At 34.8% G+C, this 72,089-nt stretch overlaps 1 protein-coding gene across 2 annotated transcripts; it reads left to right on the top strand.

The window, feature by feature from the left end:
• The first annotated feature begins 20,443 nt into the window (after window positions 1-20,443).
• On the top strand, window positions 20,444-42,107 carry LOC149576683 (membrane protein insertion efficiency factor). Of its 2 annotated transcripts, none has more exons than XM_089819129.1 (5): window positions 20,444-20,766; window positions 20,854-20,935; window positions 21,124-21,204; window positions 21,782-21,922; window positions 41,787-42,107. In XM_089819129.1, exons 1-5 carry the CDS (start codon window positions 20,620-20,622, stop codon window positions 41,843-41,845), a joined length of 510 nt encoding a protein of 169 aa, XP_089675255.1. In that variant the 5' UTR covers window positions 20,444-20,619; the 3' UTR covers window positions 41,846-42,107. The 2 variants fall into 2 exon arrangements, with proteins under 2 accessions (XP_089675255.1, XP_089675251.1); XM_089819125.1 differs by having other exon boundaries at window positions 20,483-20,769.
• The last annotated feature ends 29,982 nt before the right edge of the window (window positions 42,108-72,089 follow it).

Raw genomic sequence — 72,089 nt, 5'->3', positions numbered from 1 at the left:
ATTTTTGGCTTTCCTGTGGATGGAAGACTTCAAGGGCATGCTGTCAAAAAGTGAGAGTTTTGCTTTCCTATGCGCTGGATTGGTGGAGATTGTGTCAACTTAAGGATAGACTAATGATCCTATGGGCATGACACGAGATTGACCACTTGTGGATCCCAACATTTAGCTCAAGGTGATGAGGGATAACAAGTGACAAAGCTAGATTACCCTAGACAAAGCTCTGTCAAAGGGATAACCTTGGTGAGGCTGGTGGATTGGTTGGATTGATTAGATAGCAAATTCTAGCAGAGTGACAACATCTCACTAAAGGCTTGGGTGTGATTTTGGATTGGGTTGTTAGCTGGCTGGGGGGGGATGATTTGGAGAGACTTTGGATTTGGGATTATTCTAAAGCAAGGAACTAGATAGGTTTGGTTGCAGCGGGGGAGCTTGGATGATTTTCTGATGAGGTAGTGACTACGCTAAGTATGCCTTGAGCTGGGAGATTTTTGCTTTTTTGGGATTTTGACCAAAGTTGGCAAACATTCATTCAAAAGCTATGAACAAACAAGTAGACAAAGTTTTGGAGCAAGCACGTCAAACACACCAACATCCTAGGAAGCTTTCTACAAGGATGAAATTTGTTATAGCTAGGGAGTCCTCGATATACGCAAGGTATGTGAGGCCCAAATCCGTAGATAAAACCAAAAAGATGTCACACAGCCGAGAGGAGCGATAACCCACTTCTCCTCTTTCACTTCTCAAGGGTATAAAGTTCCTTGAGGCTTAGCCCGAGTGACAAAATCTTGATTCCAAGAGAGGTGTCTTTGGATTCACCTCCCGATTTTTATACTCTGTCGGAACGCTGGAGTTGAGGTCGTCCCAAGGGGTGATGAAATCCCCAAGCAGGCCTCCTAAAACTAAAAACAAGGTTTTGGATCCTAGTCTTATGCACCCAAGATGGCCTGCAAAGGCGACAAGGGGAGAGAAGATTCAGATGACCTTGGGCTAAAAAGCAGAGTTCTTTTCCAATTAATGATTTAGATTTTGTAAGCTATGATTGAATACACTTGTGATTATGGCATACAATGTTCATTCCAATTTGACAGCGTCGTCAACATAATGGAAGTCGAGAGATCATCAACATAAGAAATGCGAGCGTCATTGAAAATGTGTCCAAACCATGCAATGTTCATTGATTGTTAGGCATTCAAGATTGAGTGTGAGTTTTTTTTTAAAGCCCAAAACAAAGATGTGTGAAACTCGATTGCCAAGCGCGCACTCAAAGGCCCTCCACGTCAAGAGTTGTTCAATTTTTATGCCCAAATGAAGTGTTAACGAGACTAATGCGCATTCAAGAAATTTTCTAACTTAGAAAAACTACTAAAAACCCAAGTGAGTGGAGTTTGATTTGTGTGGAGCACTTAACAACCTCTTAGGTGGACCCATCCCCATAGATGGCACTGAGATTGCAACCAATGGTTAAATTGATGGGTGATTAAAGAGGGTGAGTCCAACTACAAACTTACTCAAAGCATCTTTATTAGTTTTTATAACTTAGAAGATTTCAAAAATGTGGATTCATTTTATGCCCCAAAAGATGATTATTTGATCTATGGCATTCAAGATTGGATTTGTTGTTTTAATCATGCATTCATAAAAAAAAAAAAATTTGATTTTAATCCATGGCACTCAAGAGTGATTTTAGCAACATGCATTTAAAGACAAGTGATTAAACATTCAAGTTTTTTCCTTTGAGCATTCAAGATTGAGATTTTGTGTGTTGTTTTAAGAACTTTGAAGTGCTTTGTTTTAACCTTAGATCATTCAAGATTGTTTTGGACTCAAAAGTGAAAATGACTCTTTGGACTTTGGTTTTCATTCAAGATTTTGTGTTCTAGTTTGCATATTTTAAGCCCAAAAATGATATTCCTAGATTGTTTTGATGCATGAAAAACCAAAGAAACATTCAAGATTTTGCAACAAGACATTTGTTTGAAACAAATAACAAAGCTTTTAGGACAATTTTTGGTAACCATTTAGAACTCTTAGTTTTCATGAAATTTTTAAAAGAACTTTAAAATATTTGCAAATGAGGTTCATTTTATCCTTGATTGATGCTTTGAGTTTGATTTAGATTTTAGTGTGCACTTAGTGTTGATTTTGAACCTTTTGAAATGGAAACTTGAAGTTCTTTTTAAATTCCCAAAAATGAAGTGTTCCTAACTTTGCATGAATGCATCTAAAACCTTGATGTTGCAAAGATGCAAATGATTGAATTGGTTTAGTTTCACTTGTTAAAAGATTTTTTCTTTTTTGCAAATTTTTAATTTTTTAATGGATTTAAGCATGATTTGGGGGTTCATTTTAAGCACTAAAAAGAAGTGTGTATGATTTTGCTTCCTTAAAAAGAAATGGCCAAGATCTCCCACAAGAAGAAGAAGAAGAAGTAGATGGAATAAGAAGAATATAGACAAGAAGAGGAAGAAGAATTCCAAGTGCTTTGTCCACCTATAAGCTTGAAAAATCTGCAAATACTATGAAATAGACTATGAGTTCCTTTGCCTTCTTCATGCTCATGTGGACCTACAAAACCAATTTATACAATCCTACCAATCACAAAAACAAGCAAAATTAGCCAAAATTAGCAAATGACATACAAAACTTGACTAAAAAAGCTAATGAAGATGACCCATGCGGGGTCCGACCGGGGTGCCAAAATGTATATGAGCAATGTTAGTATGCTAATAGAAACCAAATTTAAATAAAGCTTCTACAAACTAAACAAAATTCATAAACTTCAAGATAGACTAAGATGAACTCTCAATTGAGAATATGAGCCATTAATGGGCTCTCTCAATGAGAAGCTCTCTTGTTGAGTAGCTTTGTCTAAATAGATAGGATGTATGCTCAAGCTTATTCTTCAAAAAGGGCTTCAAATGGAGTTGGAATTTGGGTGTGAGTGTATGGTTTTGATGTAAATTGGCTTCTCAAAATGGCATTATGACTTTACTTCATGGATTTGTGTTATTTTGCAAAGGGGAAGGATCCAATTTATAGGCAAGAGGCTTGAGGGATTGAGGGCTAAGATGCAAGGATGGGAAAAAGATCATGGAGGGCTTAGATTGCATGAGAGGAGAGCACATGGATTGTGCTTCCTTACAACCAATCAAGGAGTGACACATGTCACATGGTGAGAGGATGGAGGAAAGGGGAAGGATGAGTCAACAAAGGAGGCTCAAGGGATAAAATCTTCATAAAGATCCTTCATAAGTGGTTTGTAAGAACATTTATGACTTTGTGGGCTTTATAAAGTTTTGTGGTTGGAGATATTTGTGAGAGATACCATGAAATTCGAATTTGAGGGTTTAGGGAGGTTTTAAGCTTGCTTAGGGTTGTAAAAATGATTAGAGGAAGGGTTAGAGATGGCTTAGGACTAGGCAAGTGGATGGCAAGTGGATTGCAATTAATGAGGGTGGGTGAAGGAGGAGATATTTGTTAACTTTGGCTTGAGTTAGCAAGTCTTAACCCATGTTTAGGGAATGTGACAAGGTTAGGAGGGGATTAGGATTAGGGTTAAAGACATCTTCTAGAAGAGTCTAGGCTTTGGATGAGGATGAAGACTTTCTAGAAGAGTCTAGAACTTCCTAGGATAAGATTTTATGAAATAAATAAAGTTTTATTTATTTCAAGGGTTTGGGTTGAGGAGATATTTATTAAAATATTTTTAATAAACATGAGGATTAATATTTAATCTTGATTAAATATTTTGAGTTGGGATTAGGGGTAGGAAATGATGAGATTAGCCTTTAATCGAAATTAAAGAAGGATTAGAAGATTTTGAAAGAGGTTATTGGTCTAAAGGAAATTGGCCAACTTTTGGGAAAAAAATAAATTATTTATTTATTTTGGGATTTTTGGTCAATTTATTAATTAAATAATTAATAAATAAGGAAATAATGTTTAAATAAGATTTAAACATTTTAGGGAGGGATTCCTTAATTAAATATTTTAAATTAAGATAAAGGGATTTAATGGCATAAAAATAAATTAATTAATTAATAAATGATGATGTCATCAGGACTTTTTCAGAAAATAAAAATACTTTATTTTCTAAAGGTTTTTAGGTGTCTACAGTCACCACCTTTGTAGTTCTTCTTCTCTAGACATCTAGCAGCAATATGACCAACCTCATTGCAATTGAAGAAAATGATAGGTAATTTACCTTTGAACTCACCTTTACCTTCATAGAATCTTCTTTCCAATATTGCTTCAAGTTGTTCTACATCCTCCTCATCTGTCACTGGACACATACTTTATCTTTTTCTTCTTCTTCCTCTCATCAGGTTCCTTCAGTGACACCTTATCTTTGAAAGCAGATTCAATATTCTAAGGTTTGTAATTATCAAAGTTAGATAGCTCAAAAGTAGTGAGTCTACCTACCTGACCTTCAATAGATAGATTATTTCTTAGTATGCATCTTAGTTCTTGAATTGCAAAAACTATAATAGCATATATAGGTAGCAGTGTTCTCAAGACTTTGCTTAGCATAGTATCATCACCTATTTTACCATTAGCTCCTCTTATTGCATTAACAACTTCTTTTATCCTTGCAACATATTGAGCAATATTTTCACCTTCTTCCATTCTCATATCATCAAACTTACCTCTAAGATTTTTAGCTTTGGCTCTAAGAACATTAGTGTCTCCTTCCTAGATGGTGACTAATGCATCCCACAATTTTCTTTACACTATCAAGACCTTTGACATCATCAAATTCAGCATAACTTAGGGCAGAGACAATCTCCAACATTTTCTGGTTATGTTCTTTCTTCTTTTTTCATATCCTCGGCTATTGCGGCTCCAGCAGGGTCAACATGCTCAGTAGTAATGGTAGATTGTGCATGATCTCCAACTCCTCCAAGGTGTAGCTTCATCAAACTTTACCATGTAGGAAAGTTATCTCCATTGAGCTTTGGTACTTCTCTTTTTGACATCTTGATCTTTGTACTTCTAGTACCTTTAAACTATTCCTCTTAAGAAGATGGCTTTGATACCAATTGTTGGAAAACTTTTAGAATAACTGAGAGAGGGAGATGGTGAATCAATTATCCAAGGTCTAGATGTATAAATAAAACTTTTCACAACTTAGTAAACCCATAAAACATTCTTTGTGCATGCATCCATAAGATTATGCAATCACTTAAATCTTGTAGGTTACTGTCAAGTCAACTTGCAGAAATGTAAACATAAAACATAACAGATTTATGAACACACTTAACACAATGATTTATGTGAAAACCCAATTTGGAAAAAACCACGAGTAACATGCTACTCTTTTTCACTCTTCTAAAGTGATGCCTTGTAAAAGGCCAACCCTTTTAAAGGTTACAATACACACAGTTAAATGTGACCATATTAAAGGATTTCAATCACCCTATTAGGAGTGAGCCTTGTTAGAGGACTTTAGACCATTCACTTGGAATGTCACCCAATTAAAGGATTTATAAATGACTATTAGGTCAACCTTAATCCAAAGGATTTACCTTAGACTGATAGAGAGTAACAGTAAGGCTTGATCTGATAACAACTTACAACTTCATTTGTAGATTATAGATCATTGTTTTAGTCCTCCATTTTTCTTGGCCTTCATACATTTTAGCTCTGATAGCTTGTTCACCCTTCAAGCATTCATAACCTTAAGCCTTCTTTCTTAACATGCTAATGCAAACTCTTTTGTTAGGTCACTTGATGAAGCAAAACCCTTGACTCCTTGTCTTCCTTAGGTTCTTGCACATGAGACACTTTTCTTATGACCAACCATTCCTATAAATAGAAAATTAATATCTTTTGCTGCTCATTTTCCATCATCCAATTTAGGATTAGGACGTATTAGGTAGGATATAATGAATCTACCCCACATTCAATATCTCTTCTAGAGACTTATCCTTGAATCCTCTTTGAATTTTGCCTTTAAATGGTTTACCTTGAATTTTGTGCCACCAACTAATCACCCTTATCTTCCACCTGGTTCACACATTCCAAGAAAACAAACTTGTCAACTCAGATCTATCAAATTCTCAATCTTTTAAATAATGCAACCACTCGACATTATCTGGCTTTTGATGCTCAACACATACCGCATTTTTTGGTATCCTTTATGAAATTACTCAGTACAAACTAAAGTTTACTGGTGCTCAACATCAATTAAACTTTACTTGACATCCACTATTCTTCTCGATATACACTAGAATAAATTTTTACTCAGCTCCAATTGATTTTTTTGCTCAGCTTGCACTAACTTTGCTTGGCACTTACTATCCACCCGGTCAAGCTTTGCAAGAAAAATTTGTGTAACTTGTTCTCCTAAACTTTCTTAGTGTAACCAACCTTTGTAACCTTAAGTAGATTATCAATGTATCATGTTATCACTATCTTAACTAATTCTTGTACTTCTTTTACATAATAATAACGCAACCTTCCCTCTAGGTGCTATTGTTACATCTTTTGATCAAATCCTCTTCATTAATCAAATAAGTGATAGTACTTAAATCATATAAGCAGTTGTCTTACTAGCAAATAGTAGGTTTGATATTTGTGATAAAATAATGATTGAAGCATATTGATCATACTTATATCAATCTGTTCTCAACAATCTCCATCTTTAATAGTCTTCTTCAATCTATTTTCAACACATCTTGAGGGAAAGAATTCAAAGATTAGTCATCTTAATCATCCCAAAATTGCATGACAACCTCCACTATTCTACCAACCTTTGTACATTTAGACATTAATAATATAACTTGATTTCTCTTAATCAAAATTGTAACACTATTTCCTGCACATAATAAAATTACAAACATATATTGAGTAAGTAGTCAAACCAATCATACAGAAATTAGCACAAATGAAAAAAAGTTTGAAAATAAGTCACAAATGAAAAAGTGTTCTAAATAGGTCCAAATTTTTGATAAGAAAAATAGGTTTTGCAAGGATCCTGAAACCCAAGAGTTAAAACATATCATAGGCTGATAATAAGTAGTTAAAGCCCAGCCAGAAAAATAAGGCCAACCAAAGGGCTAGTTCAAAAGATAGACAAAAAGACAAAGGTTGATAATAAGTAGTTTAAGCCCACCTAGAAAATGAAGGCCAACCAAAAGGCTAATACAAGAGACTGACAAACCAACTAGCCAAAAAACTATAGCAAACTAATAGTCCAAAAGATAGGAAAAGAAAAACCAAAGTTATTCCTTTGTCTTTCTCTCAAGATCTTGCATTGTTTCCACTACTTCATAGGATTTGTTAATCTCCTCAGCCATCTATTCCTACTTCTTCTAGCCATCCCACTCCATGTTTCTAAAGGCAATGTCAGTTGTCACATCCTCTTCCATTCTGGCTCTTTCTCTGTCCTTTTCCTCGTTCTCATCCAGAAGACCTATGGCTTTCAACATACTAGTAAGGGATGAGATATTATCATTGATAGAAATTAGAATGGATATCATCTAGTTAGACATATTATGATTGTAGCTATCCAAATTTTGGATTCTCTTCTTAGCCAACCTAAGTTGATCCCTCTGTTCAGTCAAATTACCATAATCTCGCATCTTCCTTTTGTTTTCCAGTTGGCCTATTTTTTCTCTGAACTCCTCCAACTCATGGTAAAGCCATTTGATTGACCTGGAATTGTCAATCATGTTATTTCTAGCATTATTAAAAAAATTCATGCCAGTCTCCCTTACATTATTTGTTATGGCCACCATTGTTGGATCAATGAGATCCTCCAACTGGAGCTAACCCTATTTTTTCTTCTAAAATTTGAGGGTTCATAGCCTCTCTTACTATACCCATTTTGGAAGTTCTAACATTAAAGTTTCTCCAAGCCATATGCCTATCCTTAATTACCACCTCTCCACCCTCACCATCTTTCTTCTCCTTGTCTTGTTCCTAAGGATGAATAGGGGAAAGAGGAATGGCAAAGATCTTGGCCCAAAATCCAAAGTCCCCTATGCTTCCTTCTCTTTAGATCTCCTCTAATTTTTAGCCACTAGCTCCACTATCTTAGTTTCTACCTCCTCTTCAACCTCTTCATCAGTTTTCATATCTTCCCCTTCCTCATTGTACTCTTCATCTCCACAACCTGATGATTTGGACTCGTGTCCTATAGGGCTATTCTTGCCCGAACTTTTGATTGACGAAGGCAATTTCTTTTCTAAATCTTTGGTCTTCTTTCTAGGCGTAATGTTCTCTTCACCCTCTGAGCTAATACTTTGGACATTCTCTGAATCAGACGAGAAGCTAGAGCTTCTTGTTTCCATAGAAGTGATCGCACCCTGTTGGGGGGTTTTTCTTATGGTCTAAGCCTTAAAATGCTCATAAATTAGAAGCAATAACCCCTCATGTAGGGCTGGATTTGCATAAAGTTTCTTCTTATGCCCAAAAATACTCTTATATATTGAAGTATATAAATAAAAAGGGAAAAAAATCTTGACACCATAGCGAAAGTGATTGAGTAAAACAAAATGGTGTGTTCTTACTCTATCAAATATAGTGTCTAAAGAAATATACTCTATAATGGCCCACAAAACATACCTCCATAAATTCTTGATAGAATCCATTTTATAGTACGTTTCACACTTTAACAATTCATTTCTCTCCTTTGTATTCTTTGCAAATTCCTTCATAGCATTCATTGACACCTTCTTATCTCTATAAAATTTCAACCCCTCTGCCAAAATTTTAGTTACAAGAGCAATGACTTCCTTGGTGACCAAAAAAAAACCCCATCCACTTTTGCCCTCCCATCCTTCCATGAATCAACCATACTATTAGTGATTGTAGGGTTGAAGCCATGAAGCTTAGTAATATAGCTAGCTATACCACCCTTCTCTAGCTTATCCTAGACTTTAGTCCTTTGCTTCCATTTTTCTGCTTCACCAATAGGTTCCTTCCTACTTCTTTCCCCCACTATTTTTGAATCTTCCATGCTAACTATTCTCATAAAATCTGACCTCTGATATCCCTTCTCCAACCTTTGAAAACCTTGATGACCACCTCTTTGATAATCGCCAAAATGACTTTCTTTTCCCCAAAAATGGTAAAGAAAGAGAAAAGAATCAACCCAAGAAACATGTCAATTTGACACTGATAAACCCAAATATGTGTGATTTGTACATACAAAATTCATAGTTTGTGTTTTGGGTGTATTTACATCAAGCAAATTTGATAGATTTATTTTTCCTTTAACATCTTTCTAATCTTCATTATTTGTGGCTATATTAAGAGCCACTACAAGATATTGCCATAAAGGTGTATCCTTCTTTGGCTCACACACTTCGTCCACGTTGTTCTTTCTGATAGGAAGACCATGTCTAATTTTTCCAACATCAATAAAATAATAAGTGCTCCAAAAAATCCAGATAATAAAAATTTCCACATTTAAATTAAAAGAATGTTCATCACTTTAACCATCAATTTCTAATATGTTGGATAGCAACCAAGAAACAATTTGGTCCATTAAAAAAATTATGAAAAATAGTAGGTACATGTCGCTTAAGGGAAATCTAGTAGTAGGTGAGCTAGCATAAAATTCATTCTAGCCACACTGATACTACTTTCGTTGTAACAAAGTTTTATTTTTATTTATTAATGGAATTTGACTCCATGATATGGATTAAGAACCTAGATTCTAATAACATTACACTAGACAAAGAAGAAATAAATGGATCTCATACTTAAAAGACCAGTTACAATACTTAATTATTTCGAAAAGATCTATGTAGCTCTATGACTTTTGTAACATAAGCCACATTTTGTTTCCCATACTTTACTCCTACTACTAACATGCTATCAAAAAAATAATTTTAAATTGAGCTTTCTCTGAGGGAAGCAAAACATAAATAATGATTAGGAATATAAAAACTAAGCAGCGGTAATGCCATAGAGAAAACACAACATCATTTCTTATATTTCCTAAAAAAATGGATGTAATAAAAAACTACCTATGAATCACTAATGTTAATGTTGATATAGTCTCAAGTTGCTTTCTTTGATCCTAAATGAAATTAGATTGATCTGAATTGGTCAATGAAGTGGAAAAAGGTGTTGTGTCAATTGATGTACTATTTAACATAATATGGTGTCATTAAATTTGTAACACTTCCTAGTGATGGAACTCCACTGCAAGAGGGTTGCTCAAAAAGAGAGTTAGACTTGTGTTAGCTAAATGTCACAGATTGTTGTGCCTGTTGAATTTGTGAATTGACTAAAGTAGCCACATTCAATACAATTGATAGTCTTATATATTTCTCCTTCTCTTGTCCTATAGATGCTTCCATATTGTTACATGATGGTCCAAGAGAGATACTATTAACAACTATAAATATCATAGGTTGTGAAAACTCCCCAGATTTTTCCAATCGCACCATCGTAGTACACTTCTCCCAACTCCTTTGATTTTCCTAGGACTTTGTACCAATTTATTTTTAAGTAAGAACTCATCCCCTTTTATGATCATTTTCACTTAATTGACCAAGAGGCTTCCATTGGAAAATGGCTTAATGTGTTGTTGTTGTGAAAAGCATTGAGAGGAAATTTGTGACGAACTTGACTAGTCATTATTTATTTCCATTAAGTGTCATGTCTCTTTACTTCTAGAAAAACCATATATTTGTTTGTTGATACCAATCTCTCCCCACTCAAATTATATGCATTCTTCATTCACCTTATATACAGATGTGCTCCTTGGATCTATATAAGATCAAAGTTTGAATCTTGTGCAGATATTTCACCCCATGTAACTAGTCGATCATCTATTATAAATTATAAACTATTAAAACATGCTATGAATAGAAATGTCAAATATAAACATGCATTAATTTTTTATTTTATTTTTCATGGGAATATCCTTTCTTTATTGCTCACTGGTAGGTTTTGTATCAAAACTTGGCCTAATCTTCTACTGTTAAAATTTGTCCATATAAGTCTTCTCTAGCTTTGGCTTTTTTTAATCTAACTTTATTTTTCAAAGCTTAGTATCATTCCCTCTTACCTAGCATGGGTACATACATAGAATTTGATGCAAGGCTCGTAGAAATGAGTGACGGAGGAAAGTTTCCTAGACTAGGAAAAAATCTAGGGCAATTAAGCACACCTTGCATTAGTAATGAATTTGATGGTATGTGTCCTCCAAGTTTGGACAATTTTTTCCCTGATTCTATAGGACATTTAAATCTTGATCGAGTTTTCATACTTCTAGAAATATCGATTGTAGCAGGAGCATAATTCTCTTTACTACAAGAAATACTAGAATCTTCAAATATAGATGTTGTTCCTTGCCTTCTCAATGTTTTCTTCAATAGAAAATATTTAACCATGGGAAATATTGTTAGACATTACATTTACCAAAGGAAAACATCTTTTTTTACTCTCATGCCATGACAAAGGAAATCTAAAGTTGAGCTTCAAAATATGAACAAAAATCCAAAAAAGATATTAACTATGTAATTGTGAGTCTTCAAGAAACCAAGAGCCATATTATGACTGATAGATTATGGAAACCACTACTAATGGAATGTTTATAGTTATGTATGACTGTAGAATACATCGTGGCATTAGAAGATGTGAAAATGAAGAACATAATTATGAAATTCACAAAATGGGTTTGTGTTTTGACAAAACCCTTTCTCATCTAAAGGAAAAGGTAGTTTCACAACCCTTACCTTCTATCATCTCAAGTAGCATCATTGGTGCAAGTTTAACTCAAAATGTTTTAGTGGTGGCAATGGAAGCTAAATGCTAAGTTTTGTATGGCAGATGGAATGAGTATTTTTTTTTAAAATAAAGACAAGTTTTTCCGCACGTGGTATCTTATCTACAACCAATGGACCTACAACTTCAAATTATCACAGGGAAGACAAATATCAATTCACATGACAAGTTAGATAAAAGTAAAACAATTACTTTATGTTTTTCATATATGAAATGCCTTGAGATCTTTGTAGGTTGTTGTAACTTATTATTACCTTAAAATATCTTTGTAGAACATTAGAAGAATCTCATATGGGTAGTAAATTTGAATCCTCTTAGGGTTATCATTCATTTGATTAGGTTAAAGCAATCTATTTTAGCAGCTCAAATCTAATTTTCCATGTCATTGATTATAATGCCAAGGATGCCCATGACCTTATTATTGGTATGAACTCTAGAGATGGTAGTAATTGGACCCTGACAATCTTACAACCGAATATTTTCTATGATTTTAGTTTTTTTAATAATTTTTATTTTTCCCTATGTGTGAGTCAAAATTTTGTCATTTATTTTCATTTTTAAATGCAATTTGGCAACACAGTGTACTCAATGTCACTATGACAATAGTTGCAAGATCCTTGAAAGAATCTTGTAGGGACTCAACATTGAAATAAAGATGGATTCTTGAATAACACACGAACAATAAAGTCACTATCTACTCTTTACACACGATTAAATATTTTGTGATGAAAATAGGGATGTGCAACTTGGAATGTGCACAATTTTAGAGATGATAAAGTACAAGAAATGGAAAAGTGTTGGAAACTGGCCCCTCCTCTATACTTACAATTTAGCGCATCAGTTGTTATGTTTCATTGTGTCTAAATTGATTATTGTCTTTAAAAATGACTTGAGAGATTGATATGTATTTGTTTCTATTTTTGCAATTTTAACTTTTTATGTTTTCTTGTAATTTGTAACTTTGGTTTTATGTTCTGTAAGTTGTAAAGATTATGTTTTAAATTAGAAAGGATTTAACTTAGAAAGGAGATATTTGAAGAGAGAGAAAATTTCATTCAACTTTGAAGCTTTGATTGAAGCAACTGATAATTTTAATTATAAAAGAAGCTTGGAGAGGGAGACTTTGACCCATTATATAAGGTATGAGTGCAATTATCCTTAGACTAATATTTTGTGGGATCCATCAAAATAAAAAGAACATTCATTAAACCGATGTAGGTTTGTTTAAATTCTTAGGGAGCTACCAAAGATGGAAAGATGATAGTAGACAAAAAGTTATTTGCAAGGTATGTACATGGGAAAATGGAATTTATAAATGAAGTAGAACTTGTGGCCAATGTTCAACACAAAAATCTAGTGAGTTTGCTTGCATTTTGCATTGTAAAAACTAAAAGGCTTCTTTTCTATGAATATTTTCCAAATAAATGCCTCAACACTTTTCTCTTTGGTGAGTCCTATTAATATTTTCTTCTTAGAGAATAAATTTTATTAAAATTAATTATAGCAACTAGAGATGGTTGATACTTTATTTTAAAATGGAAAGAAACACACATTAAAGTGTTGAATAAATGACTATCAAAAGTGGTTTAATATCATTATTGGAATTGGTTAAGTTCTTCTTTAACTGCATTAGGGTCATTATAAGCCTTTAAGAACAAATTATGACCTTCTCTTGCAAACATGGGAAAGATTTTTTCATTGACATATGTGTTGTGTACTTTGAAGCTATGTATTATCTCATTGGAGTCATAGTTATGAGGATTATTATTCTTGCTCTAATTTTGAAAATCTATAAGGAACATTTCATTGTATTGAATCTCATGGATAGGTCAAATAGATTGCACTTCTATGATTTTCCTCTTTGCCAAGACACAACCACAGGTTTGTCAATATTTTTATCTATGTTGACAAACATTAAGGGCTCTCTTTCTTAAGAAAACTAGGGGTTTCAAGCCTTAATATTTGTATTCCATGGGCTTGGTACTTGGGACTTCAAGTGTTTTTTTGTATGCTTATTGAAGTTTTACAAAGTGGTTCCTCTACTCCTTTTCTTGGTTGCCACTGGTTTGTCTTCAATGCCTATAGATGCATCACACTCTAAACTTGGAGATATTTGCCCCTCTCTCTAGACTAAACCACCATCACATAAACCACATTTCCCTATACAAGTTAAAATCAATATTCTTTGATGAAGAAAATATCCAACCTCTTCTTTCTAAAGAGAAATTACATCCTAGAAACCCACATTATTTATCTGATTATCAATCTTTGGACAAGGAACCTTCATTGAAATAGAAACATATCATGCTTTAAGAGTACTTACAACCACATGCATAACAGTTTGACCTTGATGACTTGCATCACCTCCAATATCCCCCTTCTCAATCGAGGATGACAAAAAGTCATTCTCAATGGAAAGACATTGTTTGTTCTCATTTATTTTTAATGTAGTAAATACATCTCCAACTTAACTTATAGTTTCTCCATATATTCCATGGTGAAGTCCATTTTTGGACACTATTTTTTCTTCACTCTTCATGATAATAGATGAAAAAAAATCATTATCGCTAGTGTTCTAATTGGGAAAGTTCCTTGTTAATGATGTCCATTGCATTACTAAATATACTATTAGAAAATGCATTGGAACAACACAATGTTCATCTAATGACTCTATCATTTTTTGGCATGTACTCTAATAGTGATATTGTTATAAGGATTTAACTGTGTAGTTTTTGAGTCAAACTCATTGACTCATATATCATGAGTAGTGATTCACACATGAATCTATCCCTCATGAGAATAGATGGAACACTTAGCACTCATTGGATCTAGGTGATGCTCATAGAAGTGAAGCATCGAGACTTCCTAGGAGGTCACCCATCCCAGTACTACTCTAGCTTGAGTGCACTTAACTATGGAGTTCCCTCCATGGTTAAATCCACTATTCTTGCAACCCCATTTGCAAAACCTTCATCAAGTGTTATTCCCTATGAACCATTCATTATAAATTCCCTTAATCCCATCAATTGATAAGTAGGAGATAATTTTCATAGCAAGTCAAATTGTGATATTTCTATAAGGATTTAACTGTGTAAGTTTTGAGTCAAACCCATTGATTCATATATCATGAGTAGTGATTCACACATGAATCCATCTCTCATGAGAATAAATAGAACACTTAGCACTCATTAGATCTAGGTGATGCTCATAGAGGTGAAGCATCGGGTCTTCCCAGGAGTTCACCCATCCCAATACTACTCTAGCTTGAGTGCACTTCACTATGGAGTTCCCTCCATGGTTAAACCTACTCTCCTTGAAACCCCATTTACAAAACCTTCACCAAGTGTTGTGCCTTATGAACCATTCATTAGAAAAACGTTTAAGCTCATCAATTGATAAGTAGGAGATAATTTCCATAGCAAGTCAAATTGTCATATTGATATCCAGATTTAACTATGTAGTTTTTGAGTCAAACTCATTGACTCAAATAATTCTCCCTTTTCTTTTAACTCATTCATCAACTTCTTAATTATTCCTTGTGTTTCTATTAGTTTTTCCTCTATTTCTTATGCCCACTTTCGCTCAGCCTAACAAGCTCCTTTTGCTTCAACAATCTTACCATCCATGTTTTTCTTAAAAGTGTTTTATATGAAAATTGACCTCTTGCTCCATTGATGGAGGAAATCCTTCAGTTTACAAGTTTCTTGTAAAAAACAAGTGTCAATAATATGGCCTATGAAAAATTAGATTTAGTTAAAGAAGAAAGAGCCTCTGAACCACAAAAGCATGTGTAGGAAGCATATAGATGTTGTTGTTGCTCTTGTGTTGTATTTCCTATTTTATTTTGAATGCTCTACATTTCCCCATCCCTAGAACTCTTCCAAATTTATCAATGTTATTATTCATTTTATGTTGGCTTCTTGTGAATAAGACATGGAATATTATGGAAATGCAAGTTTTGTGATGTAGAGCCTAATCAAACTCAAATGTTAATTTCTCTCACTTTATTCAGTGTGATTTCACCCCAAATTTTACTACAAGGGTTTGGGGGTAGTGCCCCTAAGACGAGGTCAAGGGACAATGCCCCTTGTGGGGTCTAGCGGAAGATCCCCATATACACTCCATGTCATAGTATAGGGTGGGATCAAGGTGCAACACCCTGACGGGGGCTTTCGAGGGTAGCGCCCCTAAAAGCTCAACTGACTTTATTATTGCAAAAGGCATCAACTGTTATTTTTTCTAGTGGACGAGTTATTCTAGCCCTAATTTTATAAGTGACAAATTTTTTGTATAAAATAGCTTAGGGTTAGGGATTTTATAATGTGTGATTAGATTATAACTTCTTGCAATGGGATTGAGTTGTAAGGGATTACATATTGTAATCAAGTTGTAATCATTGGATAATAAGAATATTGGACTCATTTTTTGGTGGATGTGCCTAGGGATTGGGTGAACCACATTAAATCTTTGTATCTTGTGTCCTCTTCTGTGCAATTTATTATTTTTTGATATTGGTGTTATTTGTATGTAATTATTATTTCTATCTCATTAATCCTAACAACAATGAAAGTGATGTTGAAGTTTTTATTACTATCTTTGTGCTCTACTTAGGAATGCAAAGGCAATATGTCATTTGTAGAAGTTTTTCATTGTTATTGGTTATGATTTGGTTTATTTTAGTTAAAACTAAGAAGTAGATATGAGTTAGGTTGATGTAAGAGTTTATTAATAGCGTAGAAGTTATAGTGATGCTAGTGTAGGTGAAAGGGTGCTAATTGACTTGACATATTATGACTCTTGATAATATTTGCTACCACTTAATAGTGCTCTAAATAAACTCTCATTGGGTTTAAGAATTTAAAATGATTGAACATAAGAATTTAAAATTGTTGAATTGTTATTGATAATGATTTGGATTGTTGTTTTTCATAATATCTAAAATTTGTGATCCTAGCATTATTTTTAAAAGTGTACCAGCTCAATGGAAGAGCACTTTCTTTACAAGTAAGAGGATGGTGGTTCGATTCCATCGTGCCCTGATATGGATAAATTAATGATTAAATAAATGACCAAATCAACTACCAAATCAACTATCAAATAAATAATTAAATAAACTACCAAATACACAACCAATTAACAACAATGAATGAACAAATAAACTATCATTTAACAACAATAAATGACCAAATCAATGGCTAAATTGATGATTAAAATAGTTTAGAAATAAATCTGGTTGTGAGATAAATGTCCAGCAATAAACTACTAATGGTCACATAATCAAAACTAGTCATATATCTACAATTGTTAGTAGTTTAATTATTCATATATTACTATTTTTGTACTTGGTCATTAAATTATGTACATGAATAGTTTTGGTGTTTAAGTTACAAAAAAACATGTATGAGCATCCATTTATATGATATCTCCTTGGTTTGAGATTTATTTCCAATTATCTTTAGGATGAACCTGTGCTTAGTATTATTCTCATTTGATGTCAATGTGAAATATTTCACTTTATAGAACCAATGAAAGAGGTTATCAATACATGATAGGGTATGACTATCTTTTACCATGATTGAGGGTGTGATAGTCAATGCAAATGAACCACATGCCATCTTTCTTTGGTACAAATGCTATTGTTTCACCTCAAGAATAAATGCTATATTTGGACTTTTATTACCAATGATGACTAATAAATTCCTATAATATTAAAGTACATTCTCAAATTGTTAGTATTGTGATAGTATTGTTAATGTGTTACTTAATTCTTGTGTTGTGCCTCTAGATAGACCATAAGAATTTGCATGTGTAAAATTATCTTGCACCACAATATTGTTTGTAAGAAACCTTAAGGTCACTTTGATATTTGCTAAAGATTTGTGAGCTTAAAATAATAGTAGCTAGCATAATCTATTTGTTGTTATAATTTGATATACAACATCTATTATCCAAATATGTCTTTTGAATTAAAATTTCACTTAATTATTATAACAAGATGCCATAAATGACCATATGGTATAAGGGTTTAAATACACCCTTGAAATTTTGTTTATATTTATCTATATTTACTAACCTTACTATAGTTATCTCAAAGTGCATAATCAAGGTGAACTTCAATATAATTACTTATATGCTTAAACGTATTATGCATTATGATGTCATTTTAGTTGTTGTTATAGATAATGAAATATATTGGTTGTCTATAATCCGGCACATTGGACTACGAAAGAGATAATACCATTCCTCCATAGTGTCAATAGTCATGACATTAACATTAAGGCATCATACAAGATTAATTTCCTTAGTATGGATAACATCTAATGTGGCTTCTACAAGTAAGGATTGTTGTGTGTGGCAATTGACATTACTATGAAAATGTAAATTATGCCATTCATTACTTCATTTTTTTTTTCCATTAATTGTGATTGATGCAAGTGAGGTGGATGGTTCATCATTAGGTATAGATGGTTCATCATTAGGTGTAGACAATTTTTGAATTTCATATTTGTTCTAGAGATAAAATATTTTTCTTAATTGCACGAGGAAATCATTTTTTGAACTAGGCATTGTCTTCAATTTTAGAAGTGTTGCAAAATAATTTCTTAATGTATTTGAATTTAGGAACTCTTTTCTAGTGTGTAAGTTGGTAATAACTTTCTGGTGTATATTTTCACTTATTGTTTCTTGGGTTTTTCCCTATGTATACACAAAATATAGTAATGGAAATAATTGATGCACTCCTCTACAATTTATTTCTTATGTTGGAAAAATTGAGTTAGAACATCAAGTACTCATCCCCATAATGTTTGAAGAGACAACATTTCACTTACAAAGCATTGACTAATGAGTTCCAAATTTGAATTAGATCATAGTTCCTTTTTGCATTATGCATTTACTATTTTCCACCAATGGGACATCAAAATGGATATCTTGAATGTAAGGAAGTTAAGCGTGTATAACAACTTCCTACACTAACTATGAAAGGAGGGATATGCAAAACTTTTAGATCTTTAGAAAAGTTACAAAAACTCAACAAAAATAAACATTAATAGAAATTAATATTAGGATTTAATCCTTTTAGAATAAAAACCCCAACTCGATATATTATTTGGAAGTGAACAACAAAATCCAATAAACTTACAAAGTAATTTTCTTATGAGAGCATCACCAACTAGAAAATATGAAGGTAACTAAATAGTTGTAAGACTTTTATACACAACCTCCATCTCATACATCTAACAATTTATTGGAATATGAAGTCATCATGGATTGACACCAGCTATGGTTGATTCATGTAATTGTGTGAGACATGCTTGCTGAATTTAGTAAGTTTTTTGCAATTAGGAATCAACAACTTGATTCTCATATGCAACTTGAAGTCATAATTTGAGTAACATTTTAAAGATTGTTGTAACCATGAAAATTCCTAAGAAATAATATTCAAAGATACGTTCCTATGGTTTTATTATTGGCATTTTTTATGATAAAGGGCACTCCCCTTATTAACACAACTACACACCGCATAATAGAAAAATAAGAACAAATTGAAAGAATGGGAAATCACTTCTTATCATCTCCGATAAAATGAAATTACAATATTCAAAAATATGACATGCAAAGCCACATGGGCATTTTCCATATAATATTCTACAAGCTACAACCACCATATACATCCCCCAAAACTCTCCTAGACAACCCAACATGCCTTCATTACATAAGCAATTTTTAATCACCCAAGAAGGTTCTAAAAAATTTAACTCAAGACTTTGAGGTCGACCAATCCCCAAGATATTAATATTTATATTTAATTGCATTAGAATAGGCCACAAACAACTTTAGAATTCAAAAGAAATTTCATTTTCTTCAATTTTAGGTAGCACAACTTTCGAAGACCACAATAGATTTCCAGTTACTCTAATTGGCTATTATATTGACCCCATTTCAAAAATGCCACGAACTATTTTACAACACTTGTCTTGCACAAGCTCCATTCAACTGAGGTTTGACCCTTTTTCAGAGCCTCTAGCACCTTCAAAACTAAGTTCACAATTTGTGTACGTTGTTGTCAATACTTAATTATTTTTAATATCTTCAAAACTAGACTTGATCTTGCGATAAAACTTGCTAGCAGGTTGATATATCCAAAGTGAACCTCCAGAGAAGAGATTCTAACATTCTAGAGCTCCAACAAGTAACTTACTAAAAATAGTCAACTGCTAGGAAATAACAGCCCTATATTGAGATAACCCTTATTGAAAATACAAATCATAAATATTTTTGGGTGATGCAAGATTGCTCTTATACACAGAATGCTCTAGCACTATTTTACCAACAAAAAAATCCACGTAAATTTATGTGTTATATTTTTATCTTCTTCTCTATAATTTTCTACACTTATAATTGTTGTAATATAATAGGAAATGAAATACATGAAACCATCAAATAATTATGGTGTCATAAATTGCAACCAATACAAATCTTTTCTCGACAAAGTCCTATTTTAGTGTTCTTGAACTTTTGTGTCTAATATACTTGATCCAACCCAATTTCACATGTAATTCCAACTTATCTTTCCACATTGGACATTGGGTTTAAATTTGAGTTCATTGAGTTAGCTATTTTTTTTAAAATTATATTTACCCCAAACTCTTAGAAATTGATAAATGACATCCCAAAGCTTTACCCATATTAATTCCTCACAAAAGAAAGCTAATCGAGGTAATCACTAGATTGCGCTAGGTTAACAATAATTTGGAAGCAGAAGCGATATATTCATTTACATGGGTCACGAAGATGCACCATTTTTTAATAGATAATGCTCCCTTCAATTGAATTTATTTGAAAGGCCAAATGACTGAGTAGTTGGGAAAACAGATGATGGGCATGGTCACAGTACCCACTTCTGGGGTTCTTCCTCAAAATTCAATTGTAAAATTGACACCCCAAATCCATTCTAAAAAATTCCACAAACACAATCTCACCAAGATTGCAAATAGGCTCAAGTATTCCCACAATATTCAGGTTGTTTTTATTTAGCTGATTAAACCAATGCACGCACTTTTGTCAATAATTTTCCTCTCTCTAATTTGGTGTGTCATTTTTTATCAGCTGATTGACAGGTTAAAATGCCCAAAACGGATCGTCTATGCATGGTGTTCAAATGAAGACAAGATTGAGGAAGACAATGCAGGTATGAGACAGACACAAATTCTATGAAACCCCCTTTCTCTTTGATGTTTCCTGACTAAAATTCATGTAAATTCGGGTATATAATTGCATGGATTATGGGACGCAGAGAAGTCGGGAGGTAGGAAAATGAGTGTTTTCCTGACTAATATTTATGTAATTTGGGGTTTTTATTTGCATAAATAATGGGAGGCAGACAAGCCAAGAGGGAGGAAAAAGATGTCCAAGGCCCTGGTGTAGAAGCAGCATTAGCCTTGTTAACATTCTACAGAAGTAAGTAAAGCCTCTTGAAATTACTGCCTTGAACTCTTGTTTTCTTAGCTATAATATTAACTGCAGTCGTTAATAAATAAGTCTCTTTTTTAGAACCCATACCTTGTGAATAGCCATTCCTTCTAGTGTCAAATTTGTTGGGAACTGAACGATTTCTATATTTGGCTCTCATGTGTGAAGCGGCCAGACTGAATCTAGTAAAATGAACCATGGTCTAGCATTACAGTCACCGCCGAGGCTGAAAAGCTTAACTGGTTACTGGACTTTTCTGGAGATGATGCAATCCATTGTTATTCAAATATGCTTAACCATGGAGTTTTCTTACAGACAAGTCTGTATAGCTTGAAACTTGTTTGCTTTTTATTTAATATGCTGTCGTTGATTGGGCCTTCTCTCCCTTCGAATGGTGTTTTTCTGTGTTTTTATATTAGTGAGATCCTAATACCATTTTTACCAGCCACAATATAACACCATAAAACTACTTCATAAGTGGTCCTAAACTTTGCCTTTACATATGAATTAAAAACTTAAAAATTTAATGCTGCTACCATCCTTTTGTCTTATGAATCTGAAACAGGGGAAATTTCACCTTTGTTACCCTCAAGTTGCCGTTATGTACCATCTTGTAGTGAGTACTCAATGCAAGCATATAAGCGGTATGGAGTTCTGAAAGGAACTGTTTTGACTGCATGGCGTCTATGCAGATGCAATCCTTTAGGTAAGATCACTTGTATTCAATCTCTGATACATATGGATTTTAATATTTAATATGATAGATTGATTTAATGCTGTATGCTATAGTTGCTTTTTTCGGGACCTCCCACAGAAATACTAGTTATTTAATCTGATTTAAAAGAAAAATGTATTTGAAGTATGTTTGTGTGGGGAGCATCCTCTGCTGCTGTATGTTTCCCTTTTTACTTGAATTTAGAACATTGATGGAAGTCATAATGTCTCCAGAGCTGTTATTTTATACTTATTACTCAACTCTTTTACTCATTACTTATAATTTTAAATAAATAAATAAATTTATGCATAGTCAGTCCTATATCCATACCCAAGGAAAAAAAAAACATCTGTCATACTGCCATACCAGAACCCATATCTTGTACCTGTACACCTTAGGTTGATTCACATTCTCCCTAAAAACTGGCTTAGAATTGCCAATGTGTCCAGTTTTTAATGCTATTACATAGTGGGAATGTCTTGATTGATCTTCCCCAAAATTTGGCACAGAGTTGGTGCTGTTGTAGGGCCTACTGTGTGACATTGACTGACCTTGAAACATACATATGACAAAATTGAGTAGCTTTTTATGGAATTTCATTGGATTCACTTCTGCTATTTGGGAGATAAAGGATGATCATGCTGATTCTTCATTCTACACGGTTCATGTGACAAAATGTTTCATTGCCCCTGCCTTACTTGATTTGCAACTAAGGTAACATTTGTTGAGAGGAAATGGCGAGTACACACTTGTTCTGAGAGGGAAGGGGTGAATCTTTTACGTATTTAAAACTTACTGCCACAATAACAACAAAAACATAATCATCCACACAAGATTTACATGGAAATGCTTTCGGGGAAAACCAATCAAAACAAAAATAGAATGATTGTACATTATTTGCAGGCACCGACACACTGGAGATTTCAATCCCCACTCACAAAATTTGTAGAGCCCAACCTATTGGAGACACCAATCCCACAATTAAGCATCAGCCCAGCAAGAGACATCAATTTCTTTTGTTAGGAGGCACCAACCTCTGTCGTCGGGAAAATTTCTTCAAAGGATGACGAAGAGAGTTTTTGCACTTTTTGTCTTTTCCAATAACTCTGCTTTGCTCTGTATTGGAATGATATGGAATTACACACACTTCACTAGCACACTTCACAAGGTTTGCTCTGTGTTTGATCTGCTCTGAGACGAACTTCATTGAATGTGTTCTGCTCTTAAAAGAAAACCTTTTTCATACTTCTCTCTCGTTACACAATCACACAACCTACACTTCAATAATTTAAATTTTACATTGATTCGTGCAATTTACAATGACACAAGACGGACATAATGCTTAATTAAATCATACTATTTTAAAACAGGTCGGCCATCCAATTTAATTTCTCACATCTAAAAGAACTAGCTTAACCAACACAAGGACGGCCTGTTAGAGGTCAGGGTGTTGCCCTTACTGCTTTCCAAAATCACTGATTAACATGTAAACATACTCACTGAATGTCGAAGATTGAAGAACAGTCAAAGACACTGTATTTTGCCAAGTTGACCAATTGGAAATTTGGGTATATACTGCCTTCCAAAAGTACTCAAACAAGTTAAGAAAGAATCCTAATTACCTTAGCAAGAATTGTAAAACTAAAGCACCTTCGTCGGGGGTCAGGTTTACCATTTAACAAATTCAATCTGGATTTCAAACATGTTAATCAGGCTACAACACAAGCCTGAATAGTGATGTACGAGTGTCAGTCATCCTTCATTATGCATTCCAAACACATTTCGAAATAACAGTTAATCAGACAGACTGAAAACCACTGATGAACATAGAGAGCACTTTAAGTCCAAGACCGGTACTATTGAACACATGATGTCAGCACTCGTGATCTAGCAATTCTTCCTACTCCATACAAACAAAGGAACTTCACAATCGTTAAGCAAGCAGAGTCATTGCTGATGAGGAGCTAGTATATGTGAGGTGTTGGGGGTCGGCCCTATCTCATACCTGTTGCTAGCAAACAAAAACGTATTGCCAAGCCAAAGGCTGATCTCCTAAGCCCAGTGAGCTTCTTCCATTTAACTCTTTCTCAACCTTTGACAACAATGACAATATATCCACAATCTCATTCTTGCAATAATCTCCCCCTTAAATAATCAAAACATACTATAAATAACAACCTTTGACATCAGTGACAACAATTCTAACAGGAAATCCTTTGGTTCCCCAATTAAGGGATCTCTTTTAGCCAATAATTCATGACTCTTCAAAATTCAATTTGCTTATTTTGTTAATCTGTTTCCTTTGGTGATAGTTCAGAAAAAACACTAAATGACCGGTTGGATATTTCATATATAACTTAATTAGGTTGATCACACTTTATGGTTATTTGTTTTTGGTTGGCAACGGGCTGATTCTAGGACAATTACTTGATACCTTGTAATTCCTTTGCATTTACAGCCATATTTGTGTAAAACAGGGGATTGTGGTTATGGTGAAAATGACAGTGAGTTGAACAAATCTTTGACCATCTGTTTCTTTCTGAAAGGTTTTGTAAATGTCAAAAAAATGTCCTAATATAATTTTTACAATCCAGATTGTTGATTTTTGTTTATGTTTTGCGAAAAATATAAATGAAAGGGGCAACTCCATTGACTTCAATAAGTGTTCTCTGTGCCGGGATTGCTCATCTTATGGCAGCATCAACGAGTGCATTTATCAGTCTTGGATTGCTTGTTTGGCTGATTGCCACAGACCCATTGGTATCTGTAATGTCCTCGCTAGTAAGGACAATAATACTTGCAAAATCAATGTTAGAATTTATACAATAATAAAATATAATTCACTATTCTACCCTCTATCCTAACCCAACCTTAAAGACGTCTCCACATCAGGATTAATAACCCTCTTGAGGATCCTTAGAATCCCAATTACTTCTCCGTCTTCTATGAATCGCTCCCTTTAAGGTCCCTCCTAGAAGAGATATTCTCTATCCAGGACCCTTGACACATATGCATATGTTAACATCTACAGAATATTCTTGCCTTATAACCATGTTAAGATCACTCTCTTCCTAGTGGGACTCTATTGACCTTAAATTAATAAGATCACTCTCTTCTCACCGAACTCTCTTGATCTTAATAAATAACCATTGTTTTCTTATATATGTATAAATGAGATTTAAAAAAAATGAATATTTATGTTTTCATAATAACTCATCACATATAACATATAGTATCTTTTGCCTTGGTGAGATATTCCATATTAACATTTTAAATTACTCATACCTTTTTATGTATGGACAGATTTGATTGGTGGGCCAGTACCCTGTATAGCCATGTATTTCTCGAATTCCTCAACTCCTTGGTCGGACGACTTTGTACTTGTCTTGATTGGCGGACTGGGGCCTGGTTGGTGATTATTGTGAAGTCTTCCACGATATGCGATTGACTTGACTTAGATGCGCACGGCCTGGTCCTTGATTGGTTGTTCAGATTGTACCCTTCTTCCCTATTTGATTTCTCTGTCTTTCTGTCCCCCCTTCCTTCCACTGTATTTGCTAATTATATGCTTGGACCATAAGTGATGCGACTCATGGTACTTGCTAGTACAACCATATGGTGTTAATCTTTTATTTTACTTGCTTGGACCATAAGTGATGCGACTCATGGTACTTGCTAGTACAACCATATGGTATTAATTTTGATTTAATAATTAGATTGCTTTTGATTATATGAATTCATGTATTAGATTTTATGTCATGATTTATTATTAAATTCATAATCTTTTATAATAATGGGTGAGCTCATGATTATAAAGCGAGGTTATAAGACATTTTAACGTTATATAAGATATATTATAATTTCATCTTACAAGTAAAAAGCTCATCTACATAGGAATATTTTAATATGAATTGATTTGATGGATAATTTTACAAAAATTTGGTAATAGTTTACTTAATACGTAGCTTAATCAAGGCTCATTCCAGTCCTTTCGTCTTGAATTTGCTTGTCCTCAAGCAACTTAATCATTTCTTTATTTTCTCATGTAGAATCTGCCTCAGGTAGGTTCTTCCACTTTATTAGGAATTCGGTAATAGTTCTATTCCTCATTCTTTTCTCACAGGTGTCTAGAATAACTTCGGGTATTAGAATGAGCCGACCTTCATCATCCAAGGGGGTAACTCTTCACATGAAGTTACTCTTTGTCCTAAAGCTTTTTTGAGACAAGAAACATGGAATGTGTTATGTATCTTGCTATCTTGTGGAAGTTTGAGCTCATAGGCTACTTCACCAATCTTCCTTAGTACTTTATAGGATCCGTAGAATCATGGCTTCAGCTGCTCAGTACCATTTTTCTTGATTGATGTTTGTTTGTATGGTTACAATCATAAGAATACTAAAACTCCAGCTGTAAAGGTTCTTTCAGTTCATTTCTTATCTACATATAGTTTTTGTTGATTTTGTGCTTGATACAAGTTTTTTTTAGGGTTTTGATGATGTCCATACTTTGTTTTACAAAATCTTGTGCACCTAGTAGTAGACTTTTTTGTGTTATTAGGTTCCCAAAAGATGTAGCTTCATATCCATAGAGTGTCTTAAATGGGCTCATTTGTATTGACATATGGTGACTAGTATTATAGCAATATTCTTCTAAATGCAACCACTTATTCCAAGCACTTTGGTGTCTGGTAATGTAGTTCCTGAGGTATCCTTCTAACCCCTTATTGACAATTTCAATCTGTCCATCGGTTTGAAGATGATAACTTGTGCTAGGAATTAGGGTTGTGCCTGCTAAATGGAAGAGTTCTTGCGAGAACTTACTGAAACACTTGTTGTTAATATTTTGAGGGAGCCCATGGAGTCAAAAAATCTCTTCAAAGAATAATTCTACTACCTGGTGTGCTTTGTATTCCATTGAGATGGCAAAAAAATGTGCATATTTTGTAAGTCTATCTACGACCACAAATATGTTGTCTTTTCCTTGGATCTTTGGAAGTCCTTTTATGAAATCCATTGATATACTCTCCCATTTTTGGTTTGGAATGGGTAATGGTTGTAGTCATCCTGCAAGGTGTTGCAATTCCACTTTATTCCATTGACACATCATACATTCTTGTACATATTTTAGTAAATCTTTTTTTAACCCTTTCCAAGAATATTTCTCTCTAATATGCTTGTATGTTTTGTAGTATCCTTGATGACCCGCTAATGGCTTGTCATGAAATTCTTTTAGTATTTTGCTTTTAATCTTTGATTGTGGGGCTAAATATACCCTTTCTTTGTAGAGGATTAAACTATCCTAGGCTTTGAAATCTTCATTAAGTAATTTCCCTTATAATATTTCTAGTGTTTGGGGATCCTTCATGTATTCTGCTATAATGTCTCCCTTCCAGTTCTTGGATATGTTAGTAATATTATTAATATAGGATCTTCATGAGAGGGCATCCACAACCTCATTATTAACTCCTTTAACATATTCTATATCAAAATAGTAAGCTCGGATTCTGCTAACCCACTTTTGTTGTTGATCATTAAGATCCTTTTGATTTAAGAAGAATCTTAAGCTATTATGATCTATTTTTTACAATGAATCTTCCACAAACTAGATACTGTCGGTACTTTGCTAGAGCATGCATGATGACTAACATCTCTTTATCATATATTGAGTAATGTTTTCCTGCTTCAGTGAGCTTATGACTTTCAAAGGTTATTGGGTGTCTTTCTTGCAGGAGTACTGCTCCGTTTCCTTCTCTTGATGCATCACACTGTAGTTCAAAAGGTTTTCTGAAATCTGGAATAGCTAAAATAGGGCAAGTACACATAATTTCTTTGAGTTTTTCAAAAGCTTGTTGGGATATGTCATTCCATAAGAATGCTCCTTTTCTGTTAAATCGGTGAGGAGGGATGCAATTTTTGAAAACCCTTTTACAAAGCGTTTGCAATAGCTACATAACCCAACAAACCCCCTGAGTTGGGTTAGGGTTTTGCGTCTTGGCCACTCCTTGATAGCTTTGATTTTTTCTTCGTCTACACTTACTCCTTTTGCACTAATTTTATGTCCCAAGTATATAATCTCTTTTGATCCGAGTTCACATTTTGACATTTTGGCATATAACGACTTTGTCTCCAAGATGTTCAAAACCTCCTCAATATGTTTCAAATGTTCTTCCCATGTTTTACTATAAATAAGTATATCATAAAAAAAATATGAGTAGAAATTTCCTCAGTTGTTACCGAAAGATGTGGTTCATACAAGATTGCAAGGTTGTTGGTGCATTGGTGAGACCAAATGAAAGGACTAGAAATTCAAAATGCCCATAGTGGCACCTAAAGGCAATCTTTGGAATGTCTTCCTTCATCATGCTTATCTGGTGATATCTTGACCTTAGATCAATTTTTGAGAAGTAGCATGCTTTGTGCAATTCATCCATTAATTCATCAATCCTAGGTATGGGATACCTATTCTTTATGGTTTTCTTATTTAGGGCCCTGTAGTCTATGCACATCCTCTTGGTACCATCTTTCTTTTTGACTAATACTACGGAAGAAGCAAAGGGGCTACTGCTAGGTTGAATAGGGCCCATTTCCAGTAATTCTTGAATTGTCTTTTGTATTTCTTCTTTGAACTTCGTAGGGTGTCGACATGGAGTTGTTATCATTGGTTTTGCCCCTTCTTCTAGTTCTATAGAGTGCTCAAATCCTCTTTTCGGGGGAAGCCCTGGGGGAATTTCATCAAAAACCCTTTTGTACCTTCTTAGTATCGGTTTGATATCTATATGAACATTCTGTCCTTGTGGATTGGATTTCTCCATTGCTAAACATTGTGCAATCCATTCACCTTGGTTATGACTAAGTATTTTGGCCATTTTCTTACAAGAGACTACCTTTGGAGAAGAATCTGGTAATTCCGTAAGTGTAATTTTCTTCCCTTCATGTTTGAAGCATATTTCTGAATTAGGACTATCCATTATGAATCGCCCTAAGGAGTTTATCCATGGCATTCCTAGGATAATATCATTTTGGATATTCATTATATAAAAATTCCTTTCTAAAGTGTGTCCTCCTAGGTTGATTTCCAATTGGGGTACAATAGTGGTACAATGGTCTGGTGAACCATTTCCAAACGCTACTTTGAATCCCTTGAATTCTTTAGCTTTTAGCTTTCTTCTTGTGACTAAATGTCTTCCAATGAAGTCGTGCGAGCTCCGGAGTCGTCTAAGGCAATTAATTTTTGTCCCCTTAGCATCCCCTTTATTCGGAAGGTTCTATTCTCATTCTCTTGTGTAATAATAGCTATGATCCCATGCTCATGTTCCTTAGTCTTTTCTTTTTTTCTAGGTATATTCTCTTTAATTGATTCTTCTACATTATTTATTTGCCCTCTTTTGCATTGATGGGTTCGACTCCATGGTGACTTACATTTGAAGCATAGATTGTTTTGGTACAACTCTTCTCTTTTTGAACATCGGTGTTCTCTGCTCCATGGTTCTTTACATATATAATAAGGTCTACCTTGGTCCTCTTTGGGTCTTTCATTTTGGTAAGATGTTTTAAAGGCTCCTTAAGTCCTTCCATAAACATGTGGATGAGCCTTTTTTGAGGAAGATTAGGAATGAAGACAAATAATTCAAGGAATTTACGTGAAAATTCTCCCACGGTTCCTAGTTATTTTAGATGAATTAATTCTTGTAAGTATCATTCAAAATCTTTATCATCAAATCGATTAATGAGCCTTTGTATGAATTTATTATACGTTGTGATTTTTGTGGCCTTGTGTTATGTGGCCATAATGCCACCAGTCATAAGCTAAACCTCCTAAATGGAGTATGGCAAATTTGATGGCATCTTTTTCTTTCATAGGGCTAAAGAATAAATATGTATCCAATTTCTGAACCCATGAGTGAGCAGTTTCTTCCCTTGATCCGTTAAAGCATGTTAGTAATATCCTTTTAGTCTCCGTTTTGAGGTCTTTGTCCATAGTGACTTCCCTTTTTCTTCCTAATAATTTGCTTTCATAGTACTCTTTGAAAGGGATACTATTCTTAACTTGTGGATCTAGTCCGGCGTATATTTGTGCAATTTCTTCTACACTAGTTGGGTTGGGTTCCAAGTCTTCTATAATTGGTTCCCTTGTTGGAAGGAATGATGTAAGTGTGTCTCGAAAAGATGAGTCTTCTATTGAGGGTACATTTTCTAAATATTTAGAATAGATCTCCCTTACCGAATTAGGATTTGTTTGATTATTATTGCCCAATTTTCGTATAGCTTCAAGAATCATTTTATGTGTACTTTCGAATCTTTGATTGGTTTGCTCCATGAAGCTTCTCAATTCTTGTGCTAGTTGTTTTGCCATTTTCTTGATTTATTTATTGTTTGTATGTACAAAAATCACAGGTTGGCAAGATTATGCTCTGATACCATTGTAATGTCCCCACTGGTAAGGACAATAATACCTGCAAAATCAATTTTAAAATTTATACAAGAGTAAAATATAATTCACTATTCTACCCTCTATCCTAACCCAACCTTAAAGACGTCTCCACATCAAAATTAATATCCCTCTCGAGGATCCTTAGATCCCCGGTTACTTCTCTGTCTTCTATGAAGCGCTCCCTTTAAGGTCCCTCCTAGAAGATGGTAAGTAAAGGGCCCATTTTTTACGTCTTAAGTAAATGGTAAGTTAAGGGTTATCGGGGTAAGCCTACTAGTGATAGATCCTGACATCCAAGTGATACTTTATATTTCCATAGACTCAAAAAGATAAAATTGTGTCTTTTCATTTAGAGTATGACTGACAAACTAATCTTTTATCCAGTGAACCTAAGAAGCTTGTTTCAGATGGGTTCTAAGGCCAAAGGTTCCTAGAGGATTCTTCTCATACGTCTTCTTAGTTTTATGGGGAGTAAAAAACAATAGTATTTTTCTCTATGATTGTGAAAGTACTTCTTATCATTGAGGGGTGATTGTTTATGCTTTTCATGGCATTATTGTTGTGAAGACATGTATAGGGATATATAGATATGTTAATGTTTAGCCTAGAGATAATGATAAACAACAATTAGGAAAAAGTAAAATAGGCACAAAGGACACAAGAAATTATCTTGGGAAAACCCCTTCAACCTGAAGGGGAAACCCAACCACATTAGAAAAATATCTCTTTTATTGATAATACGATGTTCAAGTACAATGTGTTCCACCTAATACTGTGTGTCTATACACAAAAGTAATCATATATATGAATTGAAATGATAGACTCTTTATATTACACCTGAAGATCTCTTAAATTTCCAAATACAAGACTCTTCATGTTTCCAAACACATGACTTCTTGCACGACACATGTCTCTCTGAATAATATTGTCTCAAGTATTATCATAAATATGTATTCCCCATCTATTGACAATATTAACTCTTTTTCAACATATGGAAAAATGAGAGATAAAGATCTCCATCATAGCTACAATAGTCAACAATCCCTCTTTGAAAGAGAGATCTTTAGTATGGTAGGCATACATAGCTGCAAACCAAGATGTCAATGATAAATTCTCATAAAGCATGTTATCTCGGCATAACATAAGTCACCATAGTTACTTCATATGCACATAAAATTAAAGTCATGGATTCACACATATGACTTCCACCATGCCTACTCGTAAGGGATGGAACAAGGGCTTTCACCTTAGACTTATCCTTGAGAAGAATGCATTTTCACCATGCCTCATTGCAAAGGGTAGAACGAGGGCTTTCACCTCGGACTTCTACTTGAGAAGAATGCATTTCCACCATGCCTTGTCGCAGAGGGTGGATCCACAATACCTACTCACAGAGGGTGGAACTAGGGATTTCACCTTGAACTTCTCTCACAGAGAACTCATTAACAAGGCATTTCACCTCGAACTTCTCTCGTAGAGAAGAACTCATTATCAAGGGATTTCACCTCAAACTTCTCCCTCTCAGAGAATAACACATTATAGAAACATGTATAAGAATGACTCTCTCTTAGTAGGGACAACTTGGATCACCACAATAATACAACTGATTCCAATTGGGCTAGGCAAGGAGCTTTAGCAATTACCCTTCCACGTAAGTATGCAAAGAATTAGACATCTCCCTCGGTCACATAACCTCCCTCTGAAGTTGAATATACTTCCTCTGAATATCATTTTCTGTATCATCAATTGAGTCCCATGATTGCAAGCAATTGCTCCCATGTTCATATAATTTTTTATCATCTCATTACTTCATGTCCTACAACGAAGAGATATCAAACCTATCATAGATATCAATGCTAAAAGCATACTATTTCCAGTTATATAAAAATAATATTAATACTTATCTCTACGTTGATGCCAATCCATAGTCCATAAAACACCTCCTATGATTTCATATAATTATGTTCCCAATGTTAGTGTAAATAATTTATTATTATTTACACTTAAGTTTACTTAGGTTAATGCATTATTATATTAGTTGTCATGTAGACACCTAGGAGTATGCGTTGTCATACGAGTTGTCTTGTTGACAACACAGGAGTTAGCAACTAATTTAAGCACATGGTGTCTACATCTCTATACGAGATACACCTTGTCATACTTATCCTCTCATTGTAACATTCATGCACAATGAAGGATAATCCACTTCTGGTGGACATGTGCTTAGTTGTTGAGCTTATCTCTTCACTAACTCCTAGTCATTTTAGAGGCCTTTATATATAGGCACCTCTAGTGTGTATGTGCATTAATTCATTCTCATATTGTTATTATGATCATACATTATTTGGTCCATATTGTGCTAAGTCTTGTGCTTCTTGATCTTGGTGTCATTTTTCCCTAAGGCAAATTCTTACATGGTATCAGAGGGTGAGAGAGCGTCATTTCATAGCCATTGGAGACCATTTTTGCTTCACCTCTCAGAGGATCTCGATTTAGATCCGAAGTATCTGCAGTTATTGAGAGCGTCTAGAGCCAAAGTGGACCTCACCATTGCGTCCGGAGCATTGATTTGGGGAATTTTGTCTATAAATTTGCCTACCCTAAGCCATAGTCAAAATTGAGGCAAATTTTTTTTTGCAAACCAGTACCGAAGGCCTAATTTGCGAATTCGGTATGATCTTTTAGATCTGTGAATTTATTTTTTCGGATCTGCAATTTTAATTTCCATCTCTGCAATTTCAATTTCTCTACAATTATTTTTTGGATTTGTAGTATTTTTCCAAAATTTTGTAGAATTTTTTTGGCCTGTAGAGAAGAATTTTTTTTGTAGGCTAACCAAGTGGTCAAATCCTGGCACCCATGGAATATTCTTTGGAATATTTCTCATATCGGCAACATTTTCAAATTCCATGGCAGCACTCACAAATCGGCATCACATCACCTGACAGCCATTCTCATCAAATATACTTGCGGCTTCTTTGTTGAATCAAACTCTCGACGACAGAGTTTTTTAAACACAACAATTTTTTAACAATGGTGCATGTAGGACTAAAGTCCCACACACACCACCCGCCAGCGTCCTTGTCGGCATTAGCTTCCCCCTTGGCGACAAACTCCCGCCGAAGCTTCTCGGCACCGGCCACTGCTCCTACCATGCGATGTTTGTCACACATCCAGTTGTCTGCCTCGTCATCTGCCCAGTCACCCCAGACACGTCACACCCTGCTATGATAGAAGAACATGTTAGAAAGCCAACTCAACCCGCAGTGACACATTAGTTGTACAGACACGTAAGCATCGTACACTTGCCACATCATCAGTATGGACTTGCTGACATCATTAGTCCGTATTGCCACATAAGCCAAGGAGGCTTTTTTCGCTAATGTCATCCATACCTGAGCTTAAATTTGACAGTCATTTGACCGTCACCAGCAGGCTAGGTTACACTACCACGATGGTTGTTTGGACTCAAATTTAACATACTATTTTGGTGAGCAAACCCCTCACCATATGCAATTTTGATTTGATAGTCCGACTTGGGGAGGCCCTATCTCAGTCATCCAAACTCCAAATCAAGTGCAATTTTTTTAATTTTGGCTAGAATTTCCTGAATTTTTCAGTGGTGCTATTATTTTCTAGTTTTGGTGTACGGATTTGTCAGAAAATTCAGTTTTTAGTAACTGTACCTATCCAATCCTACATTTTGCAACTTCAAATACTTCGTACGAGCTCATCTGGACACATTTTCAAGTTCCTTTGTTTTGAAAGTGCATAATTTTTCGTCTACTTTCCAGATCTGTAATCAGATTATAAGCTTGTGTGGACAGAAATACCACTTTCAGAAATAGGTCCTTTCTTTGCATTGTACTGCTTCAAAATTGTTGTATATCTGAGCTACATTGGTTAGTTCCAGACTTGAACTCCAAGAGGAAGTTGTAAAGAGCAAAATTATAAGTCCACTAAGGCCTAAATTGGCAAATGGCTATTGTAAATGCACTAAGTATAAAGTGCCAAAATCATTCATTTTTGGGGGTTTTTTGATTGGGGGGGGGGGGGGGGGGGGGCAGGTGTCTCTTGGTGTTGTCTACCTATTTTCTTGCTGTTATCTTTCTTTCCTTGCATTATGGGAAATCTTAATATTCCAAAGTTAACACCACATAACTATGCCACATGGTCAATTAAAGAATGGTGTGAATTGATGAATGAAGAAGTTTCTCAATATGCAGATGGTTTTTTTCCTAAACCAACAGGTGCTCAAATATCTCAAAGTGATATCAATGCTTGGGAAACAATAGATAGGAAAGCCCTAATTATTCTTAGGTTGGGGGTTGAAGACAAGATCCTCTATTAGATCATGAAGTATAATACATCCAAGGAAACTTGGGATGCTCTTAAAAACCTATATGAGAAAGTGACTGAGGAGGATGTCTACAAGATTGAAGATGAGCTTATCTTTTTAGATCCTAAGAGCTTTGATTCTATCCAGGATTTTATCATTAAGGTGAATGAATTGAGAACAAAACTTACTGATTGTAATAATCCCATTAAAGATGACAGGTTGATTTATCTCATTCACAATAAGCTGCCATCTGAATACTCCACATTTATCTCTTCTTTCAACACCACAAAGACTACCTTAGGGGCTTCATTTAAGACAATCACTTTTGATGATCATGCTCAATTGTTAGAGGATGAACAAGCTAAGTTGATAACAATGGGGATTCTCAAGTCTTCAAAGTCTAAGGCATTGGTGGCTAACAATGAGAGTTCTAAAAATTCAATTGGTGAAAGTTCAAACAAAGGAAAGGGCAAAAAGAAGAAGTGGAAAGACAACAAACAAGGGGACATAGAAAAATCAAATCAACAAGAAGGCAAGTCTTCTCCTAATACCAACAAAAAGGGGGACAGTACTCAGGAAAAGAAGAAGTTTGCCCTTTGCAAAAAGATTGGTCATGACAAACATCAGTTTTATCATAAGTAGATTGATGAATTAAAGAACATCATGAAGAAATGCAATGTTCCATTGCCTAATGCTTATAAGGAGAAAGGATCATTAGCTTCAGATTCCAAGAGCAAAGGGCAAGCTTTACTCACAAACACTGTCAGCTAGGGAGAATGGATTATTGACTTAGGTGCCACACATCACATGGGTGCTTCAAAGAGAGATTTTTCTTCCATGACGCATTCAAAGGTACCACACATCTTTGTAGGGGATGATACTAAAGTGGAAGTTGAAGGAAAAGGTGAAGTTGAGATGGAAAATGGAGCGTTCAAGGATGTTCTCTATGTTCCTAATCTTACGTCCAACCTTCTTTCAGTCTACCAAATCACTCACTATGGAGGAGGACACAAGGTTGAATTTCTTCCCGATTCAGTGGTAGTGAAAAGCATCAAAGATTACTCTATGGTTGCAATAGGTGAAGCCAATCATGATTCAAGGCTTTACACTTTCTCTTCCTTTGTGCCAAAATCTAATGCACAAGCCTTGTTAATGCATTCAAATATAGAAAGAAAACTGTGGCATGAGAGACTTGGACATCTCAACTACAGGTATCTTCAACAGCTTATTTGCAAGAACATAGTTCATGGTCTACCTCAAGTCCAGTTTTCAGATGGCGTTTGTTCAGGTTGCTCACTTGGGAAACATCCAGAATAAATGTTTGACAAGGGGAGTCTTGGAGAGCACAATGTGTTCTTGAATTGGTTCATAGTGATGTGGTGGGCCCATTTTCCAGCGCCATCATTTGGCAAGTCTCGCTATGCACTCACCTTCATTGATGACTACTCTCGCTTTACTTGGGTATTCTTAATGGCTCATAAGAGTGAAGTGTTTGAAAAATTTCTCAACTTCAAGGCTTATTTGCTTCTTGTGCTTTATGTTGATGACTTGATCATTACAAGGAGTACAACATCCATCATTGATAGTTTCAAGGCTACTTTACAGGATAGGTTTTCAATGACAGATTTGGGTCTACTTCATTATTTCCTTGGTATGAGATACATCAGTCTTCATTAGGGATCACATTATCACAACCCAAGTATGCTCTTAATCTACTAGCTCGATTTCATATGAGTGACTACAAGGCTGCACCTACTCCATTCCTTTCAGATGTTAAGTTAGAAGCAAAGTGGTCACTCCACTTGTTGATGCTACTTTGTATAGACAGCTGATTGGAAGTCTCATCTACTTGACACATACACGCCCTAACATCTCATTTGCAATTGGCATGGTTTCTCGCTTCATGCAAGAACCACATGAACTTCACTGGAAGGCAGCCAAATGCATCCTACACTATATCTAGGTTACACATACATATGGGATAAACTATGCAGCTGGTACAGGACTACAGTTAGTGGGTTATACAAACTCAAGACTATGCAGGGGATATTGATTCTTGCAAGTGCACTTCAAGATATATGTTTCATCTTGGTTCCGGTCCCATTTGTTGGTAGAGTAAAAAGTAGAACACTATTGCTCTTTCATCGACTGAGGCTGAGTACTGAGGAGCTGCGAATGCAACTACAGAGGCTATTTGGCTACAGCAGATTCTGAAGGAGTTTGGTTTTGATCTTCCCAAACCCACAGTCATACATTGTGATAATCAGAGTGCCATTGAAATCTCAAAACATCCAATGCAGCATCAGTGCACCAAATATATTGAGGTTCATATGCACTACATCAGAGAGTTGATTAATGAGCAGGTCATTGCATTGCGGTATTGTCCTATAGAACAACAAATAGCCGACATCTTCACCAAGCCCTTTACTGAGGTCAAGTATCTTTATTTGCGAGATCTCTTGGGGGTGTGATTTTTCACCAAGGGGGGTCACATGACTCTTCTCTTCTATATTGTACATATCTCTATTTTTGGGGGAGGGTTTTTCCCATGAGGTTTTCCCTCTTTCTCTGTTTTCAGAGAGATTTCATTGCATTTGTACATGGGTACCTAAATTGGCCTAGTAGCAAGGACCCATCATAGCTTTTGTGAGCTTAAGTGCATTCCCCTAAGTTGCACTTAAGAGGGGGTGTTAGTGTAAATAATTAATTACTATTTACACTTTACTTAAGTTTACTTAGGTTAATGCATTATTATATTAGTTGTCATGTAGACACCTAGGAGTATGCATTGTCATACGAGTTGTCTTGTTGACAACACAGGAGTTAGCAACTAATTTAAGCACATGGTATCTACAACATCTCTATACAAGATACACCTTGTCATACTTACCCTCTCATTGTTGCACGAACATTCATGCACAATGGAGGATAATCCACTTCTGGTGGACATGTGCTTAGTTGTTGAGCTTATCTCTTCACTAACTCCTAGTCATTCTAGAGGCCTTTATATACAAACACTTCTAGTGTGTATGTACATTAATTCATTCTCATATTATTATTATGATCATACATCATTTAATCCATATTGTGCTAAGTCTTGTGCTTCTTGATCTTGGTGTCATTTTTCCCTAAGGCAAATTCTTACACCCAAGTTGTTCTAACCATACAAAACTCGAGTAATCCAAGGAGTGAGAAATGAACCAATTCAGTGCAAGTCTGATTTAATTGCATTAAATGAAACCTCAATTTGCACAAAAAACCCTTCTATCACCACAAATATTGCAAATGAGAGGGCTCAAATAATTATAGGCAATTATTCTTGGCTAAAAAAAATGCACCTAAAGCAAATATTTGAGGCACTCATAATTATCAGCAATTATCTTAGCTTCTGAGGAACATGGCTAAATCAGGTTTCAAGGCACAATAGCACATAATTCATAGTAAACATTATTTTCATCATTCTTGTGACCAATAAACATAGAAGCCAATGATATGCAAATCATAGATTAAACCTGGCTTTGATTCCATGTTAATGTTTAGCCCAAAGATAATGCTAAACAACAATAATGAAAAAGTAAAGTAGGCACAAAGGAAACAAGGAATACTCCTAGGAAAACCCTTCAACCTGAAGGGAAAAACCTAGCCACACCAGAAAATATCTCTTTTTATTGATAATAAAATGTTCAAGTACAAAGCATTCCACATAATATTGTGTGTCTATACAGAAAAGTAATCATATATATAAATTGAAATGAGAGACTCTTCATATTACGCTTGAAGGTCTCTTCAATTTCCAAATACAAGACTATTCATGTTTCCAAACACGTGACTCTTTGCATGACACACCTCTCCAAATAATATTATCATAAATATATATTCCCCAGGTCTTGACACAGTGTTATCTCTTTTTCAACATATGACAAAATCAGAGATAAAGATCTTTGTCGCAGCTACAATCTTCAACAATCTCTCTCTCTCTCTCTCTCTCTCTCTATAGAGAGAGAGAGAGAGAGAGAGAGAGAGAGAGAGAGAGAGATGCTAAGTTATAAATGCTATAGAGAGAGAGAGAGAGAGAGAGAGAGAGAGAGATGCTAAGTTATAAATGTTATAAACTTGGCGCTACTTATGCAACACCATTTCAGGACCAAAAATTGAGTAAACTAACAATAGTTAGAAAATTTAGAGTAATGAGAGCTTTCCAAGAGCTCAAGAGAACCCTCACGAGTGCACCAATCCTTGCAATGCCAGATCCTTCAGCAGATTTTGCGGTGTGCATGGATGCATCATTGGATGGTATAGGGGCAATCCTTATGCAGGATGGATGACCTATTTCCTACAAATCTAGAAAGTTGAAGATTCATGAGCTTAATTACCCTACTCACGGCCTAGAACTTGCAGCAGTGGTAAATGCTTTAGTGAGGTGGCGACACTTCCTTCTAAGTCATAGATTTGAGCTTCATTCCGACCATCAGAGCTTGCAGTACATATTCACACAGCCGAACCTTAATGTGAGGCAGAGAAGGTGGATGGAGTTCCTTTTTGAGTATGATTTTGATGTTCATTTCATCAAGGGGAAGGAGAACGTGGTTGCAGATGCCTTGAATAGAAGGTGTCATGAGCTTTCATCTTTGACTACTTGCACCAATTTGAGAGGGCGTATCCTACATCATTTGCCAGAGGATGAGCTATATACAGAGGTTATTCAGTTGGTGCGTTCTCAGAGACCCTTAGAGGAGAAGTATTATGAGTATTCATTAGAGTCTAATGGGCTATTGCATCATGAGGACGTATCTATTTACCTTCCATTGGGGATTTGTACGAGTTCATTGTACTCGAGGCTCATAGAGCACCTTATGCAATTCACCCTGGTGTTAAGAAGTTACATGCAGATTTGAGACAGCTATACCATTGGGCATGACAGAAAAACCCAGCCACACTAGAAAATATCTCTCTTTATTGATAATAAAATGTTCAAGTACAAAGCATTCCACTTAATACTGTGTCTATACAGAAAAGTAATCATATATATAAATTGAAATGAGAGACTCTTCATATTACACTTGAAGGTCTCTTCAATTCCCAAATACAAGACTCTTCATGTCTCCAAACACGTGACTCTTTGCATAACACACCTCTCCAAATAATATTATAATAAATATATATTCCCTAGGTCTTGACACAGTGTTATCTCTTTTTCAACATATGACAAATCAGAGATAAAGATCTCTGTTGCAGCTACAATCTTCAACAATATATTACAATTCTAGTTATCGGTTTGGAAATTTAATTTAAACTTGGTTTGAATTATTGAAGGAAGTTCTGTAATGGTTTTGGAAGAAGAGTAATTAAATGGTTATAGAGGTGAGGAGGGGAACCTTGCCTTCTTAGAAATCATATCTTCTATGGTCATTGTGCGGGTCTCTAAAGCAACAATTTAAATTAGCCATTAGATGAATGAATAGTGTTGCTAGAGCTGTGATTAGGTATGGAGGCTAGAGTATGGAAGGTAGAGCTGCTAAGTTATAAATGTTATAAACTTGGCGCTACTTATGCAACACTATTTCAGGACCGAAAATTGAGTAAACTAACAATAGTTTAGAAAATTTAGAGTAATACTCTGCTACAAGTTAGACTATTTATGTAGGCACAAAATGATAATTGGATGGATTTATGGAGAAGTGTGCCTTTCCATTGATCTCTTGAGAATAAATTCCCATTCATGTAGCTGAAGGTGGAAATAAATGGCTTTATTATTATTATGATATATGTTTTGGTGATTATTAGATCATTTTATGGAAAATTATTGGCTCTATGATTTCAAGTTCTTGATGTTAAAAGTAGTTTTTGTTCAAAAAGGCACCAGCATGCTACATTTATGATTTTCTCTTGTAATTTTGTTGGCTGCCCACATTTTATTCTACTAGTCTTGTTTCTTTTTGATTGACAAAGAACTTGCATTAAATCTCAATTCAAATGTAATATGTGCACCAACAAGCTAAGAGAATTGAGTACCTCATTATTTTGGAGGCAAACAGTGCCGGAGAAGAATTGATAAACATTCCGAAAAACTGCATCTCTAGTTTGTTTAAATATAAGGCTGGGCTAAGAAATAGTCAGTTTTTATCACATTTCATTGAGGAAATAAGCTTTGTTTATTAGTGTTTTTCTTTTTCTTTTTTGTCTCCCTTCGAGCAGGTTCATTATTGGGATGACCTTAATTCCTTATGGATTATGTTCAGTGTCATCCAACTGTTTTTGGGTTGTCTTGGCCAGTTGATATCTTTATTGAGTTTTTTAAATGAGATTCTGAAGGTGCAAGAATTCCCTCATCTCGCGATAGACCCTGCTTAGAGGCTGAGAATATGTATGCCTTCAAAGATGTTAATTTAGTTAAACCAAAAGAGGTTAACTGCTCCCCCATTCCCTATGATGCTGTCTTTGCTTCAGGATTAAATTCCTCCTCAGTCAGAGGATCTCATTACTTTTTCTTGGCTTCGCTTAGTAATGGGCCTCTTTGGTATTGCCTTCCTTGCTTTACTTACTTACAGGACCTGTAGCAGAGAGAATCCTATAAAATGCTGCGTCTTTCCTCAGAGTTACCCACCATTGCAGTGAAAGAAACTCCTTTCTTGTTCTTTGGATTTAGATAGATGGCTAAGTTGGTCATGCTGAAAATAAATCTTGAATCTGGAAAGTTAAAAACTTATACACCACCTACTTGTATTCAGTAGTTGCAGCTTCCCAGCTTTTAAAACTTTGTAAGAAAAATTAGAAATTGCTTGCTTTGTCACTGTGACCCAGAATAGTGTTGATTTAACACAATGGCAAACTGTCGTAATCCCACTTTAAATTTAATACTTCACATTTCTTCATTAGTGGTCTTTAAAAATGAAAGATATGTCGCTAAGCAAGTTAATTCTTGATTTCAATTTAGATGTGTTGCCCTTGAAGGCATGGCTTGACATTATTTTACAGTGTTTGTCACACTTTTATCTGAACAGTACGTGATAATTTTATTTGAAAAATGCCAATGTCATGTCTTGCAATTTGGTGATGGACCTGACTTTCTTTCTTGTTTTTTCCAGGTGGGTCTGGCTTTGATCCTCCTCGTTGGTTTGATGAGACCAAGCCACCATCTTCATAGAGCCATTACTTACAATTAACAACAGCATGTTCAGACAACAATATAATACACATGAACTAGGCATGACTCCTTAGAGTTGCCACTGATAAAAATTATATGAGCCCCTATTTGTTATAAGTTTGTCACAAAGCCTCTTTTAGATTATTGCTGATGCTTCACACTCTACACATATGTGATTTGGCCTTGCCAGCCCTAGCTAAATGGTGTAAATTATATTGGATAATAAATATCTCTACTACATGGGTCTTTTGTTTTCTTGGAAGATCAGTATACTTATTCATGATCTATGTGTGCAAATTAGAAATTATGAAAAGAACAATGAATTTTATAGCTGCAAGTATCAATGGGTTCTAAATTCGTTTTTGGTTCTTCTAACATCTATAAATGTAATGAAAGTTCAATGATGTATCATATAAACAGAATGATTTGATGTCAATTCAGTGATCAATGACACTACTGTGAAGGATAGGTGAAGGAAAACCTTTTATGTACCAAATGAAATCTATACTAAAAGATTGGTTTTAGGCTTCTTGATTATGTACTTAAACTATATTTTGATATACCTAAATTGTCTAGATTGTGCAATAACCAGGCATTAAAATGCAAATATTTTTGGGTCTTAGTTTAGCTATCATTGATAATTTTATGGGCTCACACCTAGGACCATCAAAGCAACAAAAGAACTAGATGGAAATAATGAAAACTTGATTATTGTTTACTTAATTGATGACTAAATGTTTAGTGCAGAATTATTATCTTTGTTCATAATGTTTTTGCTTCTGGTAGAGCCTTTTGTACAACTGTGCTACTGCAGGAGGTGTGCTGCAATATCTACATGGCTACAAAACCTTGGCGGAATAATCATGGTACTGTAAAACTACTACTGCATGCAATATCAATATATAAAAGTTGCTGCTGAAGAAGGCTAGAGGAACATCTGGGGTGGCACATCAGGGCTCTAATTACAACTTATTGCAATTGAGGATGGAAGCTCATCTCAGTTCCTTTGGATATGGAGTTTGGAAAGTAGTCAATGGAAGACTGCCAACTACTAGAGGAGAGATGATGGGATATGAGAACAATGATAAGGCAAAGAATGCAATTTCGAGTAGATTAGCACATTCTGAACTTGTGAAGATTTATGTTCCTTTGGATATGGAGTCTGTAAAGTAGTCAATGGAAGACCACCAACTGCTTCAGGAGAGATGATGGGATATGATAACAATGATAAGGCAAAGAATGCAAATTTGAGTGGTAGTATTAGCACATTCTGAACTTGTGAAGGTTTATGCATTGCAGCACTGCTAAGCATGTTTGGGGAAAACCAAGCATTTATGAAGGAGACACTAAAGTTAGACAAGTCAAGATGCAGATCTATAAAGGAAAATTTGGAAACATGAAGATGTCAAAGGATGAAGACATCACTTGTTAACTGCTTTAAATAGATGGAGTTGTCAACACCATCAGAGGTCTTGGCATAGAACTTAAAGAAGTAATTGTGGCTCAAAAGGATTTTGGAAGCAAAGTATTTAGGCCACTTCCAAAATCCTTTAGTTCTAAAGTATCATATATTGGAGAAGCTAGAGGTCCAAGCAAATTTTGTTAGAAGATTAAAAAAGGGGATTGGCAAATACAAGTTACCCATCAAATGTTTTAATTTTGGAAAGATTGATCATTATGCTTATAAATGTCCTTTAAGAGAATCAGATAGTGCTCACAAGAATTTTTGAGGAAACAATTTCACAAGCAGTTTTTTATGCCAATGAAGATAGCTATTCATTAGAAGATGGAACCTTGCATACTTGCTGATGATAGACAGGAATCTCTTTTTATGGTTTTAAATATTAATAGGAAATAATTTTGTAGACAATATAAGATGTGCAAAGAAGTCTTTCACTCTAGAAGATGGTTAAAACACTGAGAGATTTATGTTTTTCTGTCTTTCATGCAATAGGTACTCATTCAACACCTTTTGAATTATGGTACGGATATCCACCTAATGTGAAATACTTTAAGGTATTTGGAAGCAAATGTTATATTTTTAAAAACATTAGGAGTGGAAAGTTTGATGCAAAAAGTGAAGAAGGTATATTCTTTGGTTATTCTACAAGAAGTAAAGCGTACAAGTGTTTAAATACTAACACTAACAAAATTGTGGAAAGTGCAAATGTGAATTTTGATGAATTTACAAAAGCACGTGAGGCTGAACCTTCAAAAGAATCAGAAGAATACAAATCATTTGTATACTTTTATGAAAGAATGCCTGCTGAAGAAGATGCTACAAATTAAGATGCAAACCAACAAGTCTCAGTAACTGTCGAGTCACAACCTATGAATGTCAAGTTGCATTCAAGAACCAAGTTACATTTAGATGTTGAGTTGTAGAATGAAGAAAATGCACATTCTAATTTTGAGATCAATATACATGAAAGAGATGCTAAAATACTTGATAGAGATGTATGCAGTGACATTAAGGCTAAGAGACAAAATGAAGTTACAAGAACTGAACCAAGATTTTCCAAATATGTCAAAAGGCATCATCTTATAGATCAAATCATTGGAGACAAAGATGCAAGGCCAATGACAAGAAATAGATTGAGAAGTGAATCATATTTGTTAAGAATGAAGGAATTTAAGATAGTAAAAGATGCATTAGAAGATGATGATTGGTACAAGGCTATAGAAGAAGAAATTTAATAGATAGAGAAGAACAAAACATGGAGTCTAGTTCTTAGACCAGAAGACAAAAATGTGATTGGCACCAAATGGATCTTCAGAAACAAGCTAGATGAAAATGGTGAAGTGACAAGAAATAAAGCAAGACTAGTTTGCAAAGGATATGGAAAGGAAGAAGGAATTGACTATGGCGAGACATTTGCCCCTATTACAAGAATGGAAGGAGTGAGAATTCTACTTTCTTATGTTGCATACAAAGGTTTCAAAGTTTATCATATGGTTGTTAAATCTGCATTTCTGAATGGCATACTAGAAAAGGAAGTCTACATAGAATAGATAGAAGGATTTGTTGATAAAAACAATAAGAATATGGTATGTAGAGTACACAAAGCCCTACATGGATTGAATCAAGCACCAAGAGCATGGTATGAGAGACTTCACGCTTATCTTGTGAAGATTAGATTTGAAAGGATTGATGATAACAACAATTTGTACATGAAGATAGATAAAGACAAAGGTATTTTTTTATCTGAAATATTTGTTGATGATATCATATTTGGAGGACAAGATGTTTTGTGCAAAGACAATTTGAAATGTCTATGTTTGGAGAGATCAAATTCTTTGTGGGATTACAAGTATACCAAATGAAGTATGGTATATATATCACTCAGTCAAAATATGTCAAAGAGATATTGAAGACATTTGGATTAGAGGATTCCAAACCAGTCAGTACACCTATGGTGACAGGACTCAAGCTATCAAATAATGATGATTCAATTGAGGTGAATCAAACATTGTATAGATCCATGATTAGCAAATTGCGATATGTAGTACACAACAGACCTAATATTGCATTAGCTATGGGGATAGTTGCAAGATTCTTTGCTAATCCCAAAGAGAATCACTTGATGGCTATGAAGAGAATAATGAGATACTTGAAAGGAATAGAAGAGTTTGGTTTATACTATAAGAAGAATGAAAAGTTTGAAGTAAGAGCCTACACTGATGTTGATTGGGCTGGAAACATTGATGACAGAAAAAGCACCAATGGAGGAGCATTCTTCTTAGGCAAAAGACTAGTTACATGGACTAGCAAGAAGCAGAGTTGTACTTTCCAATCTACTACTGAAGCAGAATATGTTGATGCTACTATCAACTACACAAACATTGTATGGATCAAAGAACTGCTTATGAGAATGAAGGAAGAAATAATAGAACCAGTGACACTTTATTATGATAATACAAGTGCTATCAATATATCAAAGAATCTTGTGTTGCATACAAAGACAAAACACATTACAATCAAGTATCATTATGTAAGAGAATTGGTTCAAGATAAAGAGATGAAGATGGAATATGTTAACACAAAGGAGAAAATTGATGATATCTTCACAAAAGCATTACCCAAGGATGCTTATGAGTATCTAAGAGGTAAACTAGGGGTGATACCCCTATCAAAGGCTATATAAAAGACAAAGATCAAACAAGCTAATGTTCATAGAATACAAATTGATGAAGTGGATCTTACTTTAGGAGCTGCCTAAAGTAATCATCGAACTGGAACTACAAATTGATCACAAGCAAGGTGACGGAAGGAGAAATTGAAGAACTTGCAAAAGCCTATATCTACATATATTAAAGATGTCAAGTGTTTAATATATGTCTTTGGCATTGTTGTCAAAGAGGGAGAAAGTACATTAAACTGATCAAGATGCAAGAGGAATAATGGAGAAAGTACATCATCAAAAGATCAAGAAAGAAAGAGGGAGAAATATCAAAAATTAGTCAGAGAGGGAGAAAGCAATCAGAGAAAGGATTGGAACATAAAACAAGACATTGATCAAAGAATTAGAATGATCATTATCAGATGGAGATATTCAATTCAACATGAAAGAAACGCATAAGAGGGAGTTATATTTTGTAACCTAATTAGAAGATGGAAGCTATTGATAGAGGGAGAAATTTTAGTACAAGTTTTCGTTTTGGTATTGTCTTATTGTTTTAACCTAGTTAATTTAGTTGAATCTTACAGTTTTAACCTAGTTAATTTAGTTGAACAAGATGTTCATCATTTTATTGACTTGGTTGACTAGTTTGGTTTGTCATCAATGCTAAAGAGGGAGATTGTTGAAATCTAAGATCATTGATTAGAAAGATTGTTATAAGGGAGATTGTTATGTGTTTCAATCACTATTTTGTCAGTGATGTCAACCCTGCTATTTTATAGTAAGACAATCGCTTATATGTTTCAAGTATTATCATTTAGTTGATTGATGAGGAGGATTTGATCAACAAGATGTAACAAAAGTACCTAGAGGAAAGGTTGAGTTATGATTATGTAATGAAGTACAAGGATCAGTTAAGACAATGATAACATGATGTATTGATGATCTACTTAAGGTTACAAAATGGCTAGCTACACTTAGAAAGTTTAGAAGAATAAGTTAAATAAAGTTCATCTACCAAGCTTGACTAAGTGAATTGTAGGTGCCGAGCAAAGTTAGTTCAAGCCGAGTGAAAAGTCAGTTGAAGCCGAATGAAAGTAAATTCTAGTGGATGCCGAGCAAGACAATATATGCCAAGTAAATTATAGTGGGATGTTTATAGTGGATGTTCAAATCACATGAATGGTGATGACCGCAAATTCATCAATCTTGCGAAATGGGATGGAGGATTAGTCAAGTTTGGAGATGGTACTTTTGCAAGAATATGTGGAAAATGAATAATAAGCTTTAATTGAGAGCATAAGATTGATGATGTTCTCTATGTCAAAGGTCTCAGATGCAATGTTCTCAGTATAGAATAAATGTGCAACAAAGGATAAAATCTCACATTTTATGATGGTGGTGGTGAAATTTAAAAAAGAGTGGACTTCAGAAATTTTGTGGCGAAAGAATCTAGGATTGATGGTAATATTTATCATCTAAGCGATGCAAATGGGAGAATATTCCTCTAATACAATTGAATGATAACTGATTGTGGCATAGGAGAATGGACACATCAATTTTGACAGCGTTGTGAAGATCACTTCTACACGTGGTGTGAGAGCCATGCCAAAGGCCACTAAGCCTACAAATACATTATACAACGAATATTATTTTCGAAAGTAGATAAAGAGAAGTTTCAAGACCTAGGTGACTCTACCACAAGACCTTTGGAGTTAGTTTGTTGACCCACCATAACAAGAAGCCTCCAAGGTGATAGGTATTTCATGTTACTTATTGACGATTTAACTTGAATTGCATGAGTAACATTTCTTAAAGAAAAATCAGAAACATTTGATATATTTAAGGCCTTTAGAGCAATGGTTGACAATGAAATGAATTTGAAAATCAAAGAGTCTAAGATTTGATAGAGGAGGCGAGTTCACTTCACATGAGTTTGATAGATTTTGTAAATATCATTTAATAGAAAGACATGTCTACTCTTATAACTCCTCAGCAACATGATGTTGTAGAAAGAAATAATAGAATTGTCCAAGAGAAGACAATAATTGTGTTGAAGGAAGCTAATTTGTGTGATATATATTGCAGAGAAGCAGTTCACATTGTTGTCTATATTCTAAACAAAGTCAGCGAAGAGTGAACAACTTTAGAACCCTTTATAAGCTATGGTATGGGAGACTTGCTATTGTCAAAAACTATATGGTGTTTGCTACCAAATGTTATATCATAAGGCCTAAAGAAGACTTGAAAAAGTTTGACTCTAAATATGATGAAGCAGTCTTTCTTGGATACTCTACAAGAAGCAAGGTTTGTAAATGGTGTAATAAAAGATTGAGAAAGGTGATTGAAAGTTCAAATGTCAGTGTTATCAAGAAATACATCTAAACACATGTGATCCAAAAGGCTATCAATCATATGAAACCTCATACATATAAGAAGAAAATGCACATGAGGAAAAGGAAGAAGCTTTGAAGAAGAACCTTAAGACTCCTACCATGTCTAGATGCGATAAGATTAGATAAGATAAGATAATGACATTAATGTCCAACAAGAGACCATCTAGGGTCTATGGGACTGAAAGATACAGCAATGCAGAAAAGAATAACATAGTGGGAGTGCCAAAAAGGTGTCCAGGGAAACAACAAGAAGAGAGAAGGATCAACAATCCTTTCTGGGTATAAAGAAATCCCGCACAGAAGGATAAGGCCTAGGACAAGCAAGGGTCAGGGCCTGACTTTGTCACTGTCTCTATGTAGTAGTGGGGATAGGGTGTCACCGTCTGAGGAACCCAAGGTGAGGTCTAACCGATCTGGTGTTTTCAGAGATGAGTGCATACGGTCATTTCATGCTCGTAGAAGTGGTGGACATGGAAGGAAAAAAGTCAGTGATGAGCTGATCCGAGGTCTGACTCTAAGGAAACAAGATCTACAGAGTATGGTCTCTAAGTTGGGAGGCCTCCTTGAGGTAGAGCACTACGCACCACTGGTCAGAATAACTAAAAAATTTCGAGAGAGATTTGCAATCTTTGAATAGGCAGTGGAACCTACCTCTGATCTCATAATAAATGGAGCACCTAAAGATGAAGCGAGTCTCAGTCTTAGTCTCTGATATGGTGCAAAGGTGACACACACGTTCCTCTCTAGTCAGGTGGTGGTCTGTGTGGCAACGAAGTCGGTGAGATCCAACTCTGAAAGACCCCAAGGCGATGCAAAGGGCGTGGCTCCAACGTTGACTCAAGTAAGAGGGATGAACAATAATACCATCGTGGATCACTAGAAAGTGTTGAGAGTAGAAGGCCATCCGAGGTCGTAAACCACCAGGAGGGTTGATCCAAGTCATGGAGATGTACTGCCTCTAAATGTCAAGTCTAACGTGTCCATTCAACTCCTATCAAGAAGGGAGGAGATGGGTGGGAGCATCCAAGGAGAACTGGTATGGTGGAAGATGATCGATGCCAATCCCGATCAAGCTAAGTAAGATAGTGACTTGAGTATACTAGGAACGAGCCTTAGTCTTCCCCACCGAGTTGGCAATATCCACAAATGAATAATAAGCATGGTATGATTATCTATGTGGCCGATTTTGCGAAGCCCCTAAGGCGTTGAATGAATGAAATCAAGTTGAAAATGGTGCTAAGTCAGAAAGGGTGGGCCACAAACTCAGCTAGAACAATACTCTGCAGAGTGCAATGGTGGCAACAGATAATCCTATGGAGAAGAAGGGTCTACACCCACTCGATCAATACCCAATCAAAATCAAGAAGAGATGGTCCCCAAACAACTGCACCATAAAGAATCGTGGGTCTAACCAGAGAGTCCAAGAGAGCTAACTTGGACATAGTGTCCTAGAAGTGGTGTCGGAAGCATTGTCTCTCTACAAGGGCAAGGGAGCCCATGCCTTGGCCACTCTAGGAAGGTGGGCTAGTCTCATGCTAAATCGAGGTCCAAAGAACTTTACCCCAAGATAAGTGTAAGAGGAGACAATCTCAATCTGCTAACCCTAGAAGCTAAACAGAAGATGAGGCGTCTTTAGACAATTGAAGATCATGACCCATGTTTTATCCAGGTTTACCAACAGATGGCGTTGGTCGCAAAATGAGGCAAGACCATCAAGAAGCCTTTGGAGCCCCTCGGGTGAAGAGGCCAGAAGGGCCACATCATCTACAAATAGGAGAGTGGAGATCAGATCCGGGTACAAGTAACAACCATCCTCAAGGAGCAAAGCCTCATGGAGGAAGGCTTCGAACTCATCAATATAGATACTGAATAACGTAGGGGAGACTGGGGAACCCTACTTCACCTCGATGGTATTGCGAATCGGATTAGAAAGTCCCTTTGGAGTCCTCACTCTGCCAACCACTGTCTCGTAGAGTCTCATAATCATTGTCACTAGAATATCTAGAGTACCAATATCTCTGAGTCAAAAGCCTTGTAGAAGTCTGTGAAACAATAGTAGACTTTCGCAATGCAGTGTCGGGCCCCCTCAATGATAGCCCACAATGTGAAGATGTGATCCATAGTCTAATAATCTGTATGGAACCCCACTTGACCTCTAGCACGACACTATCACCTATCAAGTTGTTTGGTAAGAATAATGTTCAAAACCATGGCATAAAGCTTGGCAAAAGAAGCATTCAAAAGAATATATTATCGAAAACAAAAATAAAGTTGTGTAGACCAAGAGAAGAGATGCTAAGGCAAATGAACAAGTGAGCTTATGTTCATTATCAAAGATAAAACCAAAGGCTGTAAATGATGCAAACAAAAAATAAATACTAAAACAATTGAAGAACTTAAACAAATTGAAAAGAAACAGACTTGGAATTTGTTCCAAGGCTTGCAAATAAGAATATTGTGATGTGAATATCAGGATTTAACTGTGTGATTTTGAGTCAAACTCGATGACCCATGTTTCGTGAGTAGTGATTCAACATGAATACATCTCTCATGAGAATAAATGGAACACTTAGCACTCATTGGATCTAGGTGATGCTCACAGGGGTGAAGCACCGGGACTTCCCGGGATGTCACCCATCCCGGGAAGTCCCAGTGCTTCACCCCTGTGAGCATCACCTAGATCCAATGAGTGCTAAGTGTTCCATTTATTCTCATGAGAGATGTATTCATGTTGAATCACTACTCACGAAACATGGGTCATCGAGTTTGACTCAAAATCACATAGCTAAATCCTGATATTCACATCACAATTTGACTAGCTGTGGAAATCATGTCCTACTTATCAATAAGAATATTACTGAAGTGGGTATGTAGAAATGAGCTAAATGAAGATGGAGAGGTGGTAAGTAACAAAGAAAGGTTGGTATGTAAAGGTCATTCTTAAGTAGAATAAAATGATTTTGAAGAGACCTTCACTTTGGTGGCTAGAGCGGAGGTAATCAAAATGTTTCTTAAGTTTTCTATCCATAAGAACTTCAAGTTTTTCATTTCGAACGGTTGCCTAGAAGAACTGTATATTGATTGGCCTAATGAAGTTCAATTATCAAAAGGCCTTGTCATAGTTTGCGAACTTTAGAAGGTTTTGTATGGACTCAAACAAGCTCACAGGGATTGATATGCAAGATTGGACAAGTATCCATGTAACAAGGATTCAAGAAAGTTTCCATATATAGATATCTTTATATTAAAATAGATGATGAAAGACTTTTGATTATAGTTGTGTATGTTGGGATATAAGAGATGATGCAATGTGTAAGATGCGTGTTGAAGAGATGCATAAAGAATTTGAAATATCTATGCTAGCTGAGTTGGTTTTCTTTCTTGGACTTCTTCAAATTGCTCAATTAGATAATGGTACATTTACCTCTCAAGCTAGATATGTTTAAGGAAATGTGAAGAAGTTTGGAATGGAGGATTGCAAACTAGTGAGCACCCCTATGTTTGTTGGTTGTCACTTAAGCAAGGATGACAAGTCATGTCAAACTAGTCAAACTCTATATATATATATATATATATATATATATCAATAAATGGAGGACTAATATATTTGATTGCTTCTAGACTTAATATCACAATGTAGTATGTTTTGTTGCTAGATTTCATACCAATAAAAAAGAAACTCATTCAAAGGCAATTAAAATGATCTTTAAATGTTGAAAAGCACTCCAAACTATGGTCTATGACATCCAAAAGATAATGATTTCTCCTTGTGTGCATACAATGATATTGACTAGGTAGGTTGTGTAGATAATCGAAGAAGTACAAGTGGAGGTGATTTCTTCTTGGGAAGTAGACTTATCTCATGGATGAGTAAGAAAGACTCAATGTTTGTTACCAACAATAGAAGCTATGTATATTAAAACAACATCTTGTTGCACTCAGGTGTTGCAAATGAAGTAGATTTTCAAAAATATTAAGGTAACATATGATGAGCCTATTCCTATTAATATTTGAAATAATTTGGTCAACATATATCTATCTGGTATTACTTTCTAAGGGAGAGATGGACAAATCAAGAGATAAAGTTGGAATATGTTCCGACAAAGAATTAGTTTGCAAAAATATTTACAAAGGCTCTTTCAAAGGATTCATTTGAATATCTCAAACAAAAGCGAAGGGTTGTTTCCCCTCCTTCCAACTAAGATGTGTAAATGGTGTATTTGTCCAGAAGGAGCACTTTAAGATATACATTTATCTTAAATTGACGGAGGCTACCTTTTGGGGGGAGTAGGTAGTAGGTTTGCTAACAAATATTTTGTTTGGTGGGGGAAGATTCAACTATTGTTCCCTTACACTTTGCCTTTGATGTCAAAGGGGGAGAAAAGATGCATTGGGTGTTTCCCTCAATGACAAATGGGGTAATTATTGTACTATTTTGTTAATGATGTCAACTTGTTAAGGAGATTGTTGCAATATGTTATTGTGGCCTCATTGATGTTGATTATTGAAGACATATGAAGCTACTTGTTGAATCCATGTGAATAAATTGGTTGTTAAATACATATAATAGAGCATAATAGTTGACACGGAGCAATATATGTTGTCTCTTATGACAACCTATGGAGTAATATGTTGATATTAGTGTCATTTCATGTTGCAAATGACATCAACGTATGTTTTGATGACTAATGTTCTTGGTTGGATGTTAAAATGGTTGTTCATGATGGGTGCTAATTAGATTAGATGTTGAAGTGTTCTGATTGAAAGATTGTTGCTCTTGTGCTAGTGTTAATATCTTTGGCTTAGAGATTTTCTCCACATTTATTTGTTAGTAAAGATATGTTTATGCCGATTGGAATTTATGTTCACAAAGCTTAAAATTTTCTCAACCCAAAGTTTCATATCTTGATTCATTACGTAGTGAAAGTTAGAGATGAATGACTACCACTATGTTTTTGTGAGAAATGAGAATGCTCTACATTTCAATCTTTACTTGTTTGCTTTGAGGAATGTGCTTGTATTGTTTATACTTTTCTTCCCTCCAAGTTTCAGATGCTTAGTTGTACCAAAAGTATGATTCTTACTATATCTCAAGACTCATTGATTGGTTGAAAATGACCCTAGGTTTCTCAAGCTTAGTTTGTTTACACTAACCTATTTAGACCTAATAACATATATGGGTGGTGTTGGAATATTGGTAAATTTTATATAATGTTTCTTTGTGCTCTACATGTTTCCAAACTAGTTCAATACTCTTTGTTGATTGAATAGGATGTTTGAAAGAATAAGTGGTTATTTGATCAACCTAGTTTAATTATAGTGTTGGTTTGGTGTTTGGGCTAGCTTGGAGAAGTGTGTCAATATGTTTTGGGTCCTACTTGCCACTTGGCTTGGTCCACTTTTGAGCTGACCTATGTGGTCATTGCACATTTCATCGTAACCGACTTGCAAAAGTTTGTTTGAGCATACTAATGATATAAATGAAAGATCAAATGATTTGGAAGTGTATGGAAGTTGTGAAAGCCTACTAGGTGTGAAGTGTGTTGGGTGGAATGTTTAATGATCGCCAGAAGCAATGAGTTAAGGTATACATTCAAAAGTGCTTGAAGTACTCCAAATTTATTATAAACACAAACATTCCATATAAGTTTCCCAAATATTGTAGTGATAGGGGAGTTGTTTAGATTGTGATGACAATTCATTGTTGTTCACAAGCTTCTTTCAAGTAAACATATCAAACATTCAATTTCCTATTTCCTTTGGATGACACACAGTTCTTTCATAAATGCCAAAGAGGAAGAAGCAAAGATAATTCAAATTACTTTGAAACCATTTGAATTAAGACTATCATTTGATCATAGAGGGCACTTACAGGGATTATTAACATCTTCCAATACACAAAAGTCAAGAGTTGAAGATTTTTGGGTAATGAGAGGTTTCATAGAGCTAACAACTTTCAAAATATAAGCTTACAAAATAGAAAAGATGCATTGGGTGTTTTCATCAATGACAAAGGGGGATATTATTGTAGTATGTTGTTAATGATGTCAAGTTGCTAAGGAGATTGTTGCAATATGTTATTGTAGTCTCATTGATGTTGATTGCTGAAGACATATGAAGTTGATTGTCAAAGTCACGTGAATAAGTTGGTCATTGAAGAAATGTGAAGCTACTTGTTGAAGAGATGAATGAAAAATTGGTTGTTGAATACATATAATAAAGCATAATGGTTGACAAAGAGTTATATATGGTGTCTCTATGACAACCTGTGGGTAATATGTTGATATTAGTGTCATTTCATGTTGCATATGACATCAACCTATGTTTTGATGACTAATGTTCTTGGTTGGATGTTAAAGTGGTTGTCATCAAATGTTCATGATGGGTGCTAATTAGATTGGATGTCAAAGTGCTTTGATTGAGAGATTGTTGCTCTTGTGCTAGTGTTAATATCTTTGGCTTAGAGATTTTCTTCACATCTCTTTGTTAGTAAAGATATGTTTATGCCAATTGGAATCCATGTTTATGGAGCTTAAAGATGTCTCAACCCAAAGTTTCATATCTTGATTCATTATGCGGTGAAAGTTAGAGATGTTCGACTACCACTATGTTTTTGTGAGAAATGACAATGCTCTGTGTTTCAATCTTTACTTGTTTGGTTTGAGGAATGTGCTCGTATTTTTTCTAGTTTTATTCCCTCCAAGTTTTAGATGCTTAGTTGTACCACAAGTATGATTCTTTCTATATCTCAAGACTCGTTGATTGGTTGAAAATGACACTAGGTTTCTCAAGTTTAATTTTCTTGTGTTAATATCTTTGGCTTAGAGATTTTCTCCACATTTCTTTATTAGTAAAGATATGTTTATGCCAATTGGAATCCATGTTTACGAAGCTTAAAGACGTCTCAACCCAAAGTTTCATATCTTGATTCATTATGCAGTGAAAGTTAGAGATGTTTGACTACCACTATGTTTTTGTGAGAAATGGCAATGCTCTACGTTTCAATCTTTACTTGTTTGGTTTGAGGAATGTGCTCATGTTTTTTCTAGTTTTATTCCCTCCAAGTTTTAGATGCTTAGTTGTACCACAAGTATGATTCTTTCTATATCTCAAGACTCGTTGATTGGTTGAAAATGACACTAGGTTTCTCAAGTTTAGTTTGTTTGCACTAGCCTATTTGGCCCTAGTTCTTGGTGTTATAATATTGGTAAATTTTATATTATTTTTCTTTGTGGTTTGCATGTTTCTAGACTAGTTCAGTACTCTTTATTGATTGAATAGGATGCTTGAAAGAATAATTGGTTATTTAACCAACCTATTTTGATTATGGCATTGATTTGGGCTTTGGGCTAGCTTGGAGAAGTGTGTCAAATTTTTGGGTCCTAGTCACCCATTGGCTTGGTCCACTTACATCTTTCTTCCATTTCAAAGGTGCTTGAGGCCGACCTATGTGGTCATTGCACATTTCATGGTCATACATTTCGTCATAGTTGACTTGGAAAAGTTTGTTTGGGCATGCTAACAATATAAATGAAAAATCAAATGATTTGGAAGTGTGTGGAAGTTGTGCAAGCCTAATAGGTGTGAAGTGTGCTTGGTGGAATGTTTAATGATCACCAAAAGCAATGAGTTGAGGGTATTCACATTCAAAATTTCTTTAAGTATTCCAAATTCATTATAAACACAAACATTCCATACAAGATTCCTAAATATGCTAGTGATAGGAAATTTGTTAAGGTTGTGATGATAATTCATTGTTGTTCACAAGCTTCTTTCGAGTAAACATATCAAACATTCAATTTCCTATTTCCATTGGATCGTAAGTACATTCTTTCATAAATGCCAAAGGGGTAGAACCAAAGATATTTCTAATTACTTGGAAACCATTTGATCGTAGAGGGCACTTACATGGATTATTGGGATCTTCTACTGCACAATTTTTGGGCAGTGAGAGGTTTCTCAAAGCTAACAACTTTTCAAATAAAAGCTTACAACATAGAAAATGAGCCAAAAAGGTATTTTAGATTGTGGTAATGTGGTAGTTCTAATATATGAGGAATGGCCATTTTTTCACAAGTTCTAAGAATCAATTGGTTGATTAAAGAATTCAAAACAAATGAGATGGAAACAAAATTTGTAATCAAGGGAGTTTAGCTTGGCTTGATATGAAAATCAAGAAACCTAAAGAATTGAACGCACAATCATCTAAGCAAGTGAAGGAGAAAATCGTCTTAAACCAAAGAAAGTTCCTTATACACTTGTCACTTCAAATAATTTGATAACTTATAGATAAAGCAATAAATGTACATTGCCTAGAGTATGACCTCCTAATTAGATGGGGAAGATGAGGAAGAGTTGTCTATAGAATTAGGATTTACTACAACTTCAATCAACAAGCTCATGACATTAAAAGTCTCTTGTGAAACATCAAACTATAGAATTAAGATTTACTACAACTTCAATCAACAAGCTCATGAGATTAAAACTCTCTTGTGAAGCATCACACTAAGTGACCAATAAATTATTTGACATATATTGTTAGAAGTGCATAACAAATATTTTCAGCTTATATATGTTTTAAAAAGTCAAAAGCTCAAAACAAAAAATTATAATGAGAAAAACTAACAAGAAATTATTTAATGAAAGTTGGTGACATTCAAATATAAATCGTATTCAGAGACACCACAGTTTGGGCTGAATTTCAGCGCACATGTTGGAGACTCTTAATGTATTTTTATTTCATTTGTGTATATTATAACAATTAAAAGGTTGAACGACAGAGGGAAAGGAGAAACATTTTATATAAATAAATATTTGTAAAGTGGACATTAGAAGGGACTCTTGACAACTTTACAAAGGAAAGAACAAAAAGTAGAGATTTTGAACTTATTTTGGGCTTTGGATCAAGATTTTCACCATATTATATCGTATGGTAATTAAGTTTCTTGACATGTCCCTAAATCTTTCAAAAATGTGCAGTGGCCTCTATCTGAATGTTCTAGAAATCTTTTGGGTTGGGCTTATTAAATTTTGAATTCTATTTGATTGAGTCTGCACCGGCTGAAGGATAATTGACATTGATGTGTATAAATAGTTATTCGCTCACGGGCAGTCAAGTATTTCAGGTATACAATTAAATCTATGTAAATGGCAACAATGTATTATAATTGTCAGAAAAATGAATGAAACAAAATTATAATTTTCATTGTGTAGGTTATTTTAGTTTTATTAATGTTTTTATATTCCATCGCCTTCATAAAATTTATGTTTTCTTAAGGAATTACATTTATCAATTCATTTTTTTTATGCACCACCAGTTGTTTAGGATTTCTTTGGAATGAAGGCATCGGCGAAAAATATGACTACTTGATTTGCTTTTGGATCACCCAACTTTTAAGTCCATAAGACTTTGATCAGTCACTATTTTGCAACCAAACTACAAAACCAAAACTTTAAAATTTCAATGACGAAATATTCCAGCAGCAAGTGTTGTATTATCATGAGATTTTATGTTTTACTTTGTTCTAACTCAATATTCTCAAAGTTTGTATATCCAAATTGTAGCGCCTCGAATTCCAAGTTTAATTAAATTTAAGTAAAACAAATCATGTCAAACTCAAGTGCACAATCTGCATAACATACACTGAACTTTGACAAGATTTCCAAAAAAAACACTACTATATCATATTATATTCTACTTGGTTTTAAAAAAGGTACCGTTTGAAATTATATCCAACCCATTGCCATTGTCCGAAAGCATTCACCAAAATGAGATTTTATGAATGTAGAAGTCACAAAAACATATGATAACAAATGAGGTGACAGTATGTTGCCCAAATACAACTCCCATTCCAGTCATTGTAATTGTTTTATATGTCGTCTGGTGCCACTCATCTAAGTATGTTCTGCTTACTCTGGATGGCATTGTGAAGCAGGGGGTTTGTAGCATATAGGAACCATTGCAAACCCTGTCAAGAAAATTAATGGGCAATCAGTTTCAATTGTCGCATTTTCTACTCGATTTTTACCACCATAACTACTTGATTGATTAATTCTCATTTTTCCTTTTTTATTTCTTTTCTTTTTGTTTTAAGATTTTAGCTAGAGATGCACTACATGGGCAGAATACAAATGCCTCACTGCACATCTCACAGAGAAATTAAGATACAAGATCTTGGAGGCCTCAATTATTCATATGGTAGAGAGTAAACCAGCAAAATTTGAACCTTAGTTGTAGGCACCGAGCCGCACCATTTCACCAAAAGGTCGCTTGATACCACCCAAGTAGTAATGATTTTTATATGGGTATGATGATGAAGTCATCTTTTTTAAGGGTTGAGAATGCTTCAAAAGATTAGTGTTCAAAGAGAATGAAAACAAGTAAAGATATTACCACCTGCTACTCTTGAATCTGATACCAAGTCATTCAGTAAGATGATTGTTAAGCTCTGAAGTTTATCTTCTTTGGGCTGCTTGGAACAAAAGGTTGCTGCTGTAAATTATGTAACACACTGCCACAATTTTGCACAAAGGCTTCTGCAAAACTGCTCGTGCTAACTCAAAGATATTCCTGTCCAAATGATCTGATAAGCATGTAAAAGAGAGTTGAACCTAATATTGTATCCTATCAACAATTTCACTCACCATTCTTGACACAAAAATCAAGCAAAGAAGATCTGGACATAGCTGACGACTAGTTGAATTAATCATTTGTGCGATTGATGGAACTCGGTGGTATTTTATTCAAGTCACTATTTCCAACATTAAGATTCAGTTCTGCCTCGCATTCTTAATGGCCTTCTATTTTTGCATTTCATCCTTCAATATTATTCCATTGGGGGAATATGAGTCATTGAATTTGATGAAAGTAGTTAACAGCTAGCGTCTTTGGATGCTTGAAAGCAATGAAGATTTGGGACTGGGAACACACAGGGAATGCCCTTAGATGTCCAGGACATGATTTGGCTTAATACTTCTTATAGAATTGATGGTGCTCAAAACAAACTTTCTTGAGGTCACACTATTTTCCACATTATGATTCAGTTCTCTCTCACATTCTTCGGAGCCTTATGCTTTTGGATTCCAACCTTTAATAGTGGTTCACTAGGTAACTACAGTAACACTGAGTTATAATATTCCATGCAAGTAGCTCTTTTAAATGCTAGAAAGCATTAAACACTGGGATCAGGGACTGGGAATACATAGGGAATGCTCCTAGATGTCCATGACATGTCAGGGACAACCCGCAGATGTCCCAAACTATTAGAAGCTATTTATACACTCCCAGAAGCAAACTAATCTCCTTCAACTGTCATTGAAGAGATTTCACGATGATCCTGAAATTTGACCATGTTGCATTACTTTTCAAGTTCAACAAGCTTCAGAGGAAGCTTCAGGATAAATATTTGAACTCTTGAATTTCTAATCATTTGGATGCAGTAGAATAGGTAGTGTACGAAATACTTATGTAATATACAGCAGATTTGGAAAAGAACAATGAGCACATTTGGAAAGATTAAAGAATGACGAACAGGATGTTCTAAGAAACAGTGTTAATACTAAATATTCAACTGTAGCTCTATCGCTGCATGACTACAAATTTGATTCTCTTTTATCTTGCTGAGGTCTGATTCAAAGGCTTGTCCTCAATTCCACCTTACTGAAATGTTTAATAATGAAAAACACTTTAAATATCATAGAAGCATTAAACAGGAATAAAATGAGACTAACCACATTGGATCAGCACCTGGCTTCTTGACCGTCCTGCATTAAACCAACATGCCCAGGGTTTTTATGGAAAAAAACATGCTAATCAATCACTTGCATTTTTCCAAAAAAACTTATATTTTTTATGGTTTAGTTTAAGACTGCAATTAATCATTTTTATCCTGTGTTTTTTTTTTACTATTTTAGCCAGTATAGCTGAATTCTATTTACACTTTCAATTTGCGATGTATATGTAGTGCTCATATAAAACGTCAATTACTGAAACATCACCTGAGCTATAATCTGCTAAACAATTGTTCTATGAGAAAAGAACTGAAAATGAAGTATGGATATAAACAAGTCAGCATATAAAGATCTTTTGTAACTGATATTGACATTATACCATCTATAACACATACACCATATACTGCAGAGCAAGTGAAATATAGCCCAAAACATTACAACTGAAGCATGATTCTTAAATGCTTTCATTATTTGACCGACGAGATCATATTTTCAAATGATAAGTTGTACATTCATCTCAGCTTTCAAAATGCAAGAGTCCTATATCATGGTGTCTTCAGTCCCATACTTCATTGCACTCAACCTTAGAATATTTTACCCCTTTTCATACAAGTGCATTACTCTTACAAGCACCTGTTTGGAATTCTTCTTTTGCAAATCAGAAGTCAGCCATATCTTTTTAGGGTCAACTGGAAAAACATGATTTATGGACCAAATATGATAGCAGCTAATACAGCTGGAATTCGGTGGAAAATTCACCATTTCATCCCAGAAAACATTGTGTGACATGCATAATCTACAACTGCATTGTTCTTACAAGCACCTGTCAGATTCTTTGAAATTATGCTATCAAATCTCTGTTTGGAATTCTTCTTTTGCAATTCAGAAGTCAGCCATATCTTTTTAGGGTCAACTGGAAAAACATGTTTTACGCACCAAATATGATAGCAGCTAATACAGCTGGAATTCGGTGGAAAATTCACCATTTAATCCCAGAAAACATTGTCTGACATGCATAATCATAAAGCTTAATTTGGTAAATTGCTATCAAAACTCATTCTTAGAGGAGTTGTAAACAACTTGAATGTTTTAAAACATTTCATGTGTACATGTTAAGGCACAATTGCATCCATGTTTTTCAAATTTGCATCGAATGTCTTTACATCTTTCAGCCTTGATGTATAAGGGAATGCCAGACGCGCACAACCTCAAAAGATTAGAATCTATACCTTGTTTTTAAACTCATTCATACAAGCATTGCATACCAGATGCTCAAAGGTTTCAAATATGTCAAACCACAACTTTGTCCATGTTTTACAAATCTGCATCCAACTTCTTACCATCATTCAATCTCACCGCAAATAACACCACTCATTAATGTATATTCAGTTGTGAACAAAACTTGAGGATGAAATTAATCAGAGATAAATCTTTGAAACTCATTTGTTAAAGTAACAACAGAGCAACGCTTCCATTTAGGAAGAAAACCCCATTTGTAAAGCGATTGGTATTCAATGCTGAACATAGTCCTGATATATCAGGTTAAGTTGAAAAAAAAATGTGAATGCTATCAAAACGCAAAATTTGTTAATCAAGTTTCACCTATTAAAACAAAACTTGATAATGAAAATAATTAGTGATAAATCTTTGAAACACATTTACTAAACTAACAATAGATCGAGGTGTCTGTTCACTCATATGTAAAAATACTGTGTACAATGATGACCAGAGCTCACACTTTATTAGGTCAAGTAGAAAAAAAAATGAGAATGAAATTGAGGCACTATAGACAAACAGATAGAGAGAGAGAGAGAGAGAGGGATCCATTTCTGGATTTAAAAGTAATTCAAGTTAATTTACGTTGCATTATGCATTTCCCATGTGTCACATATCCTACACTGTGGTAGCAAGGAATTGGCTCAGTCCTTAAGGACTTGATCAGGTAACTTTCTTGTATATTCATGCAGGCCAACAGCAAAGAATTGATTGACAAAAAAACAGCGTCTTGAACTGGGGAAAAGGCTCATATCATGATTCCATTTATTTAAACCCTTCTGCAAGGTAATGATTGGCTTGTCAGAATTGCAGCTCTTGCCGATTCAACAATTCATCATGTGCCACCATGTATGTGAGACTTTTCAGAGACATAATACTCTGACAAAAATAAAATGATAAATCAAATCCATGAAAAGAATTTAGTGCTCTAGATCAAGAGGCAAAAATGGTTCTGTTTGAAACTAATGACGTGAGACATCTTGAACCATGGACAACCAAACGACAGCTAGATGTAAGGGTGTGTAAAATATCTTGTAATTGTTCTAAATCTACAAAAATCTTTTGTGTTTTACCATAATTCATGCACTGTCTGACATAAAAACATCTACTCCAACCTACAAGAAGTGCATATAGACGCATCCGAAAAGGCATGCCCAATCTTTCAGTGGTCCAAGTTCCATATAGCTCATAGTGATGCATTCTTCCTGTGCGCAACAAATTTCCAAGCCAGTCAACATAATAGAGGAGAGGGAACACCTCTAGTATTACAGCATTAGGTCGGGAGAACAAAACAGCAACATTTTGAGATCCATGTGGAGTTAAAAGAAAATCTGCCTCTGCAACGAGCCTGACTTGTTGACAAAACTCCCTAGGACCAGTTTCAGCTACCTTTACTGATATATGCAATTCCCTCTCAAGCATTGCCAGCATCTCTTCAAAATTGACTATGTTCCTTGAAGAATAAGGCCTTTGGATAACAACAGCATCGGACAGAGGTCTTCTAGCATACATAATCGGAATCTTACAATGTGTAAGCACTTTCTGTCTCAACCAATCATGAGCATCTTGATTAGGGATGTAGGCAGCATTAGTCATTGAAGCAAAAATTACAGCATCCTCAAAGCAAATGGGCAATTCATCTACCATCACAGGAAGAAGATATTCAACCTTCATTTGAGATGCAAAGACCTTGAGAAGGCCCTTGGACCACACACTGATGGAAGTTGGATCACGAGGGTTTGCAAACCAATAAAATGTAGAATTTTTTAGGTCATAAAGCTGAGACATGAGAATGGCAGGGATGATCTTCTCGGACTCATGATGTGGGTTTGGTCCAGCTTTGCCATACGGCATCAAGGTGAGATCTGCTACCATATGCAATCCATGAATCCATCTGGCATGCATTTCATTTTCATCTGGCTTCTTACGATCAGGGTTCCACCCAGGGCAGAATCCATTTCTCACAGGAACCTTCTTCCTGTGCTTCTCCATATCAAACCTCATCTCATTTGGCAGTCCTGAATATGTTTGTGATTCAGCATCATCACAGAGTGTAACCTGAGAATTCCCAAAACAGATTCCTCTAACACGAGGAAAGCACAAGTCCCCACAAGTGTCCGTGCAAACAGCTCTCTTTCTCAAAACATATCCTTCCTTTCCATCTCGGCATTCTTTGTTTGTCTGTGGGCCAAACTTGGGAGGTGGGATGGAGTACACCCATTGAAGTAAAAATAGGAAAAACACAGTCACAAACAATGATAGTAGTAGTGTTACGGGTCTGGCTCTTAGCACCCTTCGGATAGTTTTGAGTCTTCTTAAATGTCTAATACCCTCCATCAAACCATCTCATGTGTTTTCTTTTGAAATTACTAAGACCCGCTTTCATCCCTCAAAGCTTTAATCCATCTGATATACTTTCCATTGGAACTACTTAGAATCACTTTCAATCCACCAAATACAAATCCATCTAATATTATTTCATTGAAATTAAATATTCCCACTCTCATTCCTAAAAGCTTCGACCCATCTGTTACACTTTCTCCAGAAACTGATTAGAGCCTCTTTCACTCCTGAAAACTTTAATCCATTTAATATACCTTCTATTGAAATTAGTTAAAACCCATTTCACTCTTCCATGCTCTCAATCTATCGATCGTGCGAGTCTGATCTAAATCCCAACCAAAGACTTTCAAAGGTTCGATGCATAAAATGTTGTTCAAAGTGCAAGGATGTTATGCAAGAAAAACTTCAATACTTACTTGGATTCACATATATTTTATTAATTGACATGATCATTGCTGTGAAGTGATCAATTCCCTGAAAACAGAGGGCTTCCCCTTCAAACGCCTACAATGAAGTGTTCCAAACGCCATGATTTACATTGAAACCATAGCTGTTTTATGCTGTTTATTGTCCTGGAGAGATCGGCAGCGGCTATAGAGGCACGAAAAATGTCAGTCATACATACGAAGGGACCATACAGCTGTTTTTTTTTGAAAAGTTATGAAAACCAATATAAATAAAATGGTTTTTCGTCGCTGGATAGCCATCGGCGGAGAGATCAAGTGAATCCCATAAAATAATAATTTAGAATCTCTGGAAAAACAGCGTATGGGTATGAAATAGGGTGTGATGAGGTCGTTTTAAGGCTATGAAGGAGAGCGTGCTGAATCCTTGCCCTGTAACGGGCACATCTTTTTAGGGCACTATAATATGATAATTGATATATTTATTTTTACACAAGATATCTTGTTATATTCTTATATAGTTGATTATATTATTATTAGAAATGTCATTTTTCTTATTTAATTAACCATTTAAATTAATCTTAGAGTTATCTTAAAATAAAGAAGGATATTTTTTTTAATTGAAAGCAGTGCATATAAATTTTAATGATTAAAAAAATTATAATAAAGTATAATAATCTTTAAATTATACTATAAAGTTTAAACAAAAGTATAATAAGGTGTTGTAAAGATGATCAAATCAATTATTATTGTTGTTATTGTTTGATTAATTTTGAAGAACAAAGTTAAATCTTTAAAATTTTGAAAAAATATTTTTTTGTTATTAATATTTGTTAATTTTTTGTATTTGTGTTTATGAATATTATTAACTTATAATAAAAATATATATTATTTATAAAAAAAATATAAATTTACTTTGTGAGAGTCACACACAACATTTAAAAAGTCAACTTAAAATATAAATGTCTAGCAGTTTCCAGAAAGCGAATGATCTTGATCATCTTTATTTCTTCATACATTAGTGAGGTTAGGATTGGGGTCTAGAAGAATCCATCATTCCTTTGTATTATCTTTTTTTCATTCTCCTTTCTGGTCCAAGAAATAGCCAACACCAACTGCGACCACTTGGAAGAAATGAGTCATCTAGAGTCTTTGTCGAAACATAGTCAGCAAGGGCCACCTGAAGCAAAGGGAATTGCATTGTCTATAAGCTAGCCAAAATTTGAACCACCACAAAGTGGTAGAGCTGATTGGTGAAGTTGAAAATCGCTTCCCTTGCTAGAAGATTGACTAGAGACATGAGAACATGGTGTATATGAGCAAGAGGAAAGGAACTACAACTAATTAGTGACCACGAGGCAAAGACCACTTATAAAAAATGAAATACCTTGTGGCACTTTCAAAATAGTACAAGGGACATTTCCCTAATGCTGAAGTAACTAGATTGCAAGTGGGCCAACTTATTAGCTTTCACTTGAATTTGCATCATGACATTATTACAAATACATACTTTTGCATATAAAAGAAAAAAAATATTGAGAAAGTTGTGAGTAAATAACACTACATTTCTATCTTTCCATAAATGAAGAGGATTTTAATCCTGAAAGCATGCCAAATCTACAAAAACTTAAAGGAAAAGCATGGGTGAATCTCTCAACAAGACCATATGGTGGGAGAAGGGTTCTAGTCAAAAGGGTTGAAAGAAGTCATGAACCCAAACCCAAAAAAGTTGGGCTCTTTTGCAATACCATTGAATATGAAAGAAAGTCTCAAATTGCCCACAAAAAGGGCACTGAGGGTCTAGTACACCCAAATGTCAAGGATGAGAATCCAAAGGCAAGCCTAAGAAAATAATACACTGGGAAAAATGGGTCATCTTCACACCTCTATGACAGAGAAACTATTAAAAATTTGTGTTGCCAATTGGATTAGGAGGAATGCAAGTGTCGTTGCTAGTTCTAGGTAGGGACCATAGGTGAGTGAGGAACCAACTAGTGGTTGTAGTGTCTCTCGTGATTGTATTTTGTTTCCATGGTGATTTTGATCTGAGGCATACTCTTGTTTTATTATTGTGATTATCTATATAATGAGATGCACTAATGAAAATTTATTATTTTGATTGCTAATATCTTGGTTATGATAGATAATTGATTATGTTGTTGGTTACAATTTGTTCATATCTACATATGACTAGTAATGTGACATGACTATGTTATCAGGATGATTTCATTGGACTCCATGACATATTGTGCCTTATATGTTGTTGTGAATTTTAGTTATTTACTTTCACTAATTAATGTTTGTGTTACCCTAAAATGATTTATTTAAATGAGATATTTTATTTAAATGTAATGTTATTTTAAATTGCATGTATATTGAGGAGCAGAATATGAGACGACCAATGCAATGACATTATTTATGTTTGATTGTTCCACTAGGAATTTGTATTGATATTATTTGTGCTTTGGCTATTTATATTGTGAGAGGCTACACTTGATGTTTGTGTGTTTTAGTGAACAAGTACTAAACACATTTTGCTCAAGCTACAAGATTTGAGTGTATCTATATCCCTAATAGTGGCACAACAAATAATAACTTTAACCTTTCATATTGAGCCATGACATCTATGTATGGATGATGTATATGTAATTATTATGTTATTCCCTTATGTACGTGTTGGTAAATATAGATTCATTATGCATATTATATTAAATATGTGAGCATGTCTATGCATTTAGAGCTTTCTAGTTATCACAAAAAGGTTTAATTAAAATGTTGATTTTTAATGTGTTGGGGAAAAATAATATTTTATTTATCAACCATTTTTCTTTAGTTAAAATTTAATTATTTGGTATCTATTTTATTTGTTTTGAGGAGAAGAGTCAAAATTGTTTATTACATTATTTAAGTAATCTATTTTGAAAGTCATGTTGAAAAGTGATTTAGATTTTATAAGTGAGATGTTTATATTCACTTCTCACTTATTGTTTTGTAAGTAATTGTGTTTTGCTCCAAACTTGTATTTGTGAAATCACATTTATGCTTTTTGGCTGAGATCTTCTTGTTGGATTTGTGCATGGAGCAACTCATTTGATACATATTAGGACTTCTTGGCTTTGTTGAAGATCTCGTCTAATTTCATTGAGTTTTGTGTTTTACTCTCCATTTTTTAGTTTTTACCATTTTGGTTGAGGTAGGGCATCTCACTAATTCTATTTTATTTTGTTTAAGTGCTTACTTCTTATTGCAATAAGTGGGTTGAGAATTAGCATTTCCTCACATTCATGTTTCATTTATCCACTGAGTTGGGTGTATGTGATTTTATTTGTACTTTCTCATTTAGTATGTGAGCTTTTAACATAGTTATGCTCCTTGATTTTTGTGAGGTGCCCAACAATGGAATTTTATTTGACAAATGTGATGTTGGGTACCTAAGAGCAAGTGGGATTTAATTCTATCAATTTCTTTAATGTTTGACTTGTAGACATTTTTAGGTTTTCTTTATTTTGTGGGTCACTCAAATTTATGTTTAGCATGTTTGACATGTTCTTAAGCAGTGGCATGTTTTGTCCTCCATGTTTACAACCATTGTATGTGTAAGAATCTGTCTCAAGATCTTATACAATGTAAGAATTTGTGTAAGGCAAGAATTAAATGCCAAGATCAAGAAACACAAAAGATAGCACAAGAGATACAAGAGATGATCAAACAAAAATGGATTAATTAGATAATTAAATAAATACAACACAAAAGTGTCTTGTATATAAAGGAAATCAAGATGACTAGGAGTCTTGCAAGAGATAAGCATAACAACTAAGCACATGTCCAGCAAGAGTGGATTATCCTCCATTGTGCATGAATGTACGTGCAAAAATAAGATGATAAGAATACAAAGGTTTATCTCATAAAGAGAGGTGTGAGACAACATGTTCCTAATTAGAGTGTAAACTCTTGTGTTATCTACATGAAAACCCATATGAATATGCAAAATCGTAGGAGACACATGACAACTAATATGAAAATACATTAACCTAAGTAAACTTAAGTAAAGTATAAATAGTAAATACTTATTTACACCAACACCCCCCCCCCCCCCCCCCCCCCAAGTGTGGATTAGGGGAATGCACTTAATCTCACAAAAGCTAGATAATAGTGCAAGATGGGTCCCGACTACTATGCCATGTTAGGTACCCATGTACAATTTGCAAATGCAAAAAAGATGCAATACAATCTCTCATAATAAAGAGGGAAAACCACATGGGAAAAACCCTCCCCTAAAAAGATAGATAGGTACAATAAGATAAAATGAAAGAGAAGAAGACCTTGTGTGAGGAAAAGATCACCCTCATAAGAGAGAAGAAGTGGAAGAGATACCAAGTAGACCCCCCTCAATGTAGAATGTACACCTATGGTAGATGCTCCATGCTTGATGTGAAACTGTTCCATTAGTGTAGAACAACATTCCTCCCCTTAGGAAGAAACAAAACCAAAGGCGTATCAATGAAGCCTCCCCCATCATTAAGAAGAAACCTCAAAATGTATGGAATCTCTAAAACCTGCTCAAGTGTCCCCGTGTCAATAGTAAAAAGTGTCTTCTCCAAATCATGTGTACTATGCTACTCTATTGAAAAAAATAAGTTAGGATCAACTAAGGATGAAGGTAGAACATATATCAAAGACTTGAGTGTTTCCTTTGAAGAGAAAGTGACCTCCTCCAACTATTGTATCAAATGATCTACCATCATATCAACCTCAAAAGAATGATCAAGTAGAGAATGGAGATGAGAGTTAGAGTCTTCCATCGCAACAACTAAAGAAGGATTATCTTCACCAAAGAGAAGATGAATTTCATCAATCATAGCTCCTAAATCTACAATATAGGACTGCACAAACAAACTTGCAATGTCTATCAAGAAGTCATCCCATGGAATTGAGTCTAGAAGACAATAAATATTTGGTTGCACTAAATCACCTGAATCTATAGCTCTATGAATACAAGAATCAACAAGAACAAAATTAGATACAATATCAGTAGGAGGAGAAGCAATGGATGGCTCAAGAACTTGATCACATGCAAGAATAGCCAAGTTCAAGAAGCCAAAGTCCTACTCAAAGTCTAAAAAAACACTAGAAGTATGATCAAAATCTGTTGAGAAATCATTGTCATTATTATGAGCAAAGTCTAAGAAGTAGTATAGCTGAGATGCATGATCAACCACCCATGTAGAAATTATTTTTCTAGTCTCCAAGTCTCTCGTAAAAACTTAATCAAGTGTGAAATCCATAGTCCTTGTATCCCATGAGTGAGCTAATAGATGGAAAGAAGGTTGTGACTTAGGTGAGGTACACACAACACATCTTTGAAGTATCCCTCCCCCCTATCAATAGTTTGTTTCCCAATCACATTCATGTAAGTATGATTAACCATCAAAACAGCTGGAGTATGACAAGGACCAAATGATGAAAACATAAACTATGAAGATGTCATATGACGAGAAGACCTTGAATCTAGATGTCATCTCCCTGAATCATGACTTGAAGTAGCTATTAAGGCTTGACCTTTGCCCATGTGATCCTTTCCTTTATCAAAATCTTAATGTGAAGAAGAGGGTGAAGTAGTCATTCTTGAAGGAAGACTAATTTGATTCTTCTTGAGAAGACTCTTGAGTTCATCAATTTCCTTCTTGTAACAATGATGTTCTTCATGTCCATTCTTCTTGAAATATGTACAAGTAAGAAAATTCTTCTTGGATGATTTCCCCTATTGTTGAAGTTTTATTGTGTTGAGGAGGTTGAGTGTTATTTCTTTTGTTGTGAATTTTGTTGCCATGAATTTTGCTTCTTGTTAGACCCTTTTCCTTGATTCTCTTCACTAGCCACCAATGCCTTAGACATTGAAGACTTGAGAATCCCAATGCTCATCAAGTTATTGTTCTACCATCAACATCTTTGTGAAGGAATCAAATGAAGGTATGGTGTAGGAAGAACCTAAGGTCAACTTATGAGTGTTGAAGTTGGAAACAAATGGTGCATATTCAAGAGGAAATTTTTTCATCAAATTATGGATCAATTTTTCATCCTCTATGGTAAATCCACAATCCTTAACCATTGACCTTAGCTCATGTGCCTTGGTGATATAGTCTTGAATTGTGTCAAAATCCTTAGAATCTAATGACATGATATTTTCATCAAGTTCAAAACCCATATCTTTGTCTACTTTTGCATACAAGCTAGTAAACTTATCCCATGTTTCCTTTATAGTTTTACAATTGTCAATATGGAAGATAAGATCATCATGTACATACTTCCTCAAAGTACCTATCACAACCTTATTGTTATGATTCCATTCATTTAGTTTAATAGGATCAGATGATGTAACCATGGTTCCATCAATATAATCAATTAAACCTGTTTTCATCATTTTACTCCATGCTCTAATTTTCCATGTAGCATAATTTTGTGGAGTTAAAACTAGAAACCTAGGAGAACCCATTATGCAAAATGAAAGAACACAAGAGAAAGAGAAGCACAAACACTGAAGACATCATCCCCTCCTCCCCCCCCCCCCACCAACCCAAAATGGATAATTATGGCACTTTATACTTTGTGTGTGTACACACTTGTCAAAATGAACCAAAGAAGACTTCTAATTTTGATGGTTACAAAAAGAAATATGAAGTTATATACAACTCAATAAGATAAGACACAAGATCTCTCAAGGATCTAATTAATTACAAGTGCCAAAATAGGCCAAAAATGACCAAATGTTGAAAGTCCTATGTCCACTCAAAATTACTCCAACCTGATACAAGATCTGGAAAGTAAACAAAAATTTATGTAGTTTCAAAAAATATAGCACCTGAATATGTGTCCATATGAGCCCGAACAAAGCCTTTGATGTTGCAAAAATTGGGATTTATAATTTTCAAAAAAAACTAGGAACATAGATTACAGACAACCTACAAGAATGTGCAAATCACAAAATTCTACCCCTAAACAAAAACCATTGCTCAAAAAAAGGAGTCTGGATGAGTGAGATATCGTTGTTCGAAAATAACCTTTGTAATTATTTTTCCTGCATCACCACTATCACAGATCTAAAATCAAATGACTCTAGATTTCACCTCAAATGTCCAATTTTGATGAAACAAAAGTTGATTTAGGGGTTTTTTGACCTTCTAAATGTGATGTCGACATTTGATTTGCACCAACAAGCTTCAATATTGTCTTGCTAAAAAAAAAATCTCCAATGGCTATGCAATGAATGCTCCTCTAGCTCTGATACCATGTAAGAATCTTCCTCGAGCTCTTATACAATGTAAGAATTTGTTTAAGACAAGAATTAAATGCCAAGATTAAGAAGCACAAAAGATAGCACAAGAGAGACAAGAGATGATCAAATGAGAATGGATTAATTAGATAATTGGATAAATGCATGATCAAAGTGCCTTGTATATAAAGGCAAGCAAGATGACTAGGAATCATACAAGAGATAAGCATAACAACTAAGCACATGTCCACCAAGAGTGGATTATCCTCCATTGTGCATGAATTTGTGTGCAACAATGAGAGTATAAGAATACAAAGGTGTATCTCACAAAGAGGTGTGAGACAACATGTGCTCAATTGGAGTGTAAATTACCATGTTATCTACGTGAAATTCATGAATATGCAAACTCCTAGGTGTCTACATGACAACTAATATGAAAATGCATTAACCTATGTAAAATTAATTAAAGTGTAAATATTAAATACTTATTTACACCAACAGTATGGTTTTACCTTGTGGTTTTCAAATTTGAAGATGAATTTTTACTCCTAGAAAAGTGCCCAATTGAGTATGCCATGAGCACTCGTGTTTTCATTTTCCTTCTTGTGGATTTTGACTCAATGCTTGATTTGAGATCACATCTTGAGTGTGTGATGGAGGTGTTTGATACCACATCACAAATTCATTGAGTTTGCCATGTTGGGA

This window comes from Cupressus sempervirens, chromosome 1, assembly GCF_028749045.1.
Source record: "Cupressus sempervirens isolate cs-2001-9-10 chromosome 1, ASM2874904v1, whole genome shotgun sequence".
NCBI lineage: Eukaryota > Viridiplantae > Streptophyta > Pinopsida > Cupressales > Cupressaceae > Cupressus > Cupressus sempervirens.
This window is presented reverse-complemented; position numbering and strand designations above follow the sequence as displayed.

What these genes read in the sequence shown, in the direction of transcription:
- LOC149576683 (XM_089819125.1), top strand. Translation starts at nt 20,620, where the DNA reads ATGATGGGCATGGTCACAGTACCCACTTCTGGGGTTCTTCCTCAAAAT. An exon ending in CTTGTTAACATTCTACAGAA is followed by an intron (nt 21,205 to 21,781) that starts GTAAGTAAAGCC and finishes AATCTGAAACAG; the next exon opens with GGGAAATTTCACCTTTGTTA. An exon ending in ATGCAGATGCAATCCTTTAG is followed by an intron (nt 21,923 to 41,786) that starts GTAAGATCACTT and finishes TGTTTTTTCCAG; the next exon opens with GTGGGTCTGGCTTTGATCCT.